A 72,089-nucleotide genomic window follows, 5' to 3' on the forward strand; every position below is an offset into this window, starting at 1 on the left:
CCAGTTCTTTGTCAGTGGAAACAGAAAACCCGGTTCCAAACTAAGCACTGGCCCCACTGCTTTGGTGGAAAAGGGGCATGAGCGTTCAAAAAAAAAAAAAAGTAATTTATTCTGCAGTAACGCGCTGTAAACGCCAGGTGGCAGCAGCTCAAAACGCAATCTAAACTGATATTTTAACTGCAGACCCGGAAGTGTAGTGTTTGAGAGTTGTGTTGCTGTTTCCGGTGCGAAGGTTGTAGGTTTTCTGCTCCAGTTCACTCCGATTATCCTGTTGATGTCGAGGGATTTTATCTGACTGTATTTTGGCACAGACGGGGATGAAGTAGAGCAGGACGAACTGAAAAAGGTAAATCATGACAAGTTAACTAATTCGATCAGATTGCTCATTCGTGAGCTGAGTTCATCCGCATTGCTCCTCCTCTCCAGAGGGATGGACAGGACTGTGGCCACACCCACCTGCTTCAGGAATTAAAGCTGGTTTTATTCACAAACCCTGATCTCTCACCAGCTCGATCAGTAAAGATGCCCAGAGTGACTCATTACTGCTCTTCTGTCCTTACAGAGGCCCACATCTGTAGATCAGTAGCGTCTGCTTGGTTGTTGAAGACTCAGAGATGCATCAGTTTAATGCTAGAGTCAGGGCTCGAAATTAACTTTTTTTCTTTGTGTCCCCCAGTGGCAGAGGTGGAAAAACTGGATTGACAAAGTAAAAGTCCTGCTTAGGTTTTCCTTCTGCCTGTGCTCTCAACACAGGTCTCATCTCATTATCTCTAGCCGCTTTATCCTGTTCTACAGGGTCGCAGGCAAGCTGGAGCCTATCCCAGCTGACTACGGGCGAAAGGCGGGGTACACCCTGGACAAGTCGCCAGGTCATCACAGGGCTGACACATAGACACAGACAACCATTCACACTCACACCTACGGTCAATTTAGAGTCACCAGTTAACCTAACCTGCATGTCTTTGGACTGTGGGGGAAACCGGAGCACCCGGAGGAAACCCACGCGGACACGGGGAGAACATGCAAACTCCGCACAGAAAGGCCCTCGCCAGCCACGGGGCTCGAACCCAGGACCTTCTTGCTGTGAGGCGACAGCGCTAACCACTACACCACCGTGCCGCCCCTCTCAACACAGGTGATTTCACCAATTAGCTCATCAACCTGGCTTAGGGGATGTGGTAATTAGGATCAGCTGGTTCACTGAATTGGCTGGAGCAAAAATGTGGCAGGGTTTTTACTTTCTGCACCCGGGTTTTTCCACCTCTGCCCAGTGGTCCCGAATTCTGTGTTGTATTGTCCCGAATGGAAGCAATAGTGTCCCCATTTTTTTCCTCTCTGAAATAACCAGTGGTTAATATTATCATATGAAGTTACTATTATATTTGTAACTATGCGATTTTGAACCCTTTATATCATTTTTACAGTAAGTCACAAGACACAAGCGACACATGTCCTATACATCATCTACTTCAAAATTAGTTATTGCATTTTCAGTTTATTAAACTTTGGCGATCTCACTGTATGAATAGATACCCGTTTATTTAAAGGGGCCAACTAGCTCATTCAGAAAATGTTTCAACTCCCTACATCTGCAGTACACTTTAGTTGAAAATAAGACCCCTTTTATGTTCATTTCATCTACTTATACCTTGAATATCTGTTGGCACTTATAAGGCCAACTTATCATTTTCACCATTACCGTTATCCATTTTATGAACTTTCGCTGCCGAAACGTGGGCGCAAATGTTAGCACCATCAGCATAGTGGCAGGTCCGAGCCTAGTTGTGCTGCTGACTGACTAAACTTTCTGAACTAGAAAGACACCAAGAAAACTCACTTATTCTGTTGAACGGTATCTTCCGTCAATATCATCCACATCATTCCTGTTGTATTTTATAACGTGTCTAACAGTGTTCATTAAGTTCATTCAGTTGCTAGCGTTGCCTGCAGACCAGGCGATGACACTTTGGATCCTGAAGGTCCCGGAGACGTTATGTCTGGGCTTTCAGTTTCTTCCCCGCGGTCGGTCTGCTTCAACCACTTAAGCATTTTTGTTCTGGCAAGAGTCGGCGCAGCGTGTGCGGTAGCAATTCCATTCCAAGTCCATATAATGCGGACTCCGGCCGAAGATTCTAGAACAGAATGCGCTGCTCTGTAGCCTACGGATGCAGTGCATCGAAAGTGTAGCTACTATGTATTTTTCACTGTTAACGTTTTAAAATTAAAATTGACAAATTAGGTGAATGTCTACGTATGTGTTACGGCTTTGTAAATAATATTAATGTAGAACTTTTTTTCTAGATCTATTTTTTTTCCATTGTCCCGGGATTGTCCCAGATATGATCATTTTGTGTCCCGATGACATTTTTTATGGTCCCCGGGACGTCGGGATACCGTTAGTTTTGAGCGCTGGCTAGAGTGCCAAGTTTCCACATAAAGTTGGTTGATTGTTTGCTAACTGTGACACACAATCTTGTCTTGGAGATCACTAGGTTTGTTTGACATTTGTCTTCTTGTTCTTTTGGCTGCTCCCGATTAGGGGTCGCCACAGCAGATCTTTCGTCTCCATCGCTCCCTGTCTTCCGCATCCTTCTCTACCACTTTCATGTCCTCTCTCCAGGGGCGTAGCACCAAATTTGGGGCCCCAGGAACCACCAGTTCCGTGGACCCCCCCCCCGCTGCAATTGCATTGATTCCTCAGAAAATATTGCACATGCACAGTTTTTTGTTTCATTTTCTTTATTCATAATATATAAAATTAACAACACCAGAGGCAGTACAACATTGAAGTGGGGACTCCTCAAAAAAGAACAAATGGCAGTCTGATTTCCACAATCATGAAAAGCTTTTTACAGCACAATTAAAGATAAGAAATAATGATTAAACTGACTGATCTTTTTTCTTTGAGAACATGGAAAAACAGAAAACAGGCTTTCACAAGTTGTAGGAAAAATTTTAATTTATATTCCACTAAATGCCCACTGACGGGTCTTCTTGGTGGCAAAATCACAGATGAGGTGCTTAAAGTCCAGTTGTCTTGCTAATTCACTTTCAATGGAGGGAAGGGCAAGGCTGTTTAATCTCTCCTGGCTCATTGTTGACATTAAATAATTTTTCACCAGCTTCATCTTGCTGAATGCTCTCTCACCACCAGCAACAGTAACAGGCAGCGTACAGATGATCCTTAATGCAATGCATATTTCACCAAAAATGCTTTGTAGCTGCAGGTTATATATCAAATTAAGGAGTTGAAGAGGGGACAGATTTGGAGGAAATGTGGCCCCATATACTGCGTGCAGGTGCAGCATCTCATTTTCAAATTCACCCGAGAGGTCTTTTGGGTATATTCTTGCCAGAGCTCTGCTTGTCAGTTTGATTCTATCACAGTTATATGGTAGCCTACAAAATGACAGATTATTTCATTTCGAATTATTTGATTTATGCCACTGTCACGGTGGTATGCAACTGAATGGGATAACCAGTTAGCTGTTGTTAATTTTCACATTTGGGCTCACCTTTCTTGGGAAAGAAATCAGTAAGCAGTTGCTTTCCTTCATCTTGTTTCTTCTGCCTTTCTTTTCTTTTCTGAAAGCCTGATTTCTTCTTTGACGACATGATCCTTGTTGGCTAAGAACTGTCTGCTGCGTTTCATGCCGAAGCATGAAAAAATCCGTTGCGCATACAATCAAAAGTCCGCGAGAGGGCGGACTAAACCAGTGTGCATTGATAATGGGGGTGTCTGATATAGGTACTATTTGCAGGCTGGGACATACATTTCAACCGATGCATTCCCAGAGAACATTGAATTTGCATGAAATACCAACATATATTGACATTATTGAGAAAAAAAAACGAAAGGGGAAAAAATAGACTCCTTTTGGGGACCTCCCAGCCAGGGGCCCTCCCTGTAGTCAGGACCCTGTGAATCAGTCCTACTTTACCCCCCTCTACGACGCCCCTGCCTCTTTCACCACATCCATGTATCTCGTCGTTTTCGTGTGCCTGGCAGCTCCATCCTCAACATTCTCCTTCCAACATGCTCTGCATCTCAGTCTCATCTCTCTTAGCTTCATTCCCAAGCTCTCCTGATGTGCTCGCTCCTTATCCTGTCCAACCTCCCATCGCAAACCTCAACATCCTCAACTACGCCACCTCCAACTTTGCCTCCTGTCTGGATTGGAGACCATGCCCTTAACGAAGAGACATCACAGCTGGTCTCACTACTGTCTTATACGGAATTTTTTTTATTTTTCTGACCCTGAAATAAGCTCTGCCCTGACACTGTTTTCTCGGCTGATTGGACAAACCTCACTTGGTGTCACATAACAAGCATTGATTCATATCGTCATTGTCTTCTTCTTTTGGCTGCTCCCGATTAGGGGTCGCCACAGCGGATCTTTCGTCTCCATCGCTCCCTGTCTTCCGCATCCTTCTCTACCACTTTCATGTCCTCTCTCACCACATCCATGTATCTCGTCGTTTTCGTGTGCCTGGCAGCTCCATGCTCAACATTCTCCTTCCAACATGCTCTGCATCTCAGTCTCATCTCTCTTAGCTTCATTCCCAAGCTCTCCTGATGTGCTCGCTCCTTATCCTGTCCAACCTCCCATCGCAAACCTCAACATCCTCAACTCCGCCACCTCCAACTTTGCCTCCTGTCTCTTCGTTAAGGGTACGGTCTCCAATCCAGACATCACAGCTGGTCTCACTACTGTCTTAGACAGAATTTTTTTTTTTTCTGGCCCTGAAATAAGCTCCGCCCTGACACCGTTTCCTCGGCTGATTGGACAAACCTCACTTGGTGTCACATAACAAGCATTGATTCATATCGTCATCGTCTTGTTCTTTTGGCTGCTCCCGATTAGGGGTCGCCACAGCAGATCTTTTGTCTCCATCGCTCCCTGTCTTCCGCATCCTTCTCTACCACACCTGCCACTTTCATGTCCTCTCTCACCACATCCATGGATCTCCTCGTTTTTGTTTGCCTGGCAGCTCCATCCTCAACATTCTCCTTCCAACATGCTCTGCATCTCTTCTCAGGATGTGCCCGTACCATCTCAGTCTCATCTCTCTTAGCTTAATTCCCAAGCTCTCCACATGTGGTGTCCCTCTGATGTGCTCGTTCCTTATCCTGCCCCACCTCCCATCGCAAACCTTAACATCCTCAACTCCGCCACCTCCAACTTTGCCTCCTGCCTCTTCGTTAAGGGTACGGTCTCCAATCCAGACATCACAGCTGGTCTTACTACTGTCTTATACATCTTACCTTTCACTTTTGCTGGGACTTTCCGATCACAAATGACTCCCGAAATCCTTCTCCAACTGCTCCACCCTGCCTGCACTCTCTTTCTCACCTCACTATCGCAGCCCCCATTTTCCTGCACAGTTGACCCCAGGTACTTGAATTCACCAACTTTCTTTACGTCTACTCCTTGCATCTTCACTACACTCTCATCCCCATTCTCACTGATGCACATGTATTCTGTTTTGCGTAGTGTATGATCAGAAATTTACCTCATTGTCTTTTTTTCACATTTTTAAAAATTTCCGTCTACCAATGTTGTATTCGTATAGGTAATCATATGGAGCTGAGTAAACTTAAGGATTAATTTCACGAGTGATTTCGATTTCAAGACTTGGAAATCACGAGTGAAATTGATCCTTAATTTTACGAGGAACCATACGATTGCTTGTTTATAATATCTCATCTCATTATCTCTAGCCGCTTTATCCTTCTACAGGGTCGCAGGCAAGCTGGAGCCTATCCCAGCTGACTACGGGCGAAAGGCGGGGTACACCCTGGACAAGTCGCCAGGTCATCACAGGGCTGACACATAGACACAGACAACCATTCACACTCACATTCACACCTACGCTCAATTTAGAGTCACCAGTTAACCTAACCTGCATGTCTTTGGACTGTGGGGGAAACCGGAGCACCCGGAGGAAACCCACGCGGACACGGGGAGAACATGCAAACTCCACACAGAAAGGCCCTCGCCGGCCACGGGGCTTGAACCCGGGCCTTCTTGCTGTGAGGCGACAGCACTAACCACTACACCACCGTGCCGCCCCTGTTTATAATATACAGGGCCAAATTCATACTTGGGAAGCCATTCAAGTTCACAACATTCACGTTTTCTGAACCAATCACGACGCAAGACTATCTTGCACGTTTGAATCAGTTTCTAAAGCGTCTTTCATCATGACACGACACGAGGATTTTGAAAGTGGTTTACAAAATTTTATTGGAACTTCTTTACAAAAGCCACTTGGTTGACAAAATTTGCTAATTTTTCTAACCGTAACCAAGCAACGAACTAGCCAATAGCATTTCAGAAATACAGCCCCGTGTTAAGGGAAAAAAAGCCCTCCTTGATTGACCAATCAGAATTGAGTAATTTGGCCCTATGTACGGGTATTATAATTGGCGAAACAGCACGTTGTCTGTCTTTCACCTTATACGTAAGAACGTGAGAAATCCTGACAGTGCAGCATTTCGTGAAAAGATTTTCAGAAATGGCTTTCGAAGACAAAACAGTTTGTGACGTTTTTAGAATAGGTTATCATATCAAACCATAACATGTCAGGTTACATCGTTAATATTTGTAAGCATGAAAAAAACAACATGTTTGTTTACTAAAGCTAGCTAGATATAAACACTGACCAGTCAGTGGGGTAGATACACACATCTCACAGAATAGCTTCATATTAAATCAACATTTAATGGTGTAAAGGAGATAATCCTGACCACACCGGCCCTGATATTCGCTCCACCTGCAACTGTGCTCCAAAACGCAACCGACAAGAAATAAAGTAAAAAGAGAATGTTGGTGTGTTTTTTCAGTCCTGTGCTGCGTACAGCTCTCCATCACCCTGACTTGCACACAGGGGGCATGTTTACTTATGATAAACTCCCAGTGTTGGTAGACGGTGCACTTCTATGTGATCAGAGTAACCTTGAACCAAACAGCAGATAAGCATGTGTACATCCTCGTTTAAACATAAAGGGACAATGTGGAGTTGTTGTTTCTAAAAGAAAATATTTGTGTGTGCATTAAAAAAAAAAAAAAAAGTTTAATTATTGGCACCCTCCAGAGTTTACATTTGATGGAACCCTGGGGGAAATACAAGCACTGAGTCATGCCCTGTAATTTCAAACAAGGTTGAATTTTTTTTTTTTCCTTTTCAAAATTTTACTCTCTTTTATATTTTAAGCTCTGCCAGGTTTGTATATGGACTATGCTCTTTCAGACTTCATGATTTAGGATGATTCAAATCTGGAGGATGTCAGTAAAACCGTGGAACATCCATCCATCCATTATCTCTAGCCGCTTTATCCTGTTCTACAGGGTCGCAGGCAAGCTGGAGCCTATCCCAGCTGACTACGGGCGAAAGGCGGGGTACACCCTGGACAAGTCGCCAGGTCATCACAGGGCTGACACAGAGACACAGGCAACCATTCACACTCACATTCACACCTACGGTCAATTTAGAGTCACCAGTTAACCTAACCTGCATGTCTTTGGACTGTGGGGGAAACCGGAGCACCCGGAGGAAACCCACGAGGACACGGGGAGAACATGCAAACTCTGCACAGAAAGGCCCTCGCCGGCCACAGGGCTCGAACCCAGGACCTTCTTGCTGTGAGGCGACAGTGCTAACCACTACACCACCGTGCCACCCACCGTGGAACATATAATTTATTTTATAAAAATATAAATTAAGTAGGGGCGGCACGGTGGTGTAGTGGTTAGCGCTGTCACCTCACAGCAAGAAGGTCCGGGTTCGAGCCCCGGGGCCGGCGAGGGCCTTTCTGTGTGGAGTTTGCATGTTCTCCCCGTGTCCGCGTGGGTTTCCTCCGGGTGCTCCGGTTTCCCCCACAGTCCAAAGACATGCAGGTTAGGTTAACTGGTGACTCTAAATTGAGCGTAGGTGTGAATGTGAGTGTGAATGGTTGTCTGTGTCTATGTGTCAGCCCTGTGATGACCTGGCGACTTGTCCAGGGTGTACCCCGCCTTTCGCCCGTAGTCAGCTGGGATAGGCTCCAGCTTGCCTGCGACCCTGTAGAACAGGATAAAGCGGCTAGAGATAATGAGATGAGATGAGAAGATAGAGCAAAGAAAAACTCAGTCAGCATGAAATAACCTGGAAAATGAATGCGGGTCATTTTTGACCCATGTTGTGCATTAGAAGGGGTGTGCATATGTTTTGCATCAAAGGGTTAAAAAAAAACAAAAACACAATTTCATGAATATGCATACATATGCAAATTAGGAAATGTCCCCATGTCCTCCTGCCATCAAACTTCATTCTGTCCTCTTCTAATAATTAGCATCTGACATCATTGGTCCAAAGAGGTGGAAGTGTGTGTTTATTTAGTGACCTCACCCCAAGTCAGTTTGACACAAAAGTACAGACTCTGATTTAAACTCCACCCAAACATCGAAATGTTTCAAGTCAGAATCAAGGTTCGGGAAGATTTTAACTTATTTTAATTCCATATTAGGGGTGTGTGTGCGTGGTTTAGCAGCTGCAAGTTTCACAGTGAGGAGGAAACAGAATCGTACCACCATATACCTACAATTGAGGCCCCGCCCCCTTCACCTCACCAGAGTTTGCTCCACCTCTTGTCGATAAGGGTAGTATCTCACTGGGCTGCGACAAATTGCGAACGTCATTCACGAGAGGGTTTCGAAAGCGTCTTGAAACATTTGCGGGGCTTCTCAATTTCCTCGCATGAGTCGCAAAGTGCCGCTACTTCGTCGTTGAAATTTTGAACATGTTCAAAAAATTCGTGCGATAAAATTTCTCTCAAAATATCCGCAAATGGCACGGTGGTGTAGTGGTTAGCGCTGTCGCCTCACAGCAAGAAGGTCCTGGGTTCGAGCCCCGGGGCCGGCGAGGGCCTTTCTGTGTGGAGTTTGCATGTTCTCCCCGTGTCCGCGTGGGTTTCCTCCGGGTGCTCCGGTTTCCCCCACAGTCCAAAGACATGCAGGTTAGGTTAACTGGTGACTCTAAATTGACCGTAGGTGTGAATGAGTGTGAATGGTTGTCTGTGTCTATGTGTCAGCCCTGTGATGACCTGGCGACTTGTCCAGGGTGTACCCCGCCTTTCGCCCGTAGTCAGCTGGGATAGGCTCCAGCTCGCCTGCGACCCTGTAGAAGGATAAAGCGGCTAGAGATAATGAGATGAGATATCCGCAAATGCGTCGCTGGTGTCGCAAAGCCGTCGCGAACCCTTCTCGAGTCAGTTTCCATGAGATAGGAAGTGCGAGCCAATATCTCACTGGGCTGCGACAGCCTGCGATCAGTTGGACACACAACAATTGCGGTAAAATATGCGAATATCAATTCAGTGTGATTCCAAGTAAAAATTGTCGCTAATTTGCATATTTTATCGCAATTGTTGTGTCTCCAACTAGTCGCAGGCTGTCGCACCCCAGTGAGATGCTGGCTTTACAGCACACCGAATCTGCTTCGTTTGTTCGGACTGTAGTTCAATTTGCTCATTTATTGCCAGAGTCAGTCACTGAACAGTAGTTGTAGTTTTGTGTGTGTGGTTTGAAACGAAACCCATGTTGACACAGGTGGGGTCTCTGGGATCCTGATCAGAAGGTCAGAGGTTCGAGTTCCAGCATGCTCTATCATGGCTGACCCTGACCTCTGACCCCCAAACTGGTACATATGCCAAAGTAAGAGTTTTACTGAATGTCACAAATAATCTGCTGCTACTACTTCTCCTAAGAAATGCCACTAAATCTGAGTTTGAGCCTATGGAGATCTTGCAGTCACGTGACTGGAAAGTACACAACCGCCATCTTGTCGGTCAAAAACACCGCTGAATACTGCTGCACTCGTGTACAGAATGGATCAATTTCAACCGACGGACTACACGGCTCATTTTTCTAATGAACAGATAACTAGATATATGTCTAAAATAAACGATCTACAGATTTATGACCCTTATGGCTTACCGGACGGAGTTTTCACGACCGGATTTTGAACTGCCAGAGGCGGAATACCCGGACGTGTATAATTACCTAAACTTTCCCTCGCTGTTCAGTGGTGAAGCACTGCGTGCTTATAAATCTCTGGACAGTTATCTTTACAGAAATTCAGGATTTGTCAGCGACTCAGATGTGGCATCTTGTAAACAAGAATCCTCATTGGACGGGTAAGTCACTTAAGTATTGAGTATAGCACTGACCAGCCGATTATAGAATAGAATAAGGTAATTCCAGCTGTAATTCCAAATCGTCCGTCTTGTTTACATGGATCTGGCGTTGGAGAGGTAGAGGCTTAGCAGTGGAGGTTTGAGTGGCTGTTTTCTGAGCTTAGTCAACAGGCCGGCTCTGCAGCCTCGCTTTTGCTTCCGCTCCCGGCGCCGCCTCCTTCGCTTTGCCTCCGATAACAATCCACGGAGACCCCGCTGGTCTCGCTATCTCATCCGGAATGTTGTGCATGCGATGGAAATCGCCACAAACCATCATTTTCTGCTGGAAACCAATGTCCAGTAAGTCCATACGGTTGTAGTGGATATTGAAGTCCGGTACAGACGAACAACACGCAAAAATACACACAAAAAACATTAAAAAACGTGCACAGGTAGGGAGAGCTTGTAGCCGCAAGCAGAAGTAGAACCAGAAGTAGAAGTAGAAGGCGGAATATGGCGTTTAACCGACAAGATGGCGTCTGTCACAATCTGGATCGGCTGTGACGTCACATGCAAGTGCTCCATTGAAAGCAGATTTTTTTTTTTTCAGTGAATGTGCTAATATTCCAAATAAACTCTTTGAAATGTATGAGGTGGGTTAATTAGTATATGTTTATGCTAAAGAGAGCGCGCACTTAAGTCTATTAAACGTTTTATCTTCTAAAATATGCCATCCTTGAAATCACCTCAGCCTTTAATATGAGGTCACTTCCTGTCTGTGTGTGAGCGCGCACGCGCACGTTGCCCCTCTCCCTTTGCGCTCTTTCAGTACCCTGAGGCTGTGGAGGCGGGGTTATGTAAATGAGCGATCATAGACAGCGAATGACAGAGCGGATAATGTTTTGGGCCCTGCCCCTTTGCCGAGCTGGTGGCTGCGTACGTGCCCGCCCCCTTTTCCTGCTCTTTAATGGCAGAAGTGTGAGTGAGAGAAACAGAGCGCGCACTTAAGTTTATTAAACGCTCTATCTTCTAAAATGGCGCCCTTGAAATCACCTCAACCTTTAGCACGAGATCACTTCCTGTCTGTGTGTGTGAGCGCTCCCCTGGACTTTGAGCTCCTTCAGTACCCCGAGGCTGTGGAGGCGGGGTTATGTAAATGAGCTATCCTACACAGCCAATGACAGAGCTGATAGTGTTTTGGGCCCTGCCCCTTTGCCACGCTGATGGGTGCGTACGTGCCCGCCCCCTTTCCCCCACTTCTAATGGCAGGGGGGGAGAGAGAGAGAGAGAGACAGCCATCCATCCATCCATACACACACGGCGCGGTTTGGTTGAAGGAAAAGAGAGAGAAAAAAATGTTCAGCGGACATGGAGCTAGAAATCCGCATGTAAGTGAGCTTCTCTTTCCAGTCAGCGCTCTCTCTCTCTCTCTCTCTCACCCGCGCATGCGCCGGTTCTCCGAATCTTGTGGATGCTGTTAGCCGGTTGATGCTAACTGTGTGAATTTATCAGTGTGACAGAAATGAGGTTGGTTGTCATGGTGATTGAATTTGGAGCTGAGCTATCAGTGAGAGTTGGCCGTTTCGTGTGGCTGCGTCCTCAACCTCATCATTCCACTACTACAAGCTGTGTGTGTACGGGACAGTGGTACATTCTGTTTAGGAAGAGGTAATATGCTAACTAGTTAGCTGTGAATGCTATGATGAGGTCTTGAACGCGAATCTTTTTCTCTTTGCAGGGTGGCCAGTGAGATCTCGTTAATATTCATGAGGAGAGGGCTCCCTGAATTGGTGTGAGGATGGGAGAGGGGTTGATAATGAGATCTCATTAATATTCATGAGGAAAGGGCTCCCTGAATTGGTGTGAGGATGGGAGAGGGGTTGATAATGAGATCTCATTAATATTCATGAGGAAAGGGCTCCCTGAATTGGTGTGAGGGTGGGAGAGGGCTTTATTATGAGATCTCATTAATATTCATGAGGAAAGGGCTCCCTGAGTTGGTGTGAGGGTGGGAGAGGGCTTTATTATGAGATCTCATTAATATTCATGAGGAAAGGGCTCCCTGAATTGGTGTGAGGGTGGGAGAGGGCTTTATTATGAGATCTAGGGATGTCCCGATCAGGTTTTTTGCCCTCCGATCCGATACCGATCATTTGATTTTGAGTATCTGCCGATACCGAGTCCCGATCCGATACTTCTTATAATCCATAAAAAATAATAAAGACGAGGAAAGAAACGGATCCAGGATGTTCCTCATTTTTTTTTTTTATTTAACACCTTATTTTAACATCCAACAACTCCGTTAGCAAACAGAGCACTTACGTGAGGTAGTTTGAACAATAAATAACATAAATTAAAAACATAACCTTAAAATATCTGGCAGGAATGTAAACAAATTAAAAAAAAAACTGCCACAGTGCCAGTAATTTGCTTTTAAGAACGCATCTCACAGTGGTATACAGTAATTTCAATTAAGGAAATGAACGTTTTTCTTGATGAAAACAAGCATTTCTACCCTTTCAGGTTTGAGCCTGTTTTTGTCATCCAACACATTTGCAACAGCACTAAAAACTCGCTGTATTGTGTCGGGTGTTTGTTTTTCAGGTGCCGTATCAGGTTTGTTGTATTAAATGCGGCCCTTTCCTGTCCACCCCTTGAAATTCCAGCTTTACATATTTCAGTTTGCTATGGCAATGTTGTCATCAACTTTGAAATACTGCCACACCGCAGACATGCTTTGCTTTCCGCTTCGAACTGCTTCCGTGTTCAACTTTGCCGGCAACGGGCAGCCAATAACCAATAGCGTCTCTGCTACAAAGTGATGTCATGCCGCACGTGTTGATGTTGCTGTGTTGAGACAAGAGGTCTGGTCTCACTCTGTGCCAACGCATAGCTATTGATGTGTTAAAAATGAGAATATATTATATAGATATATATCCGATCCCTGATCGGGAGGTAATGCCCGATTCCGATCGAGTCTGAAACCACGTGATCGGGCCCGATTTCCGATCACGTGATCGGATCGGGACATCCCTAATGAGATCTCATTAATATTCATGAGGAAAGGGCTCCCTGAATTGGTGTGAGGGTGGGAGAGGGGTTTATTATGAGATCTCATTAATATTCATGAGGAAAGGGCTCCCTGAATTGGTGTGAGTATGGGAGAGGGGTTTATTATGAGATCTCATTAATATTCATGAGGAAAGGGCTCCCTGAATAGAGATCTTGCAGTCACGTGACCGGAAAGTTAACAGCCGCCATCTTGTCGGCAAAAAAACCCAGCTGAATACTGCTGCACTCGTGTACAGAATGGATCAATTTCAACCAACGGACTACACGGCTCATTTTTCTAATGAACAGATAACTAGATATATGTCTAAAATAAACAATCTACAGATTAGTGACCCTTATGGCTTACCGGACGGAGTTTTCACGACTGTGTCAGTGGATGTTGAACTGCCAGAGGTGGAATACCCAGACGTGTATAATTACCTCATTAACTTTCCCTCGCTGTTCAGTGGTGAAGCACTGCGTGCTTATAAATCTCTGGACAGTTATCTTTACAGAAATTCAGGATTTGTCAGCGACTCAAATGTGGCATCTTGTAAACAAGAAAATAACAATCCTCATTGGACGGGTAAGTCACTTCAAGGAACAGTCCACCGTATTTCCATAATGAAATATGCTCTGACCTGAATTGAGACGAGCTGCTCCGTACCTATCCGAGCTTTGCGCGACCTCCCAGTTAGTCAGACGCAGTCCGACACGCTGTCACTCCTGTTAGCAATGTAGCTAGGCTCAGTATGGCCAATGGTATTTTTTGGGGCTGTAGTTGGATGCGACCAAACTCTTCCGCGTTTTTCCTGTTTACATAGGTTTATATGACCAGCGATATGAAACAAGTTCAGTTAAAAAATTGAAACGTAGCGATTTTCTATGCTATGGAAAGTCCGCACTATAATGACAGGCGTACTAACACCTTCTGCGCGCTTCGACAGCGCATTGATATCTGAGCTCCGTATCAATGCGCTGCTGAAGCGCGCAGAAGGTGTTAGTACGCCTGTCGTTATAGTGCGCACTTTCCATAGCATAGAAAATCGCTACGTTTCAATTTGTGTAACTGAACTTGTTTCATATCGCTGGTCATATAAACCTATGTAAACAGGAAAAACGTGGAAGAGTTTGGTCACATCTAACTACAGCCCCAAAAAATACCGTTGGCCATACTGAGCCTAGCTACATTGCTAACAGGAGTGACAGCGTGTCGGACTGCGTCTGACTAACTGGGAGGTCGCGCAAAGCTCGGATAGGTACAGAGCAGCTCGTCTCAATTCAGGTAAGAGCATGTTTCATTATGGAAATACGGTGGACTGTTCCTTTAAGTATTACTAGTACTGATAGTCTACTAGATGCACTGACCAGCCTAGAATAGAATAAGGTAATTCCAGCTGTAATTCCAAATTGTCCGTCTTGTTTACCATGGATTTGGCGTTGGAGAGAGAGAGGCTTGGCAGTGGAGATTTGAGTGGCTGTTTTCTGAGCTTAGTCAACAGGCTGGCTCTGTAGCCTTGCTTTTGCTTCCGCTCCCGACGCCGCCTCCTTCGCTTTGCTTCCGTTAACAACCCATGGAGACCCCGCTGGTCTCGCTATCTCGTCCGGAATGTTGTGCATGCGATGGAAGTCACTACAAACCGTCATTTTCTGCTGGAAACCAATGTCCAGTAAGTCCATACGGTTGTAGTGGATATTGAAGTCCGATACAGACGAACAACACGCAAAAATACACACACAAGCATAAAAAAACGTGCACAGGTAGGGAGAGCTTGCAGCCGTTGTAGTAGAATTGTATATAGTAGGGTTTTCCAGAAGAAAAGGTAGAAGTAGAACCAGAAGTAGAAGGCGGAAATATGGCGTTTGACCGACAAAATGGCGTCTGTCACAATCTGGATCGGCTGTGACGTCACATGCAAGTGCTCCATTGGTGTGAGGATGGGAGAGGGGTAGATGGTTGAGTGATGCATATGATCCACCTCCCTGTTAAACAATGGTGTGTTCCACCTTCAGTCTGACATAGGAATGTTTGGAGTGTCCCCTGTCCGTTCGGAAATGGTTTGTTCCAGGCTCATATGACTGGTTGGGTTGAACACTTTCTTCCCACTGAAGAGTGATGGAAGGACTAGATGACCCGAAACCGGAAGTAAACAAACCCTGCGCCATATTGGAAGACCAACAAACTCGTGATTAGGGGGAAATAACGGCAGCGCGCGGTATGTGAACCCACGAGGCACTTGATTCATCAAAAACCTACAATGGTAAACTTTTGTGCTGTGTTAGGGTTCTAACAAAGCTGATGGGAAAGGTGAAAAGAAGTCTTTCTTCAGAATACCAGCTGTGATTGAGACACAAGGGGAGCAAACCAAGGAGCTTTCTGCCAGGAGACAGAGAGGATTTAGCTGCTTCATGCAGAGCGGATCTGAATACTTCTAATCTCCAACAGTACAGAATATGTTCAGACCATTTTGTTACTGGTAAATCACTAGGCTAGAGTGTTGAACATTTTTTTAAAATGTTTACTGAATAAAAACATCCTTAATTTTATCACATTTATGAGCAATTCCAGCGTTATGGACGTGACACTTGAACTCAAAATGGCAACAAATGACCCAGTGCATGTTTTATTGTCTCCCAGTATTTAAACAGGTGTTGCATATTTTAAGGCTGTACCATACTGGAGAAGTGATAGAACAAGAATAATTCCCATAGTACATCTAGGGCATGCCAGAAAACGCCAATAAAAGATGCGTTATGGATGTGACAGAAAAAGTATCACCTTTCTTGGGTGACTGTACATTTTTATCAAACTCTGTGAAATTGTAAACCTAATGTCGAAATGGAGATATCCATTTGATAGAGGGGTCCAAGGTGAATATTAAAAAATCTTTGTTTAAAATATTTTGTATTTCATGCAGAGTTTCGGAAGGAAAAGTCAGCGTTATGGATGTGACGAAATTCCGTTATGGATGTGACGCGTCTGAAATAGACATGGCATATGTTTAGAAAATCAGCAATTTAACCACCATAACCCTTTGAAAAACTCTCTAAATATCAGCTAAAACTATCAAAGTTCTTAAATAATATTTAGGATGGCTATTGTTTTGCTGTTTTGTGGATTTTAGCATACATTTCTGTGGCTTGTGGCAATAATATAGAATTGTACATGATCAAAGTTGATTTTAGCTTGGGTTTTACATTATAAGAAAGAAAGACTGACATATTAAGGCGAAGGGAACAATTCTTGTGACAAATTGGTTCAACTTATTCACATCTGTAAAATACAGGCCTAGGTGATATCTCTGGGAGTGGTTTTGATGTGTTACATGTTGCTTTATTTTTGCATGGTGAGGTTGACATTTACATGGAATTGCCCTTATGTTATATATTTCATTTCTTTTGTTTTAATTTTCCTCCCTCCATCCCTCTTTTGGATTTTAAATATAGTTTTTCCCCATGTCCAAATAATTCAAAGATCCTTATGTTTCCATTCTCCCTTGCCCCGAGTCTTATCATATGGGTCAAACCCATCTAGCACAGCCAGTTTCTCCACATACCGTGCCCTTTCTGCAGCTGGTAATGTACTCACATAACCAGAATTATCAGCCATCGTGTCACTTCACAACAGCTGTAATATCACTTCACTCTTGCTCATAGTTTGTTTTGTATTGTATGTATGTATGTACTTGGTCTTCCAATATGGCGCCCTAACAAAATCACGCGGTACGGTGACGTCACGCGGCAGCCCTCTATTCAGTCCTCCCCCCCCACACTGAAGAATGGTTTGGTCCAACTTTTATTAGACTGATGAATGATTCTGATTCTGTCTCACTCGCTCTTTTCCAAATTGGTTACTTTTACCTTCTGAGTGATGGATGCAAGGATGGAGTGATGGGTTTTCTCCAGAGATAGACGAGGGAGTGTGGCAGGTAGCAGGAGGTCGTGGTCATGTTTTTAGTGGAAGCTGTGGACCTGGTTCTGCCCACTGCTCTCGACGTAAAATATCTGGAGAGTTCATTGGCCAATCCGCACTATAGAGACGATTGAAGCCATCTGGCTGCCATATTACCTTGCACATCACATGTATGCCCATCACAGTGGGCAGGTTTACGTGTTAAAGCGTCATATCAGGTTAAATTTGCCCCAAGAAAAGTATTTCCTGACTTCTTTTCCACTTTCATGACCTACTCTCTTATTTTCTCAACTTTACCTACATTCCTTACATATCTTTATAGCGCTCCCCTTCATTACCACATCCAGGACGGAGTCCACCACGGGGCGAGGTATTGTTTTCGGTCGGGTTTTTTGGTTAGGAAGACAACTGGACCAATCTTCATGAAACTGTCAGGATAGGAGCAATTCCAGCGTTATGGACGCGACAGTTGAGCTCAAAATGGCAACAAATGACCCAGTGCATGTTTTATTGTCTCCCAGTATTTAAACAGGTGTTGCATATTTTAAGGCTGTACCATACTGGAGAAGTGATAGAACAAGAACAATTCCCATAGTACATCTAGGGCATGCCAGGAAATGCCAATAAAAGATGCGTTATGGATGTGACAGAAAAAGTATCACTTTTCTTGGGTGACTGTACATTTTTATCAAACTCTGTGAAATTGTAAACCTAATGTCGAAATGGAGATATCCATTTGATAGAGGGGTCCAAGGTGAATATTAAAAAATCTTTGTTTAAAATATTTTGTATTTCATGCAGAGTTTCGGAAGGAAAAGTCAGCGTTATGGATGTGACGAAATTCCGTTATGGATGTGACGTGTCTGAAATAGACATGGCGTATGTTTAGAAAATCAGCAATTTAACCACCATAACCCTTTGAAAAACTCTCTAAATATCAGCTAAAACTATGAGTTCTTAAATAATATTTAGGATGGCTATTGTTTTGCTGTTTTGTGGATTTTAGCATACATTTCTGTGGCTTGTGGCAATAATATAGAATTGTACATGATCAAAGTTGATTTTAGCTTGGGTTTTACATTATAAGAAAGAAAGACTGACATATTAAGGCGAAGGGAACAATTCTTGTGACAAATTGGTTCAACTTATTCACATCTGTAAAATACAGGCCTAGGTGATATCTCTGGGACAGTGGTTGCGTTAGACTTTTTTCATTGTCCGTCATTTTGACGGACAGGGTCGTAAAAATTCCGTCATTGTCCATTATTATCTGTCATTTTATTTTAACTTTTAAATGACAATGTATATAGGCTATAAATGCTATATATTTAATAACTTGTTTTCATGGACTCATTTTCATTTAAAAATTAATTCACAGAACAAGCTTGTATTATTTAATCATTTATTTACATATTTATGATGCAAAAAGATGAACAGAGATTCTGACGTTCGGTCTTGTGAACCCATTTTCCCTCCACTAAAAACATTGCGGCTGTTGTGCCTTAACGGGCATATGAACAATGTTATTTTACAACATAGCAAGACAATTGCAGTTAAAATATGAACAGTCCACTACAACGGTTTAAGTGACAATCTAATTTGACCTGTTTGCGTGAGCTCAAACCTTCCTTCTGGCCCGCATGGATTTAAATTGGGAGCTCGCTTGTGCATAATCAAAGTCGTCGATGGAGACTGCTGCCGAGGCAATTGTCATTAAATTTTGCGTCTTTGCCTCGGACAGACGACTTCTCATTGACGTTTTAATTTTATTCTGAAGGCTGAACCCGCGCTCTGCTGCGACACTGGAGACTGGAATAACCAGCGCCACTTCAGCCAGAGTTCTGAAGTCGGGAAACATTTCTCCCAGGGAAGTGATCAGAAGCCGGCAAGAGCCTCTGAAAGTTGGATTTCCTGACCCTGCTAGTACTCTCTTCATAGGGAGGAAATCCTGCAGCATGCGGTCTTTCTGCACCAGTGGTGCAGCTGCACCCCGCGGAGCCTGGAACCTGACACGGAAGGTCTTAAATAAAACAAAGTTATGTTTAAATGTTAGTTTGTCTACCCGTGCTCTCATTAAAATGATAGTTAGTAGATATTCGAGCAGTGATGTTCCTAAGCTTCCTAAGCTTGCTGGGGAAGAATACAATAAATCGGCATTTGTTTCATTTTAAAAACAAGAAAACAACTAGCCTAAATGAGCGCTACTGCATTAAGACGTACAGGCAGGGAAACGACACAAACAACCCAATGCATCTCTTTTTTTTAATAGCAAAAATGACGTGTCTTCTGCAGAGAAGGGAAACATTAATACATCTCTGTGCTAGTGGTTAGAAAAGTCAGAGCGCGGTCAGGAGCACGATGGGGGGAACAGCCTTGCGCAGTGGCTACAGTGTATACGAGTAGCCTATGCACTGAACATCAAGACTGCCGCAACGTCGGCTCAGATTGAACGTGACGGCAGTGAAGACTATGTATACTGTATGTAAGAAAACTCTGCCACAACTTGCCAATCATTTCAATTGTGTGTTTCATTATGTTTTATTATTGTTATTATTAGGCTATTATTGTTATTGGTAATGGTAACGGTAAACATCCGTCAAAATGACCGACGGCCTTCAGATTTTTCCGTCATAGCTAAAAAAAAAAAATCCGTCAATGACGGACAATTGTCGGTTAACGCGACCTACGCTCTGGGAGTGGTTTTGATGTATTACATGTTGCTTTATTTTTGCATGGTGAGGTTGACATTTACATGGAATTGCCCCTAGGTGAGCATTGGTCTCAAATAGAACCTCCAACATTTTGAGGGTCATCTGGTCAAGGTCACCAAAAAAGTCAAAATTGTTTTTGTTGTGGCTGCTGCCTCATATAGAGGCGCTAGCTACAACGTCATCGTGCTGTAAGAATGTAAGTCTAACAGTCGCGCATGCGGGTGTCTCCCATAACCCGGTACGGAAAGTATGAACCGGAACGGGACGGTACATTACAATAACGTTACGTTTTCTAAATATTCAGGGGTTTCATACTTAACATCTTGCACTCATACGTACAGTATCACTGTTATGTATTCTTTGATTATCCAGTATTATTATATCCCGTCACATTGTATTAACATTATGTTCACGATATTTTCAATCGAAATTGATCTAAAAGCCCGGAACTCCAATTGCGGAATATACCTCGGCGTGACGTCACAAAGAAATCCCGTGTTTTGACAATAAAACAACTAAACAATCTATTTTGTTTTTCTTCTAACTTTATTTATCATACGTGACAGGACCGGTCCATCTACTGTATAAAGGCGGGATGACTAATGTAAGTACCGATTAATAAAATGGTGGCCGTGATGGATGTTTCTGTGAAACTGGAACAAAAAAGTTAAGATTATGTAAATAAATGTCACAAAAATGGTCTTGCAGGACGTAACACTTTTACATGGGACAGAACAGCATATAAAAACCCGGAAGGCAAATATAAGTAAATACGTGACGGTACTGTTCCGTCCCGTTCTGTTCCGTACCGGGTTACGGGATATGCGCATACGTGTTCCGATTAAAATGGCCGGTGAGTGTATACAATTCGGTTCGCCATTCAAGATAAATGGACTAGACTAAAGAAATCGCTTTCAGACGTGTTTATGCTTATTGCAGAGGGAAAGTGTGTTCCACTGAGCTCTAGCGCTGGGCCATTTCCGGGAAATAAGAGTTTCAGTCATGGTGACAGCATGTGTATGTCAGTCTCGCTTCGGAGGTTTCAGTTTCGAAAACTGTAAGAGTAGAATAATATAAAGTACAGACACTTGGTATATTTTACTTCTGTGGTTTTTAAATTGTTCATTTTTGGATTACGCATCATTTTTGTGGCTACTGCCTCATAGAGTAAATATATATATGCTATATTTACTGTCTGGACATGGGATCAGAAAACAATTTTATTCATACATGAAAATCCCTCACCTTTCAGCGAAATTCGCCGTTTTGAAACCAAAATCGGTGACCTACGTGAATCGTGTCGATCCGATGAGAGAAAAAAAAATTGGAGGGGGTTGATATTGACCCAAAGGGCAAGGAGGTCGCTTCGCACCCATAGACAGTTCGTGCCGGTTTGCGCCTCCTCCTCCTGCTTTGATATTGACGCCATAGCGACGAGTACATCTCGCTGCGAAGGGCAAGCAGCATCATTTCGCGCTTCTTCTCCTGCTGGCCAGAGCGTGCACACATCAGTCAGAGTGTAGACCAGACCACCAGAAGCTATCAAGCTGGATTGAGTCATCGGACTGAATTTGGTGAGTAGTGGTTTCAATCATTTTTCTGGTATGTCTAAGTTACCCAGGATCTTTGTTGACATAAGCGTAGTTAACTGCCTACAGCTTGATGAATTCAGTCATTGAACGCAGCGAGTGAACACTTTAGGGGTGTTCACACGGCAACTTTTACTCCGGTGTAGCACCGGGGCTGCCCTGGTAGAGCGTTCACACGGTACAAAGTTATACCGGTGTAGCCCCTGAAAGCTGCTTAAACCGGTGCAAATCTAACCCTGCTCGGGAGGTGGTTTAAGAAATTTACTCCGGAGTAAATGCTAGTTTGTGGGGCAGCACCGATATAAAATGGGACGTCTGAACGCTACAGGGGTCGACTCGCTACGCGTGAGGAGAGTTGATTACATACGGGCATTGCATAATTTGCATCCTGGTATTTTGTGCTTCCAAAATGGCAAATATCAACAACAACAGAACTTCGTGTCTTCCAGTGTTGCCAGATTGGGCAGTTTTAAGTGCATTTTGGCGGGTTTGAACATATTTTGGGCTGGAAAACGTCAGCAGTATCTGGCAACACTGGTGTCTTCATCCACGTTGTTTTCCCGGCACTTGGTGATGCCATGACAACTGGGAAAAGGAAGTACATTTTCACGCATGCGTATATTTCATTTCAGCATTATTATTATCGTATAGCACGGTTGCAAAAACTGCCGTGTGAACGCAAGTGGGGCTGCACCGGTGCTAACACGCTTCTCTCTAGTAAGCAGGTTTGTGACGTGTGAACGCTCCACTAAATTTACACCGGTGTAAGATATATCGCAACAAAATACATCGGTGCAGCATCGATGCAAATATGTGCCGTGTGAACACCCCTAATATTAACTTCTAGCCAACTAAAGCTCCGGTGGAAAAAAATATTAGCTAACGCTACTGTTAGCAAGATAGATATTGTTACTGAAGTTAGCTTCGAGCTTGTATAGCTAACGGTAAATCACTGAAACAAAAACACTGGCAGAGACTCAGATTGTTTTGCAGGTCAAGGGGCCCACAGGGCCCCTCCTGGGGAAAAACAGGGAAACGGGCCCATTTCTACAATGGGGGGCCCAGTGATTATCCTTCAGTTGAAGCGAACCTAGTGAGCGAAGCGAGCCCAATGAACAGCTGGGGCAGCCCAGGCGCTGTTTTTCTTCTCAATTCTGTTTTTTTTTTGGTATTAGAAGCCATATGAAGCAATGTAGATGACAAAAATCAATGCTTCAACCAAATATATTGAGATATTGTTTAATCAGTGGCGAGATATTGTTTAATCAGTGGCAATATTTTGGAATTCAACCACAGGCCATTATATATCACATCTATATTATCTCCTCCTTGTAAATTATAGCACAAGAACGGGTTTGTTTTTTGCATGCTGGGACGGTCTAATTCTGCTCGTCTCTAATCATCTCTACTTCTAATTTCAGAGAATCAGATGGGATGCTGAATCTTCAATCTTGGGTTCAGATTCAGGCTATGAAGTTTGAAAATTAATAATGTCTGATACTAATGATACAACAGTTGATTAAATCATCAGAATCAGGATGGGTGTAGATGTAGGTCTATGATTGTTCTGCATGCTGTTCAGTATTTTGTGATGATAGAAAATAAAATAATTGAACTCAATCTCTGAACATTTCTTTAATGTTTAACAACCATAGTAACAACTTATACAACAGTCAATGACACCTTGAAAAATCTAGACTAGAATAATATAGGACGCTGATGGAATAGTCTCTTGACTCAAGTCAGACAGAGTGAAAATACGATCACATAATGCAACGACTTGTACAGTTTTTGTTTTTTTTGTTTTTTACTTTTTGCCTGTGAAAATGTATCTCTTTTTCTTGGCTCTCCAAATCTGAATGGCCTTTCCGAAATCCATTTCTTCCAAAGGCTGCCCACAAATGTTGATTCGCATGAGCTGGTCACATCTCTCTGCAGTGATATTAGATCTTTTCGCAGTTGTGATATAGTTCTGTACGCTGAAAGAGCGTTCGCAGTCTGCAGAATGTATTGGGCAAGATAATGCTAGGGCCATCAGTTTGATAAGATTTGGAAAGCTTTCACGATGAAACATCATAATGAGAGTCCAAAGGGCTTTGATGTTGTCTCTTGGATACATTTCATTCAGAACAATCCTCTTGACTAATGCCGCTTTTCCACTACCAACGCGGCTGAGTCGGGCTGAGCCGTGCCGTGCTGAGTTGGGCTGAGTGGGGCTGTTGGAGTTGCATTTCGAATACAACCGCGCTGAACCGTACTGGCTGGAAGTGGGTGGACACATTGGGTGGAGTTAGCGAAAGTGGGTGGACGTCACGTGATGTCGTTAGGCGGCGCAAACAGTGACATCAGTGACCTTTTAAGCGGTAGTCTCACGACCCGGATAGTAAACAATAAACATGGAGGACATGGAGTCGTTAGTGTTGCTGGTCTTGGTGCTGTGGCTTGTTGTCACCGACAACGCCAACAGATACTGGCAAGAGCGTATAGATGAGGCGAGGCGCATAAGGCTTCAGAAATTCTCGTAATTCGTAATTCTTCTTCTTCCGGGTTTACGGTGTTTACAGATCCCAGCGTGCTCACGGGGCGTGTGTGGGCATGTGAGGACACTCCTCCTCACCAATCGGTGCACAGGGGAGTGTCTCCTCATGCCCCTAGCCCCACTCAGCTCGGTTTGGCTCACTTCAGCCCCACTCCAAAACCGTGCGAGTTTTGGGTGCTGAGCGGGGCTGAAGCGAGCTGAGTTGTGCTGCTCTGAGGTAGTCGAAACGCGAGCCGTGTCAGGCTGAAGTGAGCTGAAAAAGGGTAGTGGAAAAGGGCCATAAGTCCCACTCATCTCTGGTGGCTTGTGCATCAATGATGGCCTCAGATGTCTTCACACGTTGGACACCCTCATCTTTCCACATGTGTGTTTTGGGCTTACCAAAATGCTCTATCAATATTTCAATCTTCTCATTGCCCCATGATGCCAGTTCATCAGAACTGAGGAAAGATATAGGTCTGAGTCCTAAGACCCCCAGAGAATCAATGACATCCAGTTGAGGAAATCTGTCATTCAGATTGGTGATCAGTTTCTCCACAAAATTCACCCTAAGATTGCTGGGTGGAGCAGCAACGTCAGTTATATGCATTTCTTTGTAAGTTTTTGAAGCTTTATCGAAATCATCTTCAGATTGCTTCAAATAACTGGATTCTGGCACCTCTTCATTTCTCAGCTTTTCCAGTGACCCTAAGCATGTCGCAATATGAACTTTCATCATAGATGGGTTGAGATCTCGCTTCTGCATCTGTTGAGAGAGGATTGTCATGGGGCAAGGACATCAAGCATCATTGATGTGAGGTATACGAACTTGCATGAGGCTACCTTTCGCCCTATGCCTTCCCCTTTAGGACCCTTTTGTTTCCTAATGCTGTCAAAATACATTATAAGGGCAGGCAGAGATTTGTAAATGTTCGTCAATGCCTCGAAGAAGGACAGCCATCTGACTTGGTGGATTTCTTTCACCTTTAGAATTGGTGCATCCAGAATTTTCTGAACATTTTCCAGGTTCTGAGTTCTTTGAGAACTCTTATGGAAATAATAAAACAGGTCGGTTAGAGTCTGCTGAAAATCCTTCAGTACTGGAAACCCATCTGATGCCTGACTGGTCACCAATGCCACTCTATGAGCTGAACAATGGATGTTGAGGATATGTGGGTTCAGCTGCAGAAATTGACCTGTGACCCCTTTGTCCTTGTCTGTCATCACTGTCGCACCATCAGTTCCAAGCCCACTGACTTTGGACAAATCCACACTACGTTCTTCCAAATGCTTGAAAATAGCCTTGGAGACTGCAACTCCAGTACCTTCCTCGATTTTCAAATCTGTCAGGTACAGAGACTCGGGTTCAGGCAAAACATTACCATTGATGACTCTGGCCCAGATAGCCAATTTCTTGTGCAGTGCTATGTCTGTACTCTCATCACACGTGACAGAGATACAAGTAGCTTCCTTCAGCTTGCTGTTAGTCTCTTCAACAAGGCACTCATTGATGGCATCAAGGAACTCATTTGCAGCATAGGTAATATCATACTTCGTTGATTCTCTAGCTGTGAGATAGCTGATGCTATCAACTTTCACATTCCTGAACAGGTTGACAAGAGATGGGTATTTGGCTAAAGGCAAATGCTCCTTTGCTATGTAGTAGACAGCTTTCATGGCGGTTGTCACAGCGGCAGTCTCATTATCATGATGCACTCGTACTATGAGTCAGAGTTCCAACTGGAGGGTCATTAGATGTTTGGGGCTCAGAATGTTCATGTTGTTCTTGGTCACCCTTCCCTGTGAAGTAGTAACCAACATGATGTTAGCCAATAAACCATGTACTTATTTATTCATTTATTTATCATTAATTTATTTTATTAACTTGTTTTCAGTTTGGTGTAGGTCTATAGTAGTAGTAGTAGTAGTCACCAGTGGTAGTGGCAGTGGTGGTAGTAGTAGTGGTTGCTGTTGTAGTTGATGTTGCAGTAGTTGTTGTTGTTGTAAATCTAGTATGACTAATTAGTCAAGTCAACTTTATTGTCAAATATGCTATACATGCTCGACATACAGCACAGATGAAATTTCAGTCCTCTCTGACCCACGGTGCAAACAGGCAATGCAATAAAGAGAAATAAAAATAGAATAATTGAAAAAACAAACAATATAAACAGTATAAACACTCTAGATAAGAACTAGACATAGACTAAACACTCAGACAATATAAACAGTATAAAAAACACTGTAATTACCTTGGGTATCAGGGGTATCAGTTTTTCCAGGTGAATGTACTCTCTTTCTGCCGAAGAATGACAAAATAGATGTATTTTTCTTTTTTTCTTATCCATGTTTTCTTGTCTCTTTGGAATATTTGTACATAGACCGTCAGACACCACCTAGCGAAAGACTTGGATCAGGTTTTACTCGCTTGGGACGCTACAAACGGGGCGGCAGAAATACACGAACGGGTCCGACGTATATTCAATATGGCGGCGGTCAAAACAAATTCATCCGATGCTGAAATCTGTTGATTATCCAGATAATTATGTTGGAAGTTGCATATTTGTGCAAGATTTTCGATATTGAGACCATGAAGTCAAGTAATACGCCACGAAATGTTCCAAATAGGGTATAAAATGCTCGCGTCCATATTAGCCCCTGCCCCTCTCGGCAATGCGTTCATTATTCAAAATAGTGCGTCTGAGATGCGGGCGCGCCAACAATCTGAGTCTCTGCCTATAGTGCTTCTTTCTAAGATCTCTCTAACTCGTTTTTTCAGAATGTGTGGATGATATTGAGGTGAGAGGACTGAAGACAGAAGGCGAGGTGGTCAACCGTTTTCTCTCGAACACCTTAGTAGATACTATAACCTATCCTCTGAAGCCTTTCATGACACAATAAAAACTACAATGTATTGAACCCTGATGTGTTCTACAATACTAATAGAAGTCTTGGATGGTATCTATTGATTCATTAAATTTAATATAAAATTGTGAAAGCTGAGCGTCGCGCGCTCCTAGAGGGTGCGCTCCATCCACCGACAGCCAGGGCGCCATTTCTTCCTGCGGGACAATCCGCGTGCGAGAAGACGACGGGGGAGAGATCCACAACTACATTTCTTGGTGTTTGTGTCACGAAAGGCTTAAGAGGGTGGGTTACAGTTAATATTAAAACACATTACGGACGTTAACACTAATACAAATATTATTTTTGCAGAATGAGTGTGTTAGGGGAGGAGGAGGAGGATGCTCTAGTTAAACAGCTGGATGCTGGGCTAAAATGCAGCTGGAACATGTGGCAACTCGGCGAAAGCGGGCCATGGAGACACTGGTGGTCCAGGCAAATAAAAGGAAAAAATGATCACTATTCCTTGTGTGTTCTCCACTTTCTTCGTTCTATTATTCGCATTTTTTCCAGGGCGTAATTTCATTATAACTATTTGTATTTGTACTGTGTGTCCTTGTGCAAATGTCAATACAGTATACGTAGTGAGGAGGCTATAATATTTATTCTGGGGGAGGACCCCCCAAACAAAATAAAACAACACCAGAGGCTACGTCACCACTCGCGCACCCTTCTCACCTTTTTCACCCCTGACCCGTTTTCATGCAAGCAGTAACCACATGTACCCATAGTAGGGTGCATCAGTTGCCCCCAAAAATGAAAAATTCCTCCGATCATGATGCATTTTTGTTTTTATGTTCCTTTTGGTAAGAAAACACACTGGGTGAAATATCTCATCTCGTCTCATTATCTCTAGCCGCTTTATCCTTCTACAGGGTCGCAGGCAAGCTGGAGCCTATCCCAGCTGACTATGGGCGAAAGGCGGGGTACACCCTGGACAAGTCGCCAGGTCATCACAGGGCTGGGTGAAATATTTTGACAAAATTCAAAAGTTTAATGGTGGCACCAGGAGCTCAAAGTTATGGAAAAAGCTGCTATTTTATGACTTTTATGACAAAATTTCGATCACTTTTCATGAAACATTATGGCACCTTATAGAGTATACCAAATATCTTAGATACACATTTTTAGTACATATTCTAAATATATTATCAAGCACAGTTTAAGTTGTAGCTGCTCATTGAATCATTGTTCAACTACTTTTAAACAATACAAATGTATTATGAATCACATTAATGCTTCTCAATCCCTTGCAAAGGTTCTTAACATGATCTCTGGCTCACAAGAAATCAATAAATGGAGTCCAACATTGTGATTCAAACCTTACACGAAAACATAAAATAAGCGTTTTTTGGCAAAAAAAAAAAAATGAACCTCATGGTGCCACCATTAGACTTTTGAATATGGTCAAAAAATTTTACAGGATGTCTTTATTGGTGAAAAGGAACACCCAAACAAAAACACATCAGATTTTATGAAAGTGAGGGCAACTGATGCACCCTAACCCATAGGGTACCTATTTTTTTTTTTTCACGATATCTTCCTTCATATTCATCACAAGTGCTACCGGGCAACACTTGTTGTTTATGGGTCCCCCCCCCCCCCCCTTTTCTTTTTACTGCTGTAATTATTTTTATGGAGATTTTAAATTTTTCTCTCGTATAGTAGGCCTGCAACAATTCACTAAGACACCGAGTTGATTCACGATTCAGACCCTTCGATTCGATTCTGCAAGTAAATATAAAGGACCAACAAACCTCAGATTTTAAACTTTAATTAACAGAATCCCACTGAAATTTATCTGGAAAGATGCAAACTTTCAAATGCTGACTCGGGAACAGGATATGGAAGTATAAAATACTTGAAACAAAATCTATATATAAAACAAACAAACAAAAAAGGGTATTTTGGCAACTTGAACTGATGAATTCCTGAGCACAGAGCAGTGAGGATCAGTCACACTCTCTCACAAACACCTTCCTCTTCAAAGTGTTATTTAACATTTATGCTTATTTTTTTCGCAGTCCGGTTTCCATCAAATCCTGCGCTCTGATTGGCTGGCGAGCAAATATCAAATATTTGCTCGGATACGGACCTCTGGCAACTCGCTCATTCACAGCAACAGCAAACATGGTAGCATTTTTGTCAACATTTATCTTTTTTTTTTTTTACACAATATAAGATTATCAAAAATCTTATAAATTTTTGCCAGCATTTCTCAGGAGAATAGCATTAATTTTACAGCATGGATAGCAATAACGACAGTCTTCACAGCAAAAGCGAGTTTTATTACCCTGAGGAAGAAGAAATAAATGAAAACATTTCAGGAGGAAGCTAAAAACCTGTAACTAAAAAGGGGGGGGAGGGGAGGAGGTAGAGGTAACCCAGCGCAAGCAAGCAGCCGTCTGCTCCTGCAGCCATGATGGCGCTGGTCATGCACCCGCTTGTCACACTGGGGGTGAAGCAGCGACCGCGGGAAGAGGGGGGAGGAATACGAGAGAGTCTAACAGCAGTGACCTCCGGGGGGGAATTGTTTCCCCAGCAACGGCCTTGGCCAAGGCCAGTGCTGTCTGGGAGAGCCGAAAACAGATAAGATTGTTTGGACTTTGGGTCGAGCAGAAGCATTCCTTTACACCAGTGTTTCGCAAAGTGTGGTCCGCGAGAGACCTCAAGTGGTCCGCGAGGTGATCTACAAATGTAGTCCGCGTTTTCAAGATAAGCTCGCGTATGCTTTGTAACATTATTCGAAAGTTAAATTTATCCAATCTTGTTTTTAACGGCAATCAAACGGGCCTGTAATTTCATCATTATTATTATTTAAAAAGCGTTCTGCATCTGAATTTGCACCACATAAAACTTGTAGTGTGCACGTGCTCTTATTCCGCCTCTCGTCTCTAGGCAACAGTCACCTCACAAATCTCTGCCTCACAGGCAAACAGGCAGGCAGACCTGAAAACAAGCAAACAAAAATTCTGAACATATAATAAGCTAATCCTAACTAGCTCGTGTTCGTGGCGATTTTTTTTAATTTACTGAAAGTGAAACAACAAGGATGGAGAAGTGGCTGACAGGTTCAGTTAAGAGGAAGAAACCTGACACTACCGACACAAGCATCAATAAGGAGAAAATGCAAAGAAAAGAAGATTCAGTTAGCACTGAGTCCCCAACACAGGAAGAACAAGAAAAACAAGCTCGGCAGACTAAACCAGCGGCAAAGGTGAAAAGAAAATACCACAAAGAATATCTAAAGTTGGGATTTTTCTGGACTGGGGATTCTGAAGATCCCAATCCCCACTGTGTCCTGTGCTATGAGATTTTAGCCAACGAGGCAGTGAAGCCAGCAAAAAAAAAAAAAAAAGCCAGTCAGTTCATTCGTGTTCCTCCTAATTTTGAACAGTTTTGAACTATTGATATGAAATGTTCTGATTAACTGTTTGCTGAATTTTAAACCTCCATACTTTTGCCTTTAAAAACCACGGAGGATATGGAATGGATAGGCCTTTAATGTATTTAGTTAACCATTATTTTTTCAATTAAAAACACCTAATAGTACACATCTCTGTATGGTCTGTGTGGGGCGGGGGGGGTGTTGACAGGTGGTCCCTGAAATTTTTTTTTTTTGGGGACAAAGTGGTCCTTGGTCTGAAAAAGTTTGAGAAACACTGCTTTACGCCTACTCTGATAGTCCAGACTGGTCTCTCAAATCCATTTTCCTCTGCAAAGCCGAAAGCTTCTCCAAGATGTCGTCCATATTGCGGTTCAGGTTCTGAGTGCCGACAGCTCTGCCCACCGCTTCCATCATGTCGGGCAGCTTTATGGGGCTTTGAACAGCTGGAACAAGCAAATAAGATGATCTTATTTGCTTGTTGCAGAGTGGCCTGTTCATAAATACTCTGAATGGAAGTGCTCTTTAACACCAATAATTTTTCCAGCAGCATGAATTAGCCGAAGCAGTTTCTGTGTGGAGTTTGCATGTTGTCTGCGTGGGTTTCCTCCGGGTGCTCCGGTTTCCCCCACAGTCCAAAGACATGCAGTTAGGTTAACGTGGGGTGGCCTTGGGCTGAAGTGCCCTTGAGCGAGGTATCGAACCCCTGGCTGCTCCCTGGGCGCTCTGGTGTGGCTGCCCACTGCTCTGTGTGTGTGTGTTCACTGCTTCAGGTGGGTTAAATGCAGAGGATGAATTTCACTGTGCTTGAAGTGTGCATGTGACAAAGGTTTCTTCTTCTTCTACCTGGTGGCGTGTTTTACGTTTCCTTGTCCTGCTTCTCGGTTTATTTTAGCCTCATGCTGTTTTCTTCTCCAATGTTCCCAAGTTCTACAGCTCTTGTTCTTGGTTCCCCGGTTTCAGTTCCACGTGGTATGGGTTCCTAGTTCTCACTCATTCCATGTTGTGGTGCTCGGTGTTCCCGAGTTTTATTTCCATACTCGGTGTTTCTCATCATTTCATTCGTGTGTGTGTGTGGAACATGTTTTCTAGTTTCACACCGAACGCTTATAGAAACTAACACGAAAGTGTGTGACAAATTTGCATGATTAGTGTGGGGTTAGTCATGCTAACATCTGTAAAAAAGCAGCGGGTCCAACGAGAGGCCGTTATAGTCAGAATGGAATAATAGAGAGATGTATGACGACACGAAATTTTGTCATGAGGGTTTTGTGTGCATGTGCGTGTGTTTGTTTTAGCGCCATGAACAAACACCAGTTCGTGATCAGGGGTTTAACGTGTGAGACTTTGTACTTCTGTCTCTCTCTCTCTCTCTCTCTCTCTCTCTCTCACACACACACAAAAGACAAGTTTCCCTGATATCTACTGAGCAACTAGTGATTCATTTACTGTGAGGTAAATACGATTGTTTTAAAGACGGTGATAACTTTTTCATGATAATTATTTTTCTCATCATGGATGCAAACGGCGCGCCTTTTGGCGGATGCCGCCTTTTTCACGGCTGTCTGGGGGACTTGTGTGAATCGTGCAGATCTGATGAGTTTTTTTTTTGGGGGGGGGGGGGCGTTGGAGTGTCTGATTATAATTTCCTCAAAGTAAATTCTGTATTAAAATTACTAAATAAGCAAATGCCGTTACAGTCCATGAAACCTAGGAAGTATAAGTATGAGAAGAAAACAGTAAATCAGAAAGCTGCGCACGTAAAGCCAATTACGTAACTTGCGTTGGACTGATGGAAATCCTTGCGCGTGCAGTGAAGTGCAGCCGGCAGCAGATAATGGCGCGCAGCCAACTGGCTTTACGTGCGCAGCTTTCTGATTTACTGTTTTCTTCTCATACTTATACTTCCTATGTTTCATGGACTTTAACGGCATTTGCTTATTTAGTAATTTTAATACAGAATTTACTTTGAGGAAATTATAATCAGGCAGATTCTACCATAACAGAGACCAGTTAAGTCCCATCTCCTTAAATTGCTGAATTGATTATTTTGATCATTCTATTAAGTTTTTCTAGTAGCATTTGGGGTCTTGGACATTCACAGTAAGTTTTAGGACAGTAGTCCTGGTAACTAATTAATAAAAGCCTGACATGACAGACATGCTAAATGACAATAGAAACACATCGGTTTCTATCATCAAAATCTGACAGACAAACTAACGTCTACCATCGTATTCTGACAGACACTCTAGAGGACAATAGCAACAAAACTGTTTCTTACATTATTAATCTGACAAATTTAGTAATAATATTAAATACCTCATCACTAGAACCAAATAAAATAAAATATTGAAATAAAGATAAAATTTATTTTCAAAATTGAAATATCAACAATAATTGTCGGAACAGTGACGATAGACACGACTGTGTCACTTTCGCGGGGAAATAACACATTGAAACGGCCTGTCGGCTGAAAGGGTCGCAAGTGGCTCTGATTTCTCAACTTACGATAGTTTTCCTCCAGAAAAATTTAAATATGAATGCACAAATATATTCTCAATGTTTCCATCGTCAAAAATTTCTATCGTCAGGATAGCTGACTGAAAATCTTACCTTGATTTATTTGATGAAATCTAGCTGTCAGAACTCCAAGTCTTGCCCGGAAGTAAATGTCTGCTGTCACAAAAATCATGCGCAGTAGAATTTCCTCTTTGCGTCAGTCAGCATGTGCGTGGTGAGGGCTTGAATTTTGCTATCATCAGGTGCATTTGACTGACAGACTGACGATAGCATTTTTTAAAAATAACTGTGGGCTTCTCTCGTGAACGAAATAGTTTTTTCGCTGTTAATCTATTTCAACTCTATCTGTTGACACCCAAAAATGATAAAGCCTGCTTCCACACGATAACTACCAAAGATCCATAATGGCTGAGTCTATCGTCAGGTCATCTGACAGAAATTCACTGACGATAGCAACAGGGATAATGAAAGGGATTTTTAAAATGGGAGTTATGTCTGTCAGATATGTCAAAGAAATGGAACTTTATTCTTTAAAAATCTTTTATTGATATACTCAGTGTATTTTTAAATGCCGTGCTGTTTTAGAAGACCAAATACCATATTTTCAATCTTGAAAATATTACCTCACTGAAAAAAGGACAAGAAAAATTTCTTATTTTGTGGGCAAGTGGTTAATGGATCCAGTTACGGTAGAATCTGCCATCAGACACTCCAACCCCCCCCAACCCCCCCCCCCCCCCCCAAAAAAAAAAAAAAAAGCTCATCGGCTCTGCACGATTCACACAAGTCCCCCAGACAGCCGTGAAAAAGGCGGCATCCGTGAAAAAGGCGCGCCGTTTGCATCCATGCTCATTATTATCTACCACTGACTGTGGGGGGAAAAAAAATCTGAGGTGGGTTCTTTCTCTGTGTGTGTGGGGTTCCTCAGGAGCTGTACTATCTGGAGATGCAGCGGGCAGAGGAGAAGCTGGAGCATGAGGAGAACGGAGGGAATGAGGGACCTGGGCAGAGGCTGAAGGTGTGTGTGGCCACCTGTAACCGAGCAGATTATTCCAAACTTGCTCCCATCATGTTCGGCCTCAAAGCTCACCCCGACCTGTTCGAGCTCGACGTCGTCGTCCTGGGCTCACACCTCATCGATGATTACGGGTACACACACGCCTGAGACCACACACAGTTCGGTGTACAGAATACTCCTAGTACCCATAATGCATTGCACAGTGTCTAGGGAAGAGGACACTGCTTCAGAATGCAAATGCTGCAGTGCATGCTGGGTATTTTGTATCTGAATTAGGGTCCAGGGGAAATGATGATTAAAGTCTCTCTCTCTCTCTTTCAGTAATACATATCGTATGATTGAGCAGGATGAGTTCAACATCAGCTCCAGCCTCCACACTATTGTGCGTGGTGAGGATGAAGCAGCCATGGTGGAATCTCTCGGCTTGGCGCTCGTCAAACTCCCCGACGTCCTTCACCGCCTGGCGCCTCACGTGCTGATCGTCCATGGCGACCGCTTCGACGCGCTCGCCGTAGCGACGGCAGCCGCGCTGATGAACGTCCGCATCCTGCACGTGGAGGGCGGAGAAGTGAGCGGCACCATCGACGACTCGATCCGCCACGCCATCACCAAGCTGGCGCACTACCACGCTGTGTGCACGCGCGCCGCCCAGACGCACCTGCTCGCCATGTGCGAGAACCACAGCCGCATCCTTCTGGCCGGCTGCCCGTCATATGATCGTCTGCTCAACGCGCGGCACCGTGACGACTACGAAGATATCATCAAATCCTGGCTCGGTTCGTGAGAAGAAATGTTCGCACTAGTACTGTCGTTTCCTTAGTGTTAACCCCCCCCATCCAGCAGTGCTCCAGCGTTCTCGCTGCAGATCTTACCGTCCCTTTCTTTAAGCATGTTTAGTGTTAGCAGTTTGACGGTTTTGTTATGGTTTCTAATGTCGGTTTTATGATGGTTTACACAGTCGGTGTGTTCTTACACTACTTTGTGTGTAGGTGACTGCGTGAAGGAGTCCGACTACATCGTGGCGCTGCAGCATCCTGTAACTACAGACATTAAAAACTCCATAAAGATCTACGAGCTCATGCTGGATGCTCTCATCTCTTTCAACAAGAAAACGCTCGTTCTGTTCCCCAACGTCGACGCCGGTAAACAGAAACGCATACATGTTCATCTTCACACCGTGTATCAGGACACGTCTACATATGGCGATGTGACTGTCTGTTTGTAAATGTGGGCCTCTCCCACCATGCATGTCAGTACAAACAGGATGTTTGCTTTCCCCTGTGTGTGTGCGTGTGTGTAGGCAGTAAGGAAATGGTGCGTGTGTTGAGGAAGAAGGGAATTGAGCAACACCCAAACTTCCGTGCCGTTAAACACGTTCCCTTTAACCAGTTTATCCAACTGGTGGCTCATGCAGGCTGCATGGTGGGGAACAGCAGCTGCGGAGTTCGCGAGGCCGGAGCCTTCGGGACGCCCGTCATCAACCTGGGCACGCGCCAAACCGGCCGAGAAACAGGTGATTCACACTAACCCTGCTGAGAGGCCTCGATTAGCTCCCAAAAATGCTGATAATCTCCATCGACTTCCCCTACAAAGCCCTAAATCATCACACAAACTCACACTAACATGGCATCAGGAACTTGTGCACTCAGTAGTGCTCCATGTACAGTGGTGCTTGAAAGTTTGTGAACCCTTTAGAATTTTCTATATTTCTGTAGAAATATGACCCAAAACATCATCAGATTTTCACACAAGTTCTAAAAGTAGATAAAGAGAACCCAGTTAAAGAAATGAGACAAAAATATTATACTTGGTCATTTATTTATTGAGGAAAATGATCCAATATTACATATCTGTGAGTGGCAAAAGTATGTGAACCTTTGCTTTCAGTATCTGGTGTGACCCCCTTGTGCAGCAATAACTGCAACTAAACGTTTGCGGTAACTGTTGATCAGTCCTGCACACAGGCTTGGAGGAATTTTAGCCCATTCCTCCATACAGAACAGCTTCAACTCTGGGATGTTGGTGGGTTTCCTCACATGAACTGCTCGCTTCAGGTCCTTCCACAACATCTCGATTGGATGAAGGTCAGGACTTTGACTTGGCCATTCCAAAACATTAACTTTATTCTTCTTTAACCATTCTTTGGTAGAACGACTTGTGTGCTTAGGGTCGTTGTCTTGCTGCATGACCCACCTTCTCTTGAGATTCAGTTTATGGACAGATGTCCTGACATTTTCCTTTAGAATTCGCTGGTATAATTCAGAATTCATTGTTCCATCAACGATGGCAAGCCGTCCTGGCCCAGATGCAGCAAAACAGGCCCAAACCATGATACTACCACCACCATGTTTCACAGATGGGATAAGGTTCTTATGCTGGAATGCAGTGTGTTCCTTTCTCCAAATGTAATGCTTCCCATTTAAACCAAAAAGTTCTATTCTGGTCTCATCTGTCCACAAAACATTTTTCCAATAGCCTTCTGGCTTGTCCACATGATCTTTAGCAAACTGCAGACGAGCAGCAATGCTCTTTTTTGAGAGCAGCGGCTTTCTCCTTGCAACCCTGCCATGCACACCATTGTTGTTCAGTGTTCTCCTGATGGTGGACTCATGAACATTGACATTAGCCAATGCGAGAGAGGCCTTCAGTTGCTTAGAAGTTACCCTGGGGTCCTTTGTGACCTCGCTGACTATTACACGCCTTGCTCTTGGAGTGATCTTTGTTGGTCGACCACTCCTGGGGAGGGAAACAATGGTCTTGAATTTCCTCCCATTTGTACACAATCTGTCTGACTGTGGATTGGTGGAGTCCAAACTCTTTAGAGATGGTTTTGTAACCTTTTCCAGCCTGATGAGCATCAACAACGCTTTTTCTGAGGTCCCCAGAAATCTCCTTTGTTTGTGCCATGATACACTTCCACAAACGTGTTGTGAAGATCAGACTTTGATAGATCCCTGTTCTTTAAATAAAACAGGGTGCCCACTCACACCTGATTGTCATCCCATTGATTGAAAACACCTGACTCTAATTTCACCTTCAAATTAACTGCTAATCCTAGAGGTTCACATACTTTTGCCACTCACAGATATGTAACATTGGATCATTTTCCTTAATAAATAAATGACCAGGTATAATATTTTTGTCTCATTTGTTTAACTGGGTTCTCTTTATCTACTTTTAGGACTTGTGTGAAAATCTGATGATGTTTTAGGTCATATTTATGCAGAAATATAGAAAATTCTAAGGGGTTCACAAACTTTCAAGCACCACTGTAGCTGATAAAGAGGCTGTGAAAAACCTAGTGCACTTCATAGGGCACCTAATGAGAGCCAGAGGCTCTGTTCCAAACAATAACGCCATGTCTAGTTGAGGTGAGGTTCCCCGCCCCCCTCTCGCTCTCTGCCATGGATGCAAACAGCGCACCTTTTGGCGGATGCCGCCTTTTTCACGGCTGTCTGGGGGACTTGTGTGAATTGCGCAGATCCGATGAGTTTTTTTTTTTTTTTTTGGGGGGGGGGGGGGGGGGGGGGGGCGTTGGAGTGTCTGATTATAATTTCCTCAAAGTAAATTCTGTATTAAAATTACTAAATAAGCAAATGCCGTTACAGTCCATGAAACATAGTAAGTATAAGTATGAGAAGAAAACAGTAAATCAGAAAGCTGCGCACGTAAAGCCAGTTGGCTGCGCGCCATTATCTGCTGCCGGCTGCACTTCACTGCACGCGCAAGGATTTCCATCAGTCCAACGCAAGTTACGTAATTGGCTTTACGTGCGCAGCTTTCTGATTGACTGTTTTCTTCTCATACTTATACTTACTATGTTTCATGGACTGTAACGGCATTTGCTTATTTAGTAATTTTAATACAGAATTTACTTGGAAATTATAATCAGACACTCCAACGCCCTCCCCAAAAAAAAAAAAAAAAATTAATCGGATCTGCACGGTTCACACAAGTCCCCCAGACAGCCGTGAAAAAGGCGGCATCCGCCAAAAGGCACGCCGTTTGCATCCATGTCTGTGTGTAACTGTAAATGTGAAAATCCTAGTGCACTAGAGTGTGTGGTACCACCAGAACCCGTGTTCCAAACACTAAAAATCTAAGATATCGTTAATATTCATAATGGGAGGTCTTTTTTTTTTTTTTTTTTTTTTTTTTAAATAGGGTGCTCTGAAAATCCCCCTGGAAGATTTATCAGGAACCATTTCTGAGTCGCTCAGAAACCTCGAGAGGAACCAGACTCAAAAGGGAACCCATCCTCATTTGGGCAACAACAGACAGCATGACTATAACATTAACAGTTTTAACATGAAGTCAGTTTCGTTGATGTTATAAACTCTTCATTGATGGAAACTTGAGTGCAAAACTGTTCATGACAACTGCAGTCCTAAAGTTAGCAAGTCAACTGTCGTCCTCAGCCATAAAAGCATTACTGTAAGTGTCCAGAGCGTCCTCCAGGTGTGACTTTCGACTGTCCATATGGGGCCGTCCTCCACAGGAGCGATGCGATGAGACTCCAACCAGACGTCGGGCATCAGGATGGGTCAGGCAGGTCCGAGGAGCAGAAGAGGTCGGCGTCTCGATCTCAGGATTGACCTGTAACTCAGAGGGACAGACGGGGGGAGGGAGAGAAAACACAGGTTGTTGGGTATGCCCTGAATAAGTAGAAACGGTATACAATTGTGTGGGAACACTGTTCTTAAACACTAACTATGCACATAAACTCCACTCGTGCTCATCTTTTGCCGTAAATAGTGTAACCGAGTGGACACCTTATGTCCCCTGCGTCCCAAATGGAACAGTTAGGGTGTGAGCTAGCAGTGCAAAAGAGAAAAGTGACATAAAGACGATTGTGTAAGTCCACAAACTCAGTATTGAGGGCGTATTCACACCTACGTTGTTTGGTCCGGACCAAACGAACCAAATTTCCCTTGGTCCGGACCTTTTGGGTTGGTCTGAATACAAACCACCAAACTCTGGTCCGGACCAAACAAGCGGACCGAGACCGAGCTGCAAGGTCGGACTCGGTCCGGACCAAAGGAACCCTGGTGCGGATCTTTTGGAGGTGTGAAAGCAGACCGGACCTAATCCGACAGTTTTGCTTTTTTTGTACCTCGGGAGCTTCCGTCGTTTGTCGAGCATTATGGGAAACAGAGTCTTGACACTCCACCGCAAAGTGCAAACACTGTTTCGGTTGTCAAGGGTCGTTCAGTCACCAGTGGTAGGCGAGTACAAAAAATGAGTAGGGGGCAAACGTGGGCCGAGGAAGAAACGCGCACCCTTGTGGATATATGGGCAGATGTCCACATATCTGAGCTTTTGGAGAGAACACACAAAAATGCCGACGTGTTGGCTGTATTCAGTGAGAAAATGAAGGAGAAGGGGTTCACGCGCTCCCCAGAACAATGTCGGCTAAAAGTGAAGAAACTCCGTCAGACCTACATTAAAATCAGGGACATTCTTTCAAAAAGTGGCGGTACTAGCGACGCTAAAAAGAAATTCATCTATTGCGTCAAGAGCCAGAACTGTCACAACATGATGTGCGCTCATCAGCGCTATCCTCCGTAGCCGCCTTGTCGTCGTCGTTGATAAATTACTTGTACAACAGCATAGTAATCGCACAATTGTGAAAACAGTAAAAACTGGAAAAAACATAGCTTTGATGACATTAAAAAGAATAACTGCACGGAAAACCTCCATGACTACTTTTGAACTTAACGCTTTGTGCGCGTGTCGTCTCTGACCAATAGCTGAACGACCTCAGGGCGCGTGGCTTTGTTGACAGATTTTGGTCCGCTTACTAAAATGTACAGTGTGAAAGCGAACTGCACCAAAATGAAAAAAAAAACATTTGGTTCGGACCAAAGCAAGTGAACTATCGAACTATCCTGGTCTGAATACACCCTAATTTTCGAGTCGTAAATGGACTTAACTTCTGTCCCAGTGCACTATTTGTCCTGAAAATCTAGGGCACTAGATAGGGTATGATGTACCAATACAGGCTTAAGGAGAACCAGTTAGTGTTGTTAACTAAAATATCCTGCATTTTAAGATTATTAAGCTCTATTAATGTGGGACAGTCTTAAAATTGTCTAAGTAGTTACCCTAAGTAGTGTACACCTGGGCAGATGATTGTTCTAATAGAAATAATGCCTGCTGTTTGTGACGGAGCCGCAGTCTGACTGAGATGCATGATTGTGAGCAGTGTTCACTTGATGTCGGGGTGTGTGTGTGTTGTGTCCAGGTGAGAACGTTCTTCACGTGCGTGACGCTGATACACAGAATAAGATCTACCACGCCCTGGAGCTGCAGTTCGGGAAGCGATACCCCTGGTACAGAACTCAGAACCGAGTAGTCTCGAGTTAACGTCTGTGGTTCTGTCGTGTGTAAGTATCCCTCACTCTGTCTGTGTCCCTGCAGCTCCAAGATCTACGGAGATGGGAATGCCGTGCCACGGATCCTGAAGTTCTTGCAGTCCATCGATCTGTCGGTACCGGTCCAGAAGACCTTCAGTTTCCCGCCGGTGCGTGAGGACAGCATGTCCCAGGACATCGACCACATCCTGGAGACGCAGAGCGCGCTGGGCATTGACCTCGGGGGCACCAACCTGCGTGTGGGCATCGTCACCATGACGGTACACACACACACACTGCCACAGAAAGGAGGTTTGACTTCCAGGTCCAAGGTTGAAGGAAACATTTCAGGAAACATGGGAAGTTTTTTCAGCACTCAGGAAATTTTTCAAGAATATGCGCGCTTTTTCTAGGCACTTTGAGAGTTGCTGAAGAATTCAAGAACTTGCTCTGTAACTCTCGACTTTTTTCTGGTGCTGAGGAATATTTTCAGGAACCTCTGAACATTTTCAGACACATGTTCAGGGATTTAGGAACCTGTTACTGAACTCTGAAACCTCTTCAGGGATTCAGGAAGTCTGGAACTTTATTCAGTGAGCCTGAGATCTTACTCGGTTTATAGTTCATGGAATCACAAACATTCAGGAACTTCGTAGCCTTTTCGGCACCACTGGGCTGATTTTTTTTTTTTTTAATCTCTTGGCCGTGGTTCTATGATAGCCTAGTAAACTAGACCCACCCGCCTAGCGGCCAAAAATATTTTTGCCTACGAGTGGGTCTAGCCTCGCACCATATCAACAAAACACCCCGGGCATCAAATCGTGCCCACCAATCACAACGCAAGGTTTTTGTTTGGATTCTTTGGGCGGGCTTTTGCAGGAGTGACGACAAAGCTGCGCGATGCTGGAGAAAGCGCAGCAGGAAAGATGGCTACGGCTAGTGAACAGCGCGCGTTTGACTCGGCTTTGGAATCAGCTTTAGAAGAATTAGACTTGGAGTTTTCGTTGAAACATGAGCAGGAAGAGGCTCTCCGCTCATTCCTTTTCAAGAAGGACGTTTTCGCTGTTTTGCCGACCGGCTATGGCAAAAGTCTGATCTACCAGCTGGCTCCGCTCGTAGCCAAAAGGATGGGGCTAGTTTGTGCAGTACGAAGAATTAATAAACAGCTTTGAAACATTACTTTTTGATTGTTTCTTATTTTCCCGTTATTTTAAATTTAAAGGCGTCGTGCGGTAATTTCAGTAATCAGGCTATATCATGTGTCAAAATGTCGGGTTTGGTGGGTTATTCAAGCCCCTCGGTTTCCCGCGATCTCAGTGTCACGATGCGCCCGCTACAAGCATTTAAAGTTGACGCGCACAGCCAAATTTAGGCAGCCAGCCGTTAACTAGGTCAACTTATGTGTGACGTCATACCAGTAACCTCCCTTGGGTGATGCTGGCCTGTCGCCATGCTTTCTCTATAGCGTGCGTTTACCAGAGTTGTTTACATTGCGGATTTTGTGGATTTATTCAGTTTGTGGATAGTTTTGAACACTCAAAACACTATGAAATGATGTATTAATATTCTGTGATACAAAATGCCTAATCGGTGTATTGTGTTTGGCTGTAACAATGAGCCCCAGCCAGGAATTGCCTTACACGAATTTCCCACTGACAAGACAGTTCAAGAAGCATGGAGACGATTTGAAAACATGCGTTAAAAATAAATTTTGTTTGCTTATAATGTCTGCTTTCCAACTTCCCAAGCCACCTTTACTAGCTTTTTAAAAACATTTTCACAAAACTCCAATTAAACCTCCATGATCTTGCAATATTATGTACAACACCCCATGTTGCTTTTAATAGGTCTAAGATCATCATGGGAGAGCAAAATAGGATAGGATAGAAATAGGATAGAAACCAAAAGGCCAAATTTGGACTAGTGTCCAAATTTTACAGTGATTTATGCCACAGAGCTGCCTTTAACTAATAATTATCACTTATTACTGACGATTGTACGTTTACTAAACAATACAATACAAAGCTCAATACTCCCAGCCTATAACATACTGAATATCAAGTTAAAATCAACCGCAATAAAAGGAAAATGATGAAAACTGGAATATCAAGGGGTCTACTGTATCAGAAGGCCCACTGCATTTCGCAAGATCGCAAGCTGTCAAGTTGCTAGAATTCAATCTTTCTAGCTATACTTTCACCCCCTACAGCTATCAGTATTACACATAATCATAGATTAATCACACAGCATTCTAATTCAAGTGAAAATGGTCTTTAAAAATACACACAAGTAGTGATTTAGTCAGAGAAACCAACCAAAACAAGTCTTCAAGTCGCCGGTCTTCTTCATTCTCGTCTTCGTCAGAACTGTCCTCATTTTCTTCTGAAGATGAGCGCTCAGGTTCAAATCTGTAAGGCTGGATACCACCAGGACATTCAGCTGTCAAAATCTCTACTTGTGGGCCATTTTTTTTCTTCTGTATCGGTAAAATCAAAGCTAATTTCCTCAGCATCGCTCCTATTTTCTGGTGTGTCCGCCATTGCAACTGCACCGAGTGGTTACTGGTATGACGTCACGCAGCTGTTCCATTGACCGAGAGGGGGCGCTGCGAACGCGGGAAATTTCAAGTGATGGGCATGACCAAATAAGGACCGATTACAACCGCGGGAAGCTTTTGAAAAATCGACGGTCAATTTATTTCGAATCTCGAAAGCATTCTGGTGCAGAATAATGCGACTTTTATCGCCACTGCGTGATGCCTTTAAGGGAAATTATTTCACCAAACACCACTAAATAAAAACTCTCAAAAACAGTTTAAGCAAGCCCTTGAAAAAAAATGTGTATGTTAAGTATGTGGTACAGACTCCAAACTTCTTAATATCTAGAACCTGTTTATTAATTAATACGCATTTTGAAAAATTATTTATTTCAAGGCCTCCCCCACTGCTTTCTGTCACTCTGACTACGTCACAGTCACTGTTGCGCTGATTGGTCAGAGCGTTGGCCTATACGCACAGACAGTTTGAAAGACAGCAGGTTGTTCCTCCCACCCCCTTCGGAAATGTCTACGACCGAAACCAGACTAAATATTCACATTTACTCTGGCTTGCCAGGCTAGTTCTATGAACCAGTTTTTCCACCTGTTTGAGGACGTGGCACTTTTTCTGTGGAGCTTTGTGCAGTAAACATCACGGATTGATCACATTTGAGTCGGAGTTCATTTCTTAAATCATGTGAAATAATTTATATACATTTATATTATATACAGTGGTGCTTGAAAGTTTGTGAACCCTTTAGAATTTTCTATATTTCTGTATAAATATGACCTAAAACATCATCAGATTTTCACACAAGTCCTAAAAGTAGATAAAGAGAACCCAGTTAAACAAATGAGACAAAAATATTATACTTGGTCATTTATTTATTGAGGAAAATGATCCAATATTACATATCTGTGAGTGGCAAAAATATGTGAACCTCTAGGACTAGCAGTTAATTTGAAGGTGAAATTAGAGTCAGGTGTTTTCAATCAATGGGATGACAATCAGGTGTGAGTGGGCACCCTGTTTTATTTAAAGAACAGGGATCTATCAAAGTCTGATCTTCACAACACATGTTTGTGGAAGTGTATCATGGCACGAACAAAGGAGATTTCTGAGGACCTCAGAAAAAGCATTGTTGATGCTCATCAGGCTGGAAAAGGTGACAAAACCATCTCTAAAGAGTTTGGACTCCACCAATCCACAGTCAGACAGATTGTGTACAAATGGAGGAAATTCAAGACCATTGTTACCCTCCCCAGGAGTGGCCGACCAACAAAGATCACTCCAAGAGCAAGGCGTGTAATAGTCGGCAAGGTCACAAAGGACCCCAGGGTAACTTCTAAGCAACTGAAGGCCTCTCTCACATTGGCTAATGTTCATGAGTCCACCATCAGGAGAACACTGAACAACAATGGTGTGCATGGCAGGGTTGCAAGGAGAAAGCCACTGCTCTCCAAAAAGAACATTGCTGCTCGTCTCCAGTTTGCTAAAGATCACGTGGACAAGCCAGAAGGCTATTGGAAAAATGTTTTGTGGATGGATGAGACCAAAATAGACCTTTTTGGTTTAAATGAGAAGTGTTATGTTTGGAGAAAGGAAAACACTGCATTCCAGCATAAGAACCTTATCCCATCTGTGAAACATGGTGGTGGTAGTATCATGGTTTGGGCCTGTTTTGCTGCATCTGGGTCAGGACAGCTTGCCATCATTGATGGAACAACGAATTCTGAATTATACCAGCGAATTCTAAAGGAAAATGTCAGGATATCTGTCCATGAACTGAATCTCAAGAGAAGGTGGGTCATGCAGCAAGACAACGACCCTAAGCACACAAGTCGTTCTACCAAAGAATGGTTGAAGAAGAATAAAGTTAATGTGTTGGAATGGCCAAGTCAAAGTCCTGACCTTAATCCAATGGAAATGTTGTGGAAGGACCTGAAGCGAGCAGTTCATGTGAGGAAACCCACCAACATCCCAGAGTTGAAGCTGTTCTGTACGGAGGAATGGGCTAAAATTCCTCCAAGCCGGTGTGCAGGACTGATCAACAGTTACTGGAAATGTTTAGTTGCAGTTACTGCTGCACAAGGAAGGGGTCAGACCAAAAACTGAAAGCAAATATTGGCTCATTTTCCTCAATAAATAAATAAATGACTGTAACAAGAGTTCTAGGTGGGTGGAGCACAGAAGCACGGCAGGCCAGAACTGAGTTCTCAACAGACTCTTTATTATAGCTTTTCAGCTTAAACCAGGGGTTTTCAAAGTGTGGGAGAGTCAGCCCCCCCTCAGGTAGCAAATAAACAACAGCGCCCCCCCTTACAATTTTTGTTGTTGCTATACTTAATGTTCCATTCGTATTTAAAAAAATGGTTGTTGTACACATTTTTTTTTCTTTTACACATTTGAAACATCTGTGCTTTTTTTTAAACATCTTGTTTTACACATTTGAAACATCTCATAGCATCATTAGCTAGCACCTCTTGGCAGACAACACACTGTGGCAGTGGAGCATCTTCAGATCCAGTCCATGAAAATCCAAACTTTACATAATCGTGGTCATACTTCCTTCTTTTTTTGCTTGGCCCAGACTCTGTCTCCTCACTCACTGGAGCTTGAGGTATTAAAAATCGATCCATTTTGTCTCTGGCAAAGGCGAGCTGAAGTTCGCTAAATGTCCGCAATAGTAACTTTATTCTGGTTTATTTTTCCTCACGTTGCGCCCCCTAGGGGAGGCGCGCCCCACACTTTGAAAAGCCCTGGCTTAAACTATTCACATGCGCATGCAAGTCTCCAGGTTGGGGAGAAGCCCCCTTCCTCCGCTCTCCCTCTCCTCTTATAGGGCGCGGTCACTGGGGAAGACACACAAACACAGGTTAATTACCGTCAGGTGCAGTGATTCCGCCACTTACCTTCCCCGACTCCGCCCTCCATTCACAGACCGACGCTTGACCACGCCCCCGCTGCCACAATGACCAAGTATAATATTTTTGTCTCATGTGTTTAACTGGGTTCTCTTCTACTTTTAGGACTTGAGTGAAAATCTGATGTTGTTTTAGGTCATATTTATGCAGAAATATAGAGAATTCTAAAGGGTTCACAAACTTTCAAGCACCACTGTAAAGTATTGTGTGTGTGTGATTCAGCTTGAATGTGGCGAGTCAGTGACTCACGGAGCACTAGACTGTGCATCAGAGCTCATGGGCGCTTTTCCTCTGAAGAGAAGCAGGATCTGACTCTGCTCACTCTCCTGTGCTGTTTCTCTGATCAAATATATATTTTTTTAAATTGGCTCACACTTTCAAGTTGTGTGAATTTGCAAGGTGTAAGTGCACTTAGACCTCATTTAGGTGTCCGATTTAAATTTGGTGTGTGTTACAGGGGAAGATCATTAAGATGTACGCCCAGCCCAACCCGAAGACCTACGAGGAGAGGATGGAGCTCATACTGAGCATGTGCAAACAGGCCATGGCCGATGCCATCCCCCTCAACTGCAGAATCCTGGGAGTGGGTACGACTGCTTGCATCTGTTTATCCATCACACTCTCCGTCCATCCAGCTCAGTGTTCACATGTTCAGGCTTATGGTTGATTGATTATTTATTGGTTGATTTTATATTATATAATTATAGTGAGTGTGTGTGTTGCTTTTGTTTGTTTCTGTCTGTGTGCTGTAGGGGTGAGCACGGGGGGCAGGGTGAACCCCCAGGATGGCATGGTATTGGACTCCACTCAGCTGATAAACGAGTGGAGTTGCATTGACCTGCGCTCGCCGGTGTCTCACTCGCTCCACCTGCCGGTGTGGGTGGACAACGACGGGAACTGCGCTGCACTCGCTGAGAGGAAGTTTGGCCACGGGAAGGGTGTGGAAAACTTCGTCACCATCATCACAGGGACAGGTGAGGACTCTGAGATGACGTGTGTGAGAGAGAGATAAAGATAAAGAGTGCGTGTATGATGTCTGCACAGGAATTGGAGGCGGGATCATCCAGCACGGGGAGTTAATCCATGGTAGTACGTTCTGCGCTGCTGAGCTCGGGCACATCATGGTGTCTCTGGATGGACCGGAGTGTTCCTGTGGGAATCACGGCTGCGTCGAGGCCTACGCGTCCGGGTTAGCGCTGCAGCAAGAGGCGAAGAGGCTGCACGATGGTAAAACACACACACACACAACCTGAGTTTTTCATGCTGGTTGTCATGGCTACACTCCATCATAGCTCCATTACATCAGCAGCTGTGTATGCATCGTAGCAGTGGCTCTGTCTGATTAGAGGAAAATAACTGGTGTCTGTCAGCCAATCAGGAGCAAGTATTCAAACGATGTGTTAATTACAGAGGATATGCTGCTGGTGGAGGGAATGAGTTTGAACAACAAGGAACAAGTGAACGCATCGCATCTCATCCAGGCTACTCGCCTCGGAAACAGTAAAGCAGAGGGAGTGCTCCGGACAGGTGAGAATACAGCTGATATAATGATGGGGCCATAAATGATAATAGGATATATATACACAGTGCCTTGCAAAAGTATTCATACCCCTTGAACTTTTCACATTTTTCCACCTTACACCCACGACCTTAAAAGTTTTTTATTGAGATTTTATGTGATAGACCAACACAGAGTAGCACATAATTGTGAAGTGAAACGAAAATGATAAATGGTCTTCAAAATTTGAAACAAATAAAAATCTGAAAAATGTGGTGTGCATTAGTATTCAGCCCCCTGTACTCTGATACCTCTAAATACAATCCAGTGCAATCAACTGCCTTCAGAAGTCATCTAATTAGTTAAGAGTCCTACTGTGTTTAATTTACTCTCAGCATAAATACACTTGTTCTGTGAAGGCCTCAGTGGTTTGTTAGAGAACACTGAAGAACAAACGGCATCATGAAGACCAAAGAACTCACCAGACAGGTCAGGGATAAAGTTCTGGAGAAGTTTAAAGCAGGGTTAGGTTATAAAAAAAAATCCCAAGCTCTGAACATCTCAAGAAGCACTGTTCAATCCATCATTCAAAAATGGAAAAAGTATGGCACGACTGCAAACCTACCAAGACATGGCCGTCCATCTAAACTGACAGAGCGAGCAAGGAGAGCACTGGTCAGAGAAGCAGCCAAGAGGCCCATGATCACTCTGGAGGAGCTGCAGAAATCCACAGCTCAGGTGGGAGAATCTGTGCACAGGACAACTATAAGTCGTACACTCCACAAATCTGGCCTTTTTGGAAGAGTGGCAAGAAGAAAGCCATTGTTGAAAGACAGGCATAAGAAGCCATGTAGGGGACACAGCAAACATGTGGAAGAAGGTGCTTTGGTCAGATGAGACCAAAGTTGAACTTTTTGGCCTAAATGCAAAGCGCTATGTGTGGCAGAAAACTAACACTGCTCATCACCCTGCACACACCATCCCCACTGTGAAACATGGTGGTGGCAGCATCATGCTATGGGGATGCTTTTCTTCAGCAGGGACAGGGAAGCTGGTCAGAGTTGATGGGAAGATGGATGGAGCTAAATACAGGGCAATCCTGGAAGAAAACCTGTTGGAGGCTGCAAAAGGCTTGAGACTGGGAAGGAGATTCACCTTCCAGCAAGACAATGACCCTAAACATACAGCCAGAGCTACAATGGAATGGTTTAGATCAAAGAATATTCATGTGTTAGAATGGCCCAGTCAAAGTCCAGACCTAAACCCCATTGAGCATCTGTGGCAAGACTTGAAAATTGCTGTTCACAGACGCTCTCCATCCAATCTGGCTGAGCTTGAGCTATTTTGCAAAGAAGAATGGGCAAAAATTTCAGTGTCTAGATGTGCAAAGCTGGTAGAGACATACCACAAAAGACTCGCAGCTGTAATTGCAGCAAAAGGTGGCTCTACAAAGTATTGACGCAGGGGGGCTGAATACTAATGCACATCATATTTTTCAGATTTTTATTTGTTTAAAATTTTGAAGACCATTTATCATTTTCGTTTCACTTCACAATTATGTGCTACTCTGTGTTGGTCTATCACATAAAATCTCAATAAAAAACTTTTAAGGTCGTGGGTGTAGGGTGGAAAAATGTGAAAAAGTTCAAGGGGTATGAATACTTCTGCAAGGCACTGTGTGATATAAAATATATATATAAAAAAGGGAGTCTCTTGAATTTTAAATTATTTTATCATCTTAATCCGACATTGAAATTTTGCCATGCGAAAAAAAGAAAAAATAGACAAGGACACTTTTTTTTTTTTTCACTGACATTATCAGAAATATGTTGAAAAAAATCTGTGAACCTAAAAAAAAAAAATGGGTGGCCTTATTACACTTCCAGATTATTAAACTTTTTGTGAGATTTTAAAAACCATATATATATATATATATATATATATATATATATATATATATATATATATATATATATATATATTGTGTCTCTTTCTCTCTCTCTCTCTCTCTCTCTCTCTCTCTCAGCGAGTACAGCTCTCGGTGTTGCGGTCGTGAACATCCTGCACACAGTAAACCCGTCTCTGGTGGTTCTGTCTGGTGTTCTGTCTCAGTACTACAAGAGTCCTGTCACAAACTTCATCAAGCAGCGCGCCCTCTCCTCCACCAGGGAAGTGAAGGTCATGGTCTCTGACCTTGACAGCCCCGCCCTGCTGGGTGCCGCCAGCATGGTCCTAGACTACACCACACGCCGCACCTACTGAGATGCCACGTACCAACACCAAGGGCCAATCAGACTCAGTATTTCGTGAAACTTGTGTATTTGGGATCAAACCATTGAGAAGCAGTTGGAATAGCTGCTCTGGGACTCTGGGCCAAGTCAGGCTGTAAGCCTTGGAGTGTCTCTTCTGATTGGCTGTGAGCCTTGTAACTTTTCGATGAGCCTCTGATGTGTTTTGAGACTTGGCACAAAACCGGTCACATGTGACACCCTGGAGCCCATCAGACGCCGCCTACTGAGACAAAAGACCAATCAGAATCCTCGCACTTTTTTAAATTACTTTCTCTGTTGGTGGTTTTTGTTTTATTTACTTTTTGTAATCATTTGTGCTTGGCTCTGACCCCCCGGCCTTCTCTTGTTGGTGCCTTAACAGTGTTTGCGATCAAAGAGGAAGGGAACTTTCATGCTTAGGAATGTTTCAAGCAGAACAGCTATGGTGATCAGTTAGCATGTGCTAACCGACGCTAGCTTTCAAAAGTTTGTAACAAATCTAAACGATGGACGCTTTCTTGTCTCTCGGTTATGTTTTCCTGGTCTGATTGACGTTTGTTTCTCATCACACGACTCATTCAAAGCTCTGACGAACAGCTTTACAGTATGTTGAAGAAAGATGATGTTACTTCATCAGTGGGAATCCTGAGGCTGTGTTCCAGTTCCGTTTCAAACTTTCCCTTGGTTGAGTCCATTTAGCTGTATTAATGTTCTGTTTTTTTATTACTCGAAGGGAATGTAATAAGCGTGTGTATGAAAAACAGAACTGAAACTCGGCTGCGACTTACTGACGTGCACCAGTGACTTTGGCGGCGAGGGGGTGGCGCTCCCCTTAAATTCCCAGCTCTTAGTGTTTTGCTTTGCATCGCATCATGACACTGTGCAGTATTTAGCTTAATGTACGCTAGCTTTCAGGCAAATGTCACTGTTGATTTATGTAAAACTCAGTATTTTATGCTAATAGCTATTGAGTTGACGACATGTTTTTCTGTTGGCTGATTTTTAGACTGAAATTGAGCCCGGCCTGTGTTTGCTCAGCTACGCCCATTAGTCCATGAGCATATAAGTGGTTAATCCAATCAGAGGCAAATTGTTTGTTGTCAGACCGTTGCATTAAACAGGTTTCCACCATCACAGATGTCTGTTTTAATTTGCTTAATTCTTGGATAATTTATTCATATAGCACTTTTTCACAAAGTGTTTTACATCAGTCATTAAAATAATCTGTTAAACATAATTGTGCTTTGTTTTTCTTTAACACCCAATAAGCAGCTTCAACGGTCATACATTTTCTACACCTTTATTCTTATGAACATTTTAGGATATATGAATATGCATAAATATGCAAATTTTGTGGAAAAACTCAGGTTTATATTAGAATTAATTCCGTCCAGGTGTACATTAACATCTGTGAGTTGTTTATTGCTAATTAGCTGCTTTATTTTACCACACTGGGGTTTAGCCATCAGGTTATCATGTAATAATTTGCAGACTGGACTGGGATTGGTTCGTATAATTGGGCCCGTTTTGTGACATCACAGTTGGGGCAAATGCAGTGGACGTGGATGTTGACGAACCCTGATTCTCTCCTGCCATGGCATCGGAGGCGGAATCTCCTAATTAGAATACTACAGGGTTCCTACGCAGTATGGAATTTGATTTTAGTATTTTCCAGGTCTGGAAAAGTATGGAAAATGGAAATTAGGGTATGGAGAAATATTTGTGTTTCCAGACCTTTGCCGCTACATAGTAAAATGAAGCTCGACATTCCGACATTCAGCTGAATTTTGCCAAAGAAATGTGTTGAAATGCGGAGGGAGGGAAACGGGTGTTCTGTTGTACTGGCATGCGCTCCGCCACACCCCCTGAACCTGCTTGCTTCTTGCAAGACTTTGGACAAGACGCAGGAAAACCCCCTGCTACAAAACGCCTCTTGAACACGCGTGAACACACATCATAGCTCCAGTCAGTGTAAAAATGCTTATGGCTTATTTGGCAGTGTTGCCAGAATTTGCTAGAAAAATAAGGCACATGGACCCTGAAAACAAGCGACCCAAGACAAAAAAAACTGCCAACAAAAATATGAAGGCTGTGTACGCAAACATACATATAAACTAAACAATGCTGCTATTACATTATTATTATAATTACATTACATTTAGTTGTCGCTTTTATCCAAAGCCACTTGGTTATTACAGGGTACAACATGGTTACAACCTGGAGCAATGTGGGGTTAAATGCCTTGCTCAAGGGCACTGCAGCCATTACATACTGGTTAGGGTGGCCACGTCTCGGCCACGTCTGCCATCTCTTGGTATGTGGACAAAATGTGATCTACGGTGGAACTAACACAGGGCCTTCATAAAACACAATAGTAAATACAAAAAATGCCATAATGACCGTTTTCAAATTAGAAGCTTCAGTAAACTTCTGTGTGCGCACAACATACAGGGTGTCCCGAAAAAATGTATACACACTTTGAATCATTGTGAAGTAGGTGTTTATTAAAATTCATTTCATTTTCAAGGTGTAATAGAATTTACAGACATCACTTTGTTTTATCACTGCCTCTAACTGATGTTTATAGTCTATGCTATGAGACCTGCAACAGTCACTGAAAGTCTCATCTCATCTCATTATCTCTAGCCGCTTTATCCTTCTACAGGGTCGCAGGCAAGCTGGAGCCTATCCCAGCTGACTACGGGCGAAAGGCGGGGTACACCCTGGACAAGTCGCCAGGTCATCACAGGGCTGACACATAGACACAGACAACCATTCACACTCACATTCACACCTACGGTCAATTTAGAGTCACCAGTTAACCTAACCTGCATGTCTTTGGACTGTGGGGGAAACCGGAGCACCCGGAGGAAACCCACGGGGAGAACATGCAAACTCCACACAGAAAGGCCCTCGCCGGCCCCGGGGCTCGAACCCAGGACCTTCTTGCTGTGAGGCGACAGCGCTAACCACTACACCACCGTGCCGCTGTCACTGAAAGTGAATGTCCAAAAATACCAAGAGAATTGAATGTGATTTGCATTGTCAGCAGTGACTGGACCAGAATGGATGTCAGTTTGAGAACAGGCGGTGACTAAATAATAAAATGTCTGTAAATTCTATTACTCTTTGAAAATTACACGGATTTTAATAAACACATACAGTACTTTACAGTGATTAAAAGTGTGTATACATTTTTTTTTTCGGGACATCCTGTATGTGCTTGACATCTTCACACACCTGTGTTTTAATGTCTTGAAGTGTGCATCAGATACGTGTGCGTCAGAGTGGCATCCTGTATTTTATGTAATGTGTATATATATTTATGACAAAAACAGGGCACTGATACAAATTTTAGGCCAAGCTAAATATGGTATGCATTTTGGTGGTATGTCATAATGTGAGTACATGTTTAATTTTCAAGTAATTCTTTTAAATATATGAGTAGTAGTTTGTTCGCTGAAGTCTCCAAACCTGAGAATTTGAGTATGGAAAAAGTCTGGAATTTTAAATTTGAAAATGTGTAGGAACCCTGATACTAGGCCACGCCCATTGGGACGGATCAGATCAGCTGCTTCTTGACTATTTTATCATCTCATCTCATTATCTCTAGCCGCTTTATCCTGTCCTACAGGGTCGCAGGCAAGCTGGAGCCTATCCCAGCTGACTACGGGCGAAAGGCGGGGTACACCCTGGACAAGTCGCCAGGTCATCACAGGGCTGACACAGACACAGACAACCATTCACACTCACATTCACACCTACGGTCAATTTAGAGTCACCAGTTAACCTAACCTGCATGTCTTTGGACTGTGGGGGAAACCGGAGCACCCGGAGGAAACCCACGCGGACACGGGGAGAACATGCAAACTCCGCACAGAAAGGCCCTCGCCGGCCACGGGGCTCGAACCCGGATCTTCTTGCTGTGAGGTGACAGCGCTAACCACTACACCACTGTGCCGCCCTGTGTTGAACGTGCTCTTGAAAAGTTTCCTGATTTATGGCGGTTGCTTTTAGTCTTTATCTCTTTTATCTGCAGCGATGACTGACTTCTAATGAAATGTTAATTTTTAACCACTGTAATATGAAGTGGAGCTAAAATAAACACCCCCTCCCACTTAAACACGCGGAGAAACAGGATCTCGGCGATTTCATCACGGGGGAGTCAGGGCCTTTCCAGCTCTGCAGCAGCACATTGAGCAATACGATGTCAAATCCAGATAAAGTCGCTAAGGCAGCTGCGTTTGTTTTATTGGCTGCTCAAGTTACAGTACAATAAAAGCACTTGATTACTCCTCACTGTTCCTCAGAGAAGTGTACTAAGTAGGGCGTGAACCAATGGCGTCGAAATCTTCTGTTGAATAGTGAACCGTGTTAGATTCAGCTTCTTGTTCCCTCTAAAAGTGCACTATATAGGGTATAAAATAACTGCTCCACCCTATGTAGTGCATGAGATATTTAAGAGACTCCTGCTTCTATAAGTGCATTAAATACAGCTATTAAACCCTTTAGTGCACTAGTTATCCAACATTTCAGGAGTCCATGAGGTGTTAACTGTGTAGCGGAGTGCTTGAGTGAATTTTGTGCATATTCGGCCCACAGGATGAAACGAGACCAGTCCCCATGATTCCTCATGCAGAAGATTCTAAAAAAAACAAAAAAAAACAAACAATCTCCTGATTGGCCCGTTCCACCTGGCTGTTGGACTGGGGATGATATCCACACGTGAGGCTTACTGAAACTCCAAGATGTTCCATGAAATAAGTCAACAGCCGTGATATGAACTGGGGACCATGGTCACTGACAATATCCTCAGGAATACCAAAGTACCTGAATACATTTTCAAATAATAGTTCTGCTGTCTGAAAAACAGTAGGAATGCCTGGTAAAGGAATAAGGCCCAATCCCAATTCTAATTTCTACCCCTACCCCTCCGCCTTCCCCTTGGCCCTTCCCCTTGAAACTGAGCTACAAGGGATAGGGCTTGAAATTCAACCCTTACGTATTGGGATAGCCCTTCAACGATCGCATACGTCATCGCGTACCTCCGTCAGCGTTTACGTTAGCAAAACGCGACGCGTCATTGGCTGCGACCAGCCGCTACAGTCAGAGCCAGAGGCAGAAATCTCTGCTGGCAGGGTGTGATTTGTTAACTAACACCACTGAATGGGATATCTTTGGCGCTTCGTGCACCACATCCGACAGAATGAGGTGTCAGAACACTCATGTAAACAATAAAAGCGAGAATAACAGAACAAAACATACGCAGTAAAGCAACCGAAAACAATACTCACTCCCAAAGCTTTTTAGCAGCAGCTTGGATTTCAGAAATCGCTGCTCATTCTCAGCTCGAAAGCGAATCAAGCGGCGTGTTTCCTCTGGATAACAACTTAAAACACGTAAATAATGGAGAAAATACATTTATGACAATCTTTCGCCGCGGGAACCGCCATCTTTCTGAAATCCGCATGAAATCTCGCTGAAATCCGCATGGCATTGTGGGAAATCACTCAAACCCCTTCGTTCGGAGTCTGCTCCAGGAAAATCTCCGTTTGGAGGGGTACAGAAGCCCTACCCCTTCCCCTCCCCCTCCGCGTTAACTGGGATTGGGATACCCCTACCCCTTCACGTGAACGCGCAAAATGGAGGGGAAGGGCCAAGGGGTTGGTCCAAGGGGTGAAATGGGATTCGGCCTAAGTCTCCGAGCCTTCGAAAATCGGTCCACAGTAACCATGATGGCTGTGTTACCCTCAGATGGTGGTAGGTCTGTGATGAACTCAATGACCAGGTGGGACCATGGTCTCTGAGGTACAGGGAGGGGATACAGCTTACCAGAGGGCAGGGTTTGTGGAACCTTTACTTGGGCACATTCGGAGCAGGAAGCGATGAAGTGGTTAAGTTTGGTCCACATCTTCTCCCACCAATACTTACTCCTTAGCATTTGGTAAGTTATTTGACTACTAGGGTGACCTGTGGCAGGAGATGCATGTACCCATGCCACGAGTTTACTTCAAAGTGGTTTGGGAGCATATAGCAAGTCAGGTGGGCAGTCCTCTGGGCGATTGACTGAACGAAGCATTCTAGTGCAAGAACGGGATGAGGTTCCGGGTTACACAGTACTGGACTGAAAGTTCGGGACAGAGCATCAGCCTTAGTGTTCTTATGCCCAGGATGAAAGGCGATTGTGAAATCGAACCTCGTGAAGAACAGAGCCCATCGGGCCTGACATGGGTTCAATCTCTTTGCCTTCTTGAGATACTTTAAGTTTTTGTGGTCAGTTAGTATCATGAAGGGGTGTGTAGCTCCCTCTAACCAATGTCTCCATTGCTCAAGGGTGAGCTTAATGGCTAGTAGTTCACGATTCCCAATGTCATAGTTCCGCTCAGCTGACGAGAGCTTCTTAGAAAAGAAAGCCACAGGGTGAAGCTTTGGTTTCTCGCCGAAGCGCTGGGATAGCACCCCTCCCACTCCAGTCTCTGAGGCATCCACCTCGACTGTGAAAGGCTTGGTTGGGTCAGGATGCTGCAGGATGGGGGCTGAGGTGAATGCAGTCTTGAGTCGGCCGAAGGCTTCCTCAGCTGCAGGGGTCCAGAGAAGACATTTGGGATGTAGGTGTAATTAATGATTGTGTATTCAAGATTGGATAAGTGATCAATCTTTAATAATTACATGAAATCAGTCTCATTAAATTTGAAGGTTAATAGTTAAAATGAATCAATCCTACTGAATCGTTTAATTTGACTCATTTGAATTGAATCATACCATAGAATCAGTCTCATTTGAATCGTTTGAAGTGAATCATTTAGTGAATCAAGTGAATCATTTAGTGAATCGTTTAAATAATCAATTGAAGAATCGTCAAATTTCTCACTTACCAAACTGCATCTAATTATTCATACACCTTAAGAGTTCTTTTGCGATGTGGGCGACTTCAAAAGTATTTAGAACAGCAGATAGACACCACACAATTTCAATAATAATGGAGTTTATTATAAGAAGATAATAAAATTTTTCATAAAAAGAAAAGGAAAAATTGAACAATTTAATAGCAGCAGAATTGAAATCTTCTGTAAACAGAGTGTGTGTGTGTGTGTGTGTGTGTGTGTGTGTGTGTATAAGCAGTTTTAGCTTGTGAGCTATGTGAGGCACAGGAATTTTGTTATCTGCAATCTTGGTATGCGTGTGTGTGTACGTGTGTGTCCGTGCCAGGACGAGCCAGAGTGTCTTATCTATAAGAACAAAGGGAGAGGAGGAGGGGCTCTTCCTAAGCATGCAAAGGCCCTTTTTAGAGGCAAAACATTCTGAAATCTTAATGAGGTCACAATATGACTGAGTTAAATGAAATTATGGCCCTTTTCCACTACCCTTTTTCAGCTCACTTCAGCTCGCTTCAGCTCACTTCAGCCCGACACGGCTTGCGTTTCGACTACCAAAAAACAGCACGACTCAGCTCACTTCAGCCCTGCTTAGCCCCTAAAACTCGCACCATTTTGGAGTAGGGCTGAAGCGAGCCAAACCGTGCCGAGTGAGGCTGGGGGCGTGAGCAGACACTCCCCTGTGCACTGATTGGTGAGGATGAGTGTCCTCACATGCCCACACATGCCCCGCGAGCACGCTGGGATCTGTAAACACCGCAAACCCGGAAGAAGAATAATTACGAATTACGAGAATTTCTGAAGCCTTATGCGCCTCGCCTCATCTATACGCTCTTGCCAGTATCTGTTGGCATTGTCGGTGACAACAAGCCACAGCACCAAGACCAGCAACACTAACGACTCCATGGCCTCCATGTTTATTGTTTACTATTCGGGTTGTGAGACTACCGCTGAAAAGATCACTGAATCAGTGACATACAGAGCATCGTGGACGAGTTCGGGGAGTGCAAGGCTCGTCGTATGCCCTTCAAATAATGCGCGCAGTAGGCTATTGATGTTTTATTATGAGCCATGTACAGTATGTCGCCTAATGTTTTTTTGTTTCTGAGTTACATGTTCGTTTGAAGGACTTAATGTACAAAATAACATAGTTGCACCCCGTAGTGTTGAAATTGGTAAACACAGTGCATTCAGTGAGGTTTGCACCGCCCTCCTTTTATTTCTGACTCTTCCTGTCACCGTTGCAACCTCTGAGCGCTCATTCGTATGCCCTTCAAATAATGTGCGCAGTATAGGCTATTGATGTTTTATTATGAGCCATGTACAGTATCCTAATGTTTTTTGTTTCTGAGTTACATGTTCGTTTGAAGGACTTGATGTACTAAATAACATAGTTGCACCCGGTAGTGTTGAAATTGGTAAACACCGCAGTTGCGGACATTTTGTAGCCTAAAATGATGTTATGATAAGCTTTAATAAAGGGCCCGGTCATTTGCCCCGCCCCCGGCCCGGCTCTGACTTGTTCCGTCACTGTCACTGATGTCACTGTTTGCGCTGCTTAACGACATCACGTGACGTCCACCCACTTTCGCTAACTCCACCCAATGTGTCCACCCACTTCCAGCCAGCACGGTTCAGCGCGGTTGTAGTCGAAATGCAACTCCAACAACCCCACTCAGCTCGACTCGGCACAGCACGGCTCAGCCGCGTTTGTAGTGGAAAAGCGGCATTAGAATGTTAGGAGAGAGAACATGCAAGACTTATTGATTAACCAAATTAAAATCAACAGTACCAAATAATAGAGAATCAAAAATACAGTGTGCACACTTATTCCTGAATATAACTTCACACTTAGTGAATTAATTACTATCTAGACTAATATTATTTTGCCCAGTGCCAGCCTTAATTCAAAAGTCTCGCCTTTCTGTAGAAAGCGGAGAATCTCTGACGAATCAGATGTTCACAGGAGCCTGGAGAGGTTCTTTGGAGAAGCTTCAGTGGGGGGAGAGAGAGAGAGAGAGAGAGCGGTTGCTCTGAAGTTTTCTTTGAAGATCTTCGTAGCTCGTGAGAAGAAAGTTCTTATCAGACAGGGTTAGGATGGTCCAGCTGCTCCCAACACCAAAAAACTGCCTTTTGGTTGCAGTCTAGTACATACTAAAATAAATAACTGAAAGAACTGGTTTATAACTCACTTGAGTTAAAAGCGCGCGCGTTTCCGGAGTCCACCGTGATCAAGGGTGGATAGAAGGAGGAGAACGTTCTAAAACGTGTCTCTTGCAGGAAAGAGTCGTGGTTTCGGACGGTCCGATGGTGAGCGTCTCTCTATGGTCTGTCCTCCGCTGAGTTCAGACACCAGAGACAAAGAATAATGGAATTTCCAAGTCTCTTATGTGAAACCTGAGGAATGATGTACGTGATCCCGCTCAGGCGTGACGTAGTCAACGCGGAAGTTGGCTGGGAGTTGTAGTTCTTAGACACAAGATGGCGGCATGATACCTACAGGGACCTTTCTTTAGCAGAGTGGTTAAGGGAGCTGCGATGGTGCTGAAACCTCCAATAAAGCGTCGGTAGAAGTTAGCAAAACCTAGAAAACGTTGAAGCTCCTTCACAGATGTGGGTACAGGCCAAGACATGACAGCAGACACCTTAGAGGAATCCATGCTGACTCCTTCTGCACTGATGACATAACCCAGAAACGAAATCTGACGTAAATGGAATTCACATTTCTCAGCTTTAGCATAGAGGTGATTATTGAGTAGATGCTTCGGAACTGAGCTGACATATTCCAGGTGACTTGCTTCATCAGGGTAGTAGATCAGAATGTTGTCAATGTATGCGATTACAAACTTCCCCAGCATGTCCCGGAGCACGTCAACAAACGGTTCTGAAAGCATGTAGTGGACCATTGGAGGATTTCCTTGTTTTGCCAAGATATCAGAGGGTCGTGGAGCTGTAACCATGGGTAACCCAGGATGGTGTCGTGGTTAACTATAGAAGTCACAAAAAGTAAAATGAGTTCAGAATGGAGAGCTCCTACTTGGATGCGAACTGGAGTGGTTCTAGTTGTGATGAGACCATCTCCGATAGGTCCTCCGTCGATGGTCCTGATGCTGAGTGGACTCTGCAGAGGGGTTGTGGACAGATTGAACTCCTGGATGATTGAACTGTTGATGAAGTTCCCCTCTGCCCCGAAGTCAACAAATGCAGATAACACATGGGTCGAGGCTGGCAGTTTCAACAACACAGGTACTTTAAATGATTGTGAGTTAAAGTTTCTCACAGGACTCACCGCGTCAGAAGCAGGCTCAGAGTTGTTGTTGCGAGTAGGGTGGACTGGACACTGTGTTATATGATGGTTGGAACTCCCACAATAGAAGCATAGCTCCTCATGTCGCCTTCTCTCTCGTTCAGAGCATTTCAGCCTAGTTTGAGAAACCTCCACGGGTGTGGATGCATCAGCTGACTGAGCTGATCTCGTGTCCTCCTTGAGAGAAGGTTGGCTGGAAAGTAGATAATCCGGTCGAATAGCGAGGTCTATGAGGGAGTCCAAAGTGGGATGTTCATCTCTACAAGCCAGTTCACTCGATATTTTGGGACGAAGACCTTAGTGAAACACTGCTTTCAGAGCCGGCTCATTCCATCCACTAGTGGCTGCAAGAGTTTGGAAATCCAGTGCATTCTTGGCTACTCCTCTTGCCCCTTGGGTGATGGTGAATAGACTTTTGCCAACTTCTGTCCCTTCAGGTTCGTGATTGAGCACTCATTTGAATAGTTCTAGAAAATGCTCAAATGAGGTGGTATGGTCCTCTCCACTCTTCCATACGGACCACTGAAGCAAAAATCCCCTACAGTTAAGGGCGGCACCGGCATTTTTCTCGGGAGTTGGGAGAATCACGTTAGGAGGGCCTGCGACATCACAGCAGTTAACTCTGCCATTTTGGTGTTGAGGTTGGCGAGCATCTGCTGATGCTCTCCTAAGAGGCGTCCCTGAGCGTATAAAGCTGTTTGCTTTGCCTCCTCCACTACATCCATAACGAGGCAAAGTATCCTGTCATATTGCAGGCACTCATGGATGTATGTGCAGGGGAGAGCGGGGATGCAAAAAGGAAGTGGAGTCAAATCAGTTAGCAGAAAGCAGGCAAGGGTCGGTCGATCAGCAAACACAATGGTAGAGAGCAGACTAAAGAGTTAAACGGGTAACATAGCAAAGGTTCAGGAAACTAGAGGCAGGCAGACAAGAAAGGCTTGGTATGACTGGGTAAACACAGAATGGTACTTCCCACTGAAGGTGTGTGAGGGAGAGGCTTAAGTAGCACTGCTGATTAACAGTTAACGATAGCTAAACTTAATAAGAGGGAGACAGGGGGCGCTGTGAACTTTGGGAAGCCATGTTTGTAGTTCAGTTAGAGTTTTGATTCACAGCGCCATTACTGACACAACCTTACCCGGCAGCACTTATTTTATACCTATATATTGATAATGGTAATATTTCTCAGTCATCAGCTGTCAGCAGAGGCGATTCTAGAGTCTGTTGTGGCCCCAAGCAAAAATGTCCAGGGGGCCCTTCTGACCAGTGTTCATCACCAATATGTTATAAATAACCTGACACCAACGAAAAATGTATGAAACCAAAGTTTTTTAAATTTCAAATGTGAAAATACAATGGTAAAGAACAATAAAAACAATAAAAAACAAAATAAATAAATCCTTGGGCCCCGACTCTCGGGGGGCCCCTGGGCCAGGGGGCCCCAAGCAGTTGCCTGCCTTGCCTGTTCACAAGCTGCGCATCTGGGTGTCAGGTTATAGTCCCATGAAAATCCATGACCTTGAGTTTGACATTTCAAAGTCATTCAAGGTCATGGAGCCAAATGAAAGCCCATATGGCACTTCCTATAAGTTGATAATGGTAAATATCTGTCTACCATCAACCGTTTTCAAGTTACAGCTCTCTGAAAATCCGTGACCTTGAGTTTGACCTTTCAAGGTCACTCAAGGTCAAAGATCATGGTGCCAAATGAAAGGCCATATGGGAGTTCCTATATACTCATAAAAGTAAACATTTGTCTATTGGCAACCGTTTTTGAGTTACAATGGACAATGTTATTTTGACCAAAAGGTTGACCTTTCCGGTCCGGGTTCGAGCCCCGTGGCCGGCGAGGGCCCTTCTGTGCGGAGTTTGCATGTTCTCCCCGTGTCCGCGTGGGTTTCCTCCGGGTGCTCCGGTTTCCCCCACAGTCCAAAGACATGCAGGTTAGGTTAACTGGCGACTCTAAATTGACCGTAGGTGTGAATGTGAGTGTGAATGGTTGTCTGTGTCTATGTGTCAGCCCTGTGATGACCTGGCGACTTGTCCAGGGTGTACCCCGCCTTTCGCCCGTAGTCAGCTGGGATAGGCTCCAGCTTGCCTGCGACCCTGTAGAACAGGATAAAGCGGCTACAGATAATGAGATGAGAATGAGATCTACGGACCATTGCCCACCTACCCTGAAAATTTGAAGTCAATCGGTGCAACCGCCTACACGCTAGATTGTTAACAGACAAACAAAGAAGATCCACATTCCACTACAAGTGAAGCCACACCTTTAAAACCTCAACCACAGTCAGATAAATACTTTAAAATAAAAAAGATAGAGGAGACCGTGTGTTTATTTGTGTCAGAGATGATCTTTCTTTCCAGCTCTTATACAACACAATGAGCTGTACAAATAAGCCATAATCCCTCAAAGACACACCACAGCCGTGTATGCTCAGGACTCGACAGCAGAGTGACATCACCACCCTGAGGGTTCAGATTTCAGTTGTCACTTGATGCGTTAATCACATCTGTCAAGTCAATTTAATTGTATAGCGCTTTTAACCACAGACATCGCCTCAAAGCAGCTTTATAGATAATTAGTCTGGATTTTCTGGTTTCAGGAGGAACGTGAGGAATCGCACTCAAATAATAAACTCTGCGTCTATATTCGCAGATTATGGTACAGTAATGTCACTAATATAAATCTTTTACTTTTGTTTTTATATATTTATTGAATATATTACACCAAACTAGAATTACGGGATTTTTTTTTTTGTGGAAGAAATGGCATGAGACCTCTTTTTCTTTTCCGAGACCCATATGGAACCCTTGAGTATCAGTTGATCTCACCAGGCCCGGCGCCAGAAACAGTTTACTAAGGGGGCAATTAGAAATCGCAAGGGGGCAAATATTTTTCATATAGTGTGTAGTAGTGATGGCGGTCTGACAACATGTTTCAAACAGTTAACTGCACCAACCACAAAACCACGGCCCCGAAGGTTGCTTTAGTATGGGAAAATCATGTGACATATTACCAGGGCAGTTGCGCTTTATCAACCCCCGTGCCCACCTGTTAACCCTCCCCTCCAATTTTCTCACAGACACGCATTACAACCGGAAAGATGCCAAACATAAAACAACACACACAAACCTACAGGCAAGTCCTTTAAATTTAAAATACATACAAATAGCTCCGCGGCATGAAAACAAAACGTCAATGCAAGTCTAAGGTACTTGGCTCGGCGGCCAAAATCATAATTTAAAAAAATCAACAGACCCCGCGGCTGCACCAGTAATAGCCTTCCTGACTCGCACCGAGTCAACGCTAACCACTTAATCCGCGATCCCAGTTTAGGCGTGTAGGGGACTAAACACTCTGAAGTGATGAATTTTCACCCCCGCTGCATGGGGGGTGCATACCTGTCAACTTTGAGGTTTGAAAAAAGGGGATATTTCCCAGATTTTTAACTCAAAATAAGGGAAAATTTTGGAAAGTCATACCCTTCACCAAAAGTGGGTGTGTAGTTGAATGGGGGGCAATTTTCTATCTAGTATTTGTGATTTCCTGTACTCTGGTGCATGTTGGTGATAGCCAAGACCCAAACTCAATATGCTTATGGTTTATAGAGTGCATTTGTGAATAAACTATATATTTATTTTTATTTGCTTTCAGTGGTACCAGTTATTTCCCAAATTAAGGGCTAAAATACGTATCTTATGTTAAAATAAGAAAGGTCATTATATAACCAGTCAATAAATTCAATTCCATTGCAATTTATTATGGTTTTACCATAGTCATGGCCTCAGAACACTAGATAGATAGATAGATAGATAGATAGATAGATAGATAGATAGATAGATAGATAGATAGATAGATAGATAGATAGATAGATAGATAGATAGATAGATAGAGAGTAATAAAGAGTAATATAAAATATTAAACCAAGAGTGATTTAAAATGGGTAAGTTTCAGATAGAAAATAAAATAGACAATGAGTGGATAAAACAGTTAATACACCAATTAGTTTACACTAGGCTATTTATGAGGTCTTAGCCAGGACATACTTAATGTAAACGTGTAGCTTACCTTTGATTATTTGGGAGGCTTTCGTTTTCCCCATGGAAAATTTCTTTGCGATGGAAGAATCTGGGAACATTCCAGCCACGCACTTGTTGAAATCATCAAAGAAAGAGAGGCTAATGTTTTTCTTAGCTATTAGCATCGCCATCTTCACCTCAGACCTAATCAGTGTTGCCAGATACTGCTGACGTTTTCCAGCCCAAATTATGTTCAAAACCTACCAAAATGCACTTGAAACCGCCCAATCTGGCAACACTGGACCTAATCACTTGTTCAGCCTCGCCTCCGGACGGAGTTATGTAATTACTGATGCCTGAGAGGGCGGGGACGTGAATTCATGGCCCGACTTCCTGCTGTAAACTCCTGTCAGAGGTGTGTCATGAATTCTGGACCTACCGACTTTTTTATATTGTGAAAATACGGGACTTTTATATAATGTGAAAATACGGGATATTTTTGGGAAAATAAAAAAACGGGACGACAGCGGGAAATAAGTCAAAATAAGGGATTTCCCGGGAAAAACGGGAGGGTTGACAGGTATGGGGGGTGACGTCAACGACACATATTCTTACGCTATTTGCACACAAAGCGGACCATATATGAACACATACACCAACATAAACGGAGATAAACTTAGCCTACAAAGAAAGAAAATGGATTCACAATATTGTGATTGAATTCGTTTAATTCGGTGGGGGAAAGACTACTCCCGTAAACTTTACTGCATATTACAGGATATTGTTACCACTTAATATTTCGTATTTGAAAATGCAAATTATTAATACGTCTATAATACATTATATTTTCATAAGAAAACAATTAAGTGATCTGAGTCTCCGTTGAGGGGGCGGGGCTGTAGCCACGAGGGGGCAACGCCCCCTTTTGCCCCCACCCCCCACGGCGCCGGGCCTGGATCTCACTTTCTTTAAAGCTCTAAAAAGTTTTTAAACTGAAGCATTCCACAGTTAAACTCTTTCACACAAAAATATCGGATACAGATAATGACACCTCTGCTAATATGGATACTAACACTGACTCAGAGAATGATATTGCTTCTACTTCTCGGATGTCAGCTGTAGTTGACTTTTTACTGCAGATTTGTTAGCTAGCTCAGGAGAGCGACCCAGGGTGGGCGTCGAGGACGTAGAGCAGCTCCCACCTAAACATTCACACACATCACACCAATGGACAATTTCAGAGGGGGACAGTAACGAAGAACATTGAGTACTGTACTTAAGTACACTTTTTAAGTATCTGTACTTTACTTGAGTATTTTTTTGTGTGTGTGGAAACTTATGACTTTAACTTCACTACATTTGAAAGACAAATATCGTACTTTTCACTCCACTACATTTCTATCAAGGTCCTCTTTACTATGAAGCAGCTTTGAAAGTGGATTTTTTTCGCAGGTGACACTGAGACAGCCGATCAGTAATCACGAGGGTCACATCCTGTCCATAGACTATAAAATCAAGTTCAATGATTTATCAGCAGCGTTATTTGAACATGATTAGTTGACAGCAGAATGGAAGGAAACGGTTCTTCTGGGGAATGCACGCACCCATGGCCATACCTAGAACCCATGTTTCAGTTTTTTGAAAGGATTAAAGACTCATTTTGTTTTAAATGTTTGCTTTGGGGCGGCATGGTGGTGTAGAGGTTAGCGCTGTCGCCTCACAGCAAGAAGGTCTGGGTTCGAGCCCCGTGGCCGGCGAGGGCCTTTCTGTGCGGAGTTTGCATGTTCTCCCTGTGTCCGCGTGGGTTTCCTCCGGGTGCTCCGGTTTCCCCCACAGTCCAAAGACATGCAGGTTAGGTTAACTGGTGACTCTAAATTGACCGTAGGTGTGAATGTGAGTGCGAATGGTTGTCTGTGTCTATGTGTCAGCCCTGTGATGACCTGGCGACTTGTCCAGGGTGTACCCCACCTTTCGCCCGTAGTCAGCTGGGATAGGCTCCAGCTTGCCTGCGACCCTGTAGAAGGATAAAGCGGCTAGAGATAATGAGATGAGATGTTTCCTTTGTTTGCCTAAACCGAACCATATCACGGCCTACAAAAACTCGCCATCCAACCTGCAGAAGCATGTTGAGGGATGTAAATGTTTTATTCCAAGAGAAAGCTTGCAACGAAGTTGTCTGTGCTTTTAGAGCTAGCGATAACGTTGCAATAGCTATGCAGTCTGGTTAGTCAAAGGACTTTCTATGGATTTGCCCGCCAAGTTGCCATCACCTTGTCCACGGCTAACGTTAACACATAGCTAGTTAACTTGGACACGCCCATAAAGGGACATACTTTCATATAAAAAAAACAACACTAATGCTGTGTTCACATATATACTGGTACGATAGAGGTATAACTGTATCCACGCCCGGATCACCACACAGGCTTCATATGGCTTCAGCCTAGGGGCCCCCACGCCCCCCGCCTCGCAGGGGGGCCCCCAATTGGTCAAAAGAAAAAAAAAATCCTTCATATTCATTGGCTCAAAATGAATATTTAAATAAACGGACGCTGATTGGGTGAGGCAAATCCGCCTTCCATATATAAACATTAGACGTCACGCACGACGTCACTCCACAGTTGAACAGTGAATGTGTGACAGAAAATACGAGAGCGGTGCTCAAAAGCGCAAGGCGCAACAGCAAAAAGCCCAACGTGACAAAGCTCTATTGAGCAATATACCAAAACTAACAGGGTTTTTTAAACCTAATGAAACCCAACTGGCAAGTGCAAGTCATCATGACACTAGCGTAGCAAACGTTATGTTAGCTGCAGCCAGTACTTGAGAGGTTCAGTTGCCTAAAAGGCCTACAGGCACATTCAATTGACAGTTGCATAAGTTGTGATAAGTTGTTGTCAATCTAAATCTTATAGTTTTTGGTGTTCTTTTTTTGCTGGCCCAGCTGTACAAAGTTTAATAATGAAAAAAAAAAACTTTAAAATGTAGAAAATAGACAGTTCTTTACAGGTAGATGGGATAAGATGGTGGTGGCCGGGGGGCGCTACAGCAACTTGTAGCCTAGGGGCCCCTGGCCATGTTAATCCGGCCCTGACTGTATCGATACAAAGTATACCGGTACAATTTAGTACATCTCTGCACACTAGCGAGAAATGTTTGCAGTTTTCTTTCATGGTAGTTGAAATGCGCGTGCGCAAAATGTTTCCGTGGTTACCGAGTAACTTCCTTCCGGCGGATGAAACAACGTGTGTGTGCTTTTTGTTGTCAATGTACAGTCTGTATTTCTGGTGGTCATTTATTCAGTCGAATCGTATAAAACGCGCGAGGCAGTTTAGAAAGAAACAAACGAATCTCCGTTCTTCACTATTTTATTCAGCGAAGACATCGATTGAGGTGTGTGACTTTGCGCATGCGCATTATATTTGTATCGATACAGAACCGCTTCATCTGTCCACACTACAGCGAAGTGCGACAGTACCGATACTGTACCGGTACGAAACCCATACATTTGTGGGTTTCGTACCGATACAGTTATACCGCTACAGTGCCGGTATAGTTGCTAGTGTGGACAGGTGTTGCGGTACGAAAGTAGTATCGTATCAGTACAAAATCCCTAGTGTGGACAGGGTATAGAGGTTTTCGACCCACGTGACCGTTGCCATGTCAACAAGTAGCCGGCGCCATTTTGACGGTCACAAATATGGCAACTACCGGTAGCGATACACTGTTGATCATGACGAAGTCTCATTGTCGAGTATTTTATCCGGCCTAGATGACGCGAGTAAGAAGCGATATCACCAGAAAATCAATTATGCTGGTGTACGTGATCCGTACACGTTACCAGGCTATCTTTTTCTGGCTTTGCAGCGCTGGTGATCTTCCTGACCTGCAGTCAGGCGCGTGGGAAATACCAGGGAAAAAACATCAAAGAAAAAGGAGCAAGATGCAGAAAACACCTTCACTATCCAGCGACGTAGGGCATTTACAGGGCGAGCAGAGGGAGAGGTATTTGCAAAAATTGAGGTTAGCAGGCTTAGAGAACGACGTTTACCTGCTTCCACCAGGATTGTTCACTGATGTACGGAAGTACACGAAGCCCTCGTCTTTACCTGACTTCGGCCGACATGATCTGTATACCTATGTCGTTAAAAACCAGGCTGGGTAACATGCCTACATCAGCGGCTCGGCCCTGGAGCCGGTGGTCGCCATCTTATTACAGCTAAGGTCTGTTCACATTTTCATTTACTTTCGGTCCTCAGGATAAACAAAATGTTATTAAATGTCATTGAAATAACTTCTTAGTCTGTTGAGACATGGCCCGTTATAAATTTGCTGTTACCAGACAATGACCAAGAACTGTATTATTAGGGTCGGTGTAGTTGTAGCAGTGCACTAGCAGCTAGCTGTTAGCACTAGCTAATGTCAACAACATCATAGCTGGTATGTTACTGTAGCAATGTTTACGTTCAATCATTTGGATGACTGTTAAAACCTTTCAGTCTCAAGTTTTTCCTTTACTGTATTTACTAGTTTACTGAGCTAGCGCGCTCACTCCCAGCCTGCCCGATCGCACTGGCTCAGTAAACTAGTAAATCCAGTAAAGGAAAAACTTGAGACTGAAAGGTTTTAACAGTCATCCAAATGACTGAACGTAAACATTGCTACAGTAACATACCAGCTACTGTTGTTGACATTAGCTAGCTTGACCTTCAAAATGGCGGACACCGGGGCGTCACGTGACCTGTGACGTCACGTCGAAATCCTCTATAAATTGGTCCAGGATATGCACTTTAAGGTGGGTCTCGTGACGCAGACACCAGGGACTCGAATTATGAAAACAGAGAGAGAGTGGGCGTGGCTTCGGGAACAAACCCGGAAGTTCTGGTGCTGTCACTCCGTGTGTGTGTCTGTCTCTCGGGTTTCTGAGCTTCGTTGACAGTTTTATCTCTTCTGTGTGATTTTTTTTTTTTTTTGTCTTCACTCCGAGTGAAAATGCCTCTGAAGTTTGAGCTTTGTCCCGGCCGCATGATCGGAGGAAACCACCCGTGTTTCATCATCGCAGAGATCGGACAGAACCATCAGGGGGACCTGAACATCGCCAAGGAGATGATCAAAATGGCCAAAGTAAGAACCCTGACGCGCTCTTAGCTCTTTCTGTTCTCACACTACAGAGAAATGTCATAATGATGCAGGAAATGACGTGTATCTGCTCAGAAATGCAGCAGTTTTGGCTTGGAAATCTACACATTGCATTAACTAATCAATCAATCAATAAATAAATTAATTAATTACTCTGCATCAGAGATAATTTATAAATAAACCTCATATTATATTTCATTTTTTATTATTAAACTTGTTTTATATCAACTGATTGATTAAAGTGTCACTTTTTTTTTTTCAAGTTGAAAATCCCTGGAGAAAAAGAGTGGTGACCACGTGACTGGCGAATTCTGTTACGTCATCAAATCTCCAATCGGATATGCAAATGAGTTATGAGGGACGTGCACATTTCTGAAATCAATATAAAATCACATTGTACGCTGTGGCACGGTCGCCTCACAGCAAGAAGAAACCTTTATTTGTCACATGCACAGTGAAAATCATCCTCTGCATTTAACCCATCTGAGAAGCAGTGAACACACACACACACACCCAGAGCAGTGGGCAGCCACACTACAGCACCCGGGGAGCAGTCAGGGGTTCGGTACCTCGCTCAAGGGCACTTCAGCCCAAGGCCGCCCCATGTCAACCTAACTGCATGTCTTTGGACTGTGGGGGAAAACGGAGACACGGGGAGAACATGCAAACTCCACACAGAAAGGCCCTCGCCGGCCGCTGGGCTCGTTTGCATGTTCTCCCCGTGTCTGTGTGGGTTTCCCCCACAGTCCCAAGACATGTGGTTAGGTTAATATGGGACGGCCTTGGGCTGAGGTGCCCTTGAGCGAGGCACCTAACTCTGAACTGCTCCCCGGGCGCTATTAGCATGGCTGCCCACTGCTTCAGATGGGTTAAATGCAGAGAGGAAATTTCACAAGCATGTGATGAATAAAGTTGTGCTTTCTTTCTTTACACTGCTTTTCACAGGTGGAGTGGGCAAGCAGGCGTGATTCAGGGCATTCCTAATTAGCATATTCATTCAGGTGTTTTTTTTTTTTTTTCTGGAACTGACTCTTAATTCATTATTTATAGTAATATCCATCCATCCATTCATTATCTCTCGCCGCTTTATCCTGTTCTACAGGGTTGCAGGCAAGCTGGAGCCTATCCCAGCTGACTACTGGCGAAAGGCGGGGTACACCCTGGACAAGTCGCCAGGTCATCACAGGGCTGACACATAGACACAGACAACCATTCACACTCACATTCACACCTACGGTCAATTTAGAGTCACCAGTTAACCTAACCTGCATGTCTTTGGACTGTGGGGGAAACCGGAGCACCCGGAGGAAACCCACGCGGACACGGGGAGAACATGCAAACTCCGCACAGAAGGGCCCTCGCCGGCCACGGGGCTCGAACCCAGAACCTTTTTGCTGTGAGGCGACCGTGCTAACCACTACACCACCGTGCCGCCATAATAATAATAAATTAATAATATAATAAATCTCATTTGAACCTCTAGTGCAGTACACGAGGGTGGAGTACTCATTTCCTACCGTTGGTTGTGCACTTGTTCACAGTGGGAGCTGAACTATCTAGTGCACTGATGTAGGGTGCAGGTAACTGAAATCCCCAAGGTTCCCTTCTGGAAGTTTATTACTTTAAGCTGGACTCTAATCCTGTAACGCTTCCTGTTGTTTAATGCTCATGATTTCATTACTATAGAGAGTTGGGCGCATTAGTGCTTGTGCACTATGTAGGGTGCAGAAATACACTACACGGTTATTTCTTCCTCTGGGGGAGAGTTGAATCTTAGCTGGCTTCATGCAGGCTATCATGTAGTGCACCTACAGTTATGTGAGAAAGTAAGTACACCCTCTTCCAGTTACATGGTTTTACCGATCAAGACGGAACAAAAAAAAAAAAATCATCTGATCCTTACCAGGTCCTACAGTTATGCAAATCTAACCTCAGATGTAAAGCAACACACAACAGATTCCACAGGTTCGTTATTTATTTAACAAAAACTAAGTGAAAATGCAGAATCCATGTGTGAAAAAGTAAGTGCACCCCATGATTCAGTAGCTTGTAGAACCAGCTTTTGCAGCAATAACTTGAAGCAGTCGTTTTCAGTATGATTTTCTCAGTCTCTCACATTGTTGTGGAGGAATTTTGGCCCACTCTTCTTTACAACATTACTTCAGTTAATTCATGTTTGAGGGCATTTGTTTATGCACAGCTCTCTTAAAGGGCATATCACAGGTAAATTCAGGAGCAAGATCAATGTAATTCTCCTATTTTATATTAAACTTTGGTCAAATATTTGTCACATTTCTGCATTCTCTGCAATTTTTTTTACCTTGCGCAATACCAGAAAAATTCAGTTGAAATCAAGCCATTTGAGGTGAATTGGTCCGCCTCGGAAAAAACTTGGCATTTGGATTTCCCGGGAAACATTGATTTTTGTGACGTCATCTGCAGGACGCCTCCCTCTGAATCCTGCGCTGGTTTGTTTATGAGAAAACGACCTGGTGGTTTTCTGCAAATTTCTTCAATGTTATCGCGTAATTATTAAAATGGTTAACAGATGTATCCTATGAGGGTGTAGCAGCACCAAGCTTGATGGGATTAGTACTCATCGTTTTCCAAAAGACCGGACAATGAGAGAGAAATGGGAGCGCTTGGTCTATACAGGTTGTGCACTGAAACCGTGCAAAGCTCACGCAGCCTGCTGGCACTTCCGCAGGTAACGTCATGAATCTGGCTCCAGACTCCCTTGGGATTTTTCCAGATGCGTTTTTTTTTTCTGCTGTAGACAGATGGCCTTGTGCAAAATTACCCTTCTGGATGAGTGTGTAAAGGGACATACTTTCATATAAAAAAAACACGAAATTGGTCCAGAATATGAACTTTAAGGTCCTGCCACAGCATTTCAATTGGGTTGAGGTCTGGACTTTGACTTGGCCATTCCAACACCTTGATTCTTTTCTTTTTCAGCCATTCTGCTGTAGATTTGTTGGTGTGCTTGGGATCATTGTCCTGTTGCATGACCCAATTGTGGCCAAGCTTTAGCTGTTGGACAGATGGCCTCACATTTGCCTCTAGAATACTTTGGTATACAGAGGAGTTCATGGTTGACTCAATGACTGCAAGGTTCCCAGGCCCTGTGGCTGCAAAACAAGCCCAGATCATCACCCCTCCACCACCATGCTTGATGGTTGGTATGAGGTGTTTGTGCTGATAATGCTGTGTTTGGTTTTCGCCAAACATGGCGCTGTGCATTATGGCCAAACATTTCCACTTTGGTCTCATCTGTCCAAAGAACATTGTTCCAGAAGGCTCGTGGCTTGTTCAGATGCATCTTTGCAAACCTAAGCTGTGCTGCCATGTTCTTTATAGATAGAAGAGGCTTTCTTCAGGCAACCCTTCCAAAC

The 72,089-nt window shown here is 43.7% G+C and overlaps 2 protein-coding genes across 3 annotated transcripts in view; both read left to right on the forward strand.

Annotated features, from left to right (window-relative positions):
* The first annotated feature begins 209 nt into the window (after positions 1 to 209).
* On the forward strand, positions 210 to 50,481 carry gne (glucosamine (UDP-N-acetyl)-2-epimerase/N-acetylmannosamine kinase). Of its 2 annotated transcripts, none has more exons than XM_060916788.1 (12): positions 210 to 346; positions 33,676 to 33,896; positions 34,087 to 34,541; positions 34,755 to 34,907; positions 35,066 to 35,278; positions 40,010 to 40,097; positions 40,186 to 40,399; positions 46,037 to 46,166; positions 46,332 to 46,553; positions 46,624 to 46,806; positions 46,990 to 47,106; positions 49,104 to 50,481. In XM_060916788.1, exons 2-12 carry the CDS (start codon positions 33,694 to 33,696, stop codon positions 49,337 to 49,339), a joined length of 2,214 nt encoding a protein of 737 aa, XP_060772771.1. In that variant the 5' UTR covers positions 210 to 346; positions 33,676 to 33,693; the 3' UTR covers positions 49,340 to 50,481. The 2 variants fall into 2 exon arrangements, with proteins under 2 accessions (XP_060772771.1, XP_060772770.1); XM_060916787.1 differs by lacking the exon at positions 210 to 346 and adding an exon at positions 11,428 to 11,544.
* Positions 50,482 to 68,414: 17,933 nt separating this feature from the next.
* Positions 68,415 to 72,089, forward strand: part of LOC132882784 (sialic acid synthase-like) — a 12,315-nt gene continuing 8,640 nt past the window's right edge. Inside the window, exon 1 of the mRNA XM_060915894.1 lies at positions 68,415 to 68,679. Within this exon, the coding sequence (XP_060771877.1) occupies positions 68,548 to 68,679 (132 nt within the window). The 5' untranslated portion in view covers positions 68,415 to 68,547. The remainder of the gene's footprint in view (positions 68,680 to 72,089) is intronic.

The sequence above is a fragment of the Neoarius graeffei genome, chromosome 3, assembly GCF_027579695.1.
Source record: "Neoarius graeffei isolate fNeoGra1 chromosome 3, fNeoGra1.pri, whole genome shotgun sequence".
Classification (NCBI taxonomy): Eukaryota; Metazoa; Chordata; class Actinopteri; order Siluriformes; family Ariidae; genus Neoarius; species Neoarius graeffei.

Bases quoted from the DNA above. Each gene is read 5' to 3' on its own strand.
- gne (XM_060916787.1), top strand. From the start codon at position 11,512: ATGTTCAGCGGACATGGAGCTAGAAATCCGCAT. The intron at 33,897-34,086 runs GTACACACACGC...TCTCTCTTTCAG, and splicing joins CACCTCATCGATGATTACGG to TAATACATATCGTATGATTG. The intron at 40,098-40,185 runs GTACAGAACTCA...GTGTCCCTGCAG, and splicing joins TTCGGGAAGCGATACCCCTG to CTCCAAGATCTACGGAGATG.